The following is a 63,726-nucleotide window of genomic DNA, read 5'->3' on the forward strand; positions in this document are numbered from 1 at the left end:
GTCAAAAAGCTCTAATTAAATTCAATTATTTAAAATTTTTATTATTATATTATTTAAATTAACATATATTTTATTAAGTATTTCAATTATTTAAATTATTTTATTATTAACATATATTTTAATTGCATAATAGAGGAGTGTTACACATCCCAAATTTCTTTTCAAAATTTAGTTCTCAAATGATATACCATTTTATGACGTGTCCACATGTGACACGTCAAGAATTGCAAGATAAAATGATATAAATTTTCATTTATATCATTTTCTTTCTCTTATATAACCCATTATACATATATACTATAATACTTAAAACTAATTAGAGAATAAATAAATTAATATTCTAGATGTACAGATAATAAAATAAATTTTTTCGTGAGGGCTCAATAATCCACTCACCGAACATTGTATTTTGTGTTGGCTGAGTTCATGTGAGGTTTGCTGGTCTTGTAAAATAAATGTATTATGTATGTCCTATATATTTTTTTAAAAATTAATATGACTATCACATTAATATTACTAGAATGATTTATGTATGATAATATCATATCATATTAATGAAATGTTTGATTCATACGCATGTGATAATATTATTAATTGGCCGGTATACAATAGTATAATTATGATACTAGCTAATTGGCATGCATGTGATATATAAATATATATACCAATTAATTTATACTACTATGATAAAATTATTTTTTTCATACCAATTCAAATTTTAATTTTTTACTAACTAATTAATTTTAATTATAGTTAATTAACATTTTTGACATGTCTAATAATGACACGTCAAAACTTTTTGACGTGTTTCATATGACACGTCAAAAATACCAACTTAAATTTTTAAACTTTAAACTTTTAATTTATATCATTTATTTATTCTATTATATCATTTTTTTTCCTCTTATATAACACATTATCCATACAATATACTTAAAACTAATTAGAGAAAAAATAAATTAATATTGTAGATGTACAGACAATTAAATCTATTTTTTAATGAGCGCTCAATAATCCACTCACCGGCCACATATTTTGTGTTCACCGAGTTCATGTGAGGTTTGCGGGTCTTATAAAATAAATGTATTTTGTATGTATTATATATTTTTTAAAAATTATTATGGCTATCATATTAATATTACTAGACTGATTTATGCATGATAATATCATATTTAAATTAATATTAATGAAATGGTTGATTTATAGTCATGCTTGTGATAATTATATTAATTGGTATACAATAGTATGATTATGCATGCATATGATAATTAATATCATATATATGATATTAATTGGTATATATATATATATATATATGCCAATTAATTAATTGGCATGCATGTGATACGTACATATATACCAATTAATTTATACAAATATGATAAGATTAATTTTTCATGCCAATTAAAATTAATTTACTACATTATTTTTTTAATACATATTTTTTATACCAATTAATTCCTAATTTTTAATTATAATTAATTGTAATTTTTGACATGTTAGTTAGACACGTCAAAAACTTTTGACGTGTCAAAAGAACACCTAAATTTTTTTTGACATGTCTAACTAACACGTCAAAAATTTTTGATGTATTAAAATCTAACACGTCAAAAATGTTTTTTTTGACGTGTCTAGATAGACATGTCAAAATTTTTTGATGTGGCAAACTATTTGCCACGTCAAGAAAGGGCAATTTTTTTTGTAGTGAGGGTTTGGAATAAGAAGCAGAAGCACACTACTGCAACCAATGTGAGTTTTTTGCATAAGACAAATATTACTGATTGTATGATTTGCATAAAATTCAGAGACTTACACTATTTATTGTTAACTTGAAGGATGGAGGATCAACTTCAGTACTAACCATTGAAATCACAATAGCTAATGAAACAATATTGGTTTTCTTGCAACTGATGTATTTTTTTTAGTTTAGTTGGTTGTCATTTTACCAACATTATTTTCCTACTAACATTATTTTACAAATGTTAACAGCATCAACCCCAACATGTTGACATGGCACCAACAACATCAAAACGGAATGAACGTAGGGTTAGGAGGTCAAAAAAGGGTTCAAATATAAGTATATCATTTTGAAATTGAGCTACACTGTGTAAAGAACATTGTATGATTGAAATTTAGTGTAAGACTAATAAACTTCTTAAATTTGATGCTGGTTGGAGTTTCACAACTAGTGGGAGACATGAACAAAGGAGTAGAACATAACTAGACAGTAGCAACTCAGTAGGAGAATGGCAGGGTGACAACTTTTGGGAACTTTAAATATCACACTTCGGGAACTTTTGATAACTTTTTGTGCTATTTATTGTGTACTATATTTATGTTACCATTTCAAAGATAACCAAACAGGTTGTATAATGGTTTTATTTTGCTATTTGAATGGATAATGTTTTATGTTTTGGTAAGGTGTGTTTTGGCAACTACTGAGAAATTTTAATGTCACATATCTACATCTGATTGGATTTGCATTGGTTCAATCTGACCATTTGTTTAGTTATTTTATTTGTTTAAATACTTTTTAAGGATAGTTTCAAAAAAGCAACATTAGAAAAATGGGGACATTTTGGGTAATTTTTGTCGATCACAAATCACGTGAATGATAAATTAGAGTTTTTAATGCATGATCAGGGTTTTAATTGCATACATAACTTTCAAATGGAATATTGGGAATTTGGGTGTGGAATATGCCTAATATTAAAATTTGATTGTTAGTAGCAAAAGGTTAAAATGTTGAATGTTTTTTTTTCTCATGTATATGTTTATTAAACTAAGTATTCTCTAAATTCATGTTTCTTATTGAATAATTATACTATGAGCCTAATGCTTTCGACAAACATTTATTGCATTAAAACAAATATTTCATTATTAAATGATTTATGGTAATTTAGTAGATATAATCTGGATTATCATGTACAAAAGAGGTGGGCACACGAGTATAAAGGCTTGACCCTGTGGTCCAAATATTTATATTTAAGGTTAAATACTCTTTTGCCCCCTAGGGTTTCAACATTTTTTTTTTTTTTTTTCTCCTTAGGGTTTTATTTTTATCACAGGAGGTACCTGTAGTTTTCATAAAGACCAAGATGATACTTCCGTTAAAATTTCATACAAAACTTAACGAAATGCCACGTCATCACTAATCAAATGTTTCCACATGTCATATAATTAATTTTTTAAAAAAGATTAAATTTTTTATTTTTTTTTCAAAAAAAAAGAAAAAAAATTTGGGGGTGGCTCTTGGCCATTTGGGGGGTGGCCGTGCCACCCGTAAACCTACTAGGGTGGTTTCGGCCACCCCTTGAGCTCAAGTAAGCAAAATTTGCAATGGAGGAGCTCAAGGCACCCAAATTTTTTCACAAAAATCCCAAACCCCACAAACCCAATTCTCTTAATTTTAGCACATATTTCTTGGCCTCACCAAATTCTTGGACTTTGAAGCACAAGAATGTGAGCATGGTGGGTAGTCGTAGAGTTGGTGCGGTTAGGGTTTCAACTACGGTTGCTGCAGTAGAGAAGTCATCTACGGTACCGGAGATCGTGTTGCAACCCATCAAAGAGATCTTCGATGCTATCACACTGTCGGGGTCCAAGTCCCTGTCGAGTCAGATTCTGCTTCTGGCTGCTCTCTCTGAGGTAGACAATCAATTGAATGCTTGTGTGTAACTCTAGTTTTCTTGTTCTGTAGTCAAGGAACTTGGTTTGGGTATATCTGGGTTTTTTGGGTGCCCTAGATAGTGTAGAAAAATGCAGGAGAGTTTGAAAATTTGATTGCATTTTAGGTTCTTCTAGCTCTTCTCCCCTCTCCCATGGCTAAAAAGGGTGTCGGCCACCCCCTAAATGGCCTAGCCACCCCCAAATTTTGTTTTTTTTTTTTGTTTTTTTTTCTTTTGAAAAAAGATAATTTTTTAATCTTTTTAATTTTTTTTTTAAAATTTATTATATAATACGTAACGACATTTTATTGTCGCTGACTTGACATTCCGTTAAGTTTTTGACAGAATTTTAACGGAGGTACCATCTTGGTATTTATGAAATCTACAAGTACCTACTGTTATAAAAATGAAACCTTAAGGGGAAAAAAATGAACTGTTGAAATCCTAAGAAGCAAAAGAGTATTTAACCCTTATATTTATTGTTTGGTATTTGATTCAATTGTTTTATAATTTACCATTGCAACCATATTTGATTGGTGGTCATTACAAATGGCATTGCTAGTAATATGGGCTACCCGAGGTCGGACGCAGTCAAGTGACTAGTTAATGATGGTATGAGCGCTTAACCAGAGCATCAATTCTGTATTACACATTTCATAAGACAAGACAAACTTTGTCAAAATGGGTTTAAGGGCTCAAATAGACTAAGAACGTACATGTTAATAACTGCTAACCGCATAACTGTTTTGGTGTGCAATTTTTGGGGTATGTAGAGGGAGTAATGCTACAAGTCTCTCTTGTGTGCCTCGTGAGTCCCTCAAAGAATGATGTGGCTATTAAAATTACCATTGAGTTTGTGATTGATTATTATTGGATTTTGATCAAATTGTGATTTTAATAGCTATATCATTCTTGGAGAGACTTAAGAGGGACTTATAAAATTACTCATGTAGAGGTGGTTGATAACCACTAACAACATCGCCGAATGCTTTTATAATGCATAATTTATATAGAAAATATTCCGAAAACAAAATAGGCACAAAAGGCTAATACGTACCCAACATGCTTATTAATTGATTATGTTTTCATCTAAAACACTCAAACTTTTTTTTTTAAAGGCCTGGACACAGTCCCAAAATCATCTAAAATATGCCCCTAAAGGGAGGCCAAAGGAAGGCTTAAAACACCAAAATAGACCCAAAATGCCCATACTTGAAAGCCAGTTGTGATATTTGGGTTTTGAATATGACATAGTTTTCTTTCAAACTTGGTCAGAAGAATTTATTCCAACATATTTTTATAATAATAACATGTGTCCTTTTTGTGAGTATTTTTTGAAAAGTGTGTTAGTTGTAGGAGTAAATCTGAAAATATGTTTGAACATATGAATCGGGAGTGTTTGGCAAATCCCTCAATCCTCTTGTTACTGTCCACACATCATTTTCTCAAAAAAATTAATATCAAAACATTGTAATTTTTTTTTAAATTTTTTTTATCATATAATTTACTTTTTATTACTATTCAAAGAAAAAGATCACTATTAAACAAAACTTTTGCACTTTTCAATACGAAAAATTCATAACTTTATACCATCACATCAATCATTTTCAGCTGCACTAACAAACGGAAAAAGGGTTGCCAAACACACCTAATATTTGATAAGAGTTTTGAACATTTGAGAAATGAAAATAATTTTTAAAAAAGTTTTCAAAACATAACATATGAGATAAGATAACACAATTTAAAATATCAAAATTTTATCTTGAGAATTAAGAGTTTTTTTTTTTTTTTTGGTTTCTAAATTCATAGAGTAAAAATAATTTAAAGTAGCATTTTAAGTTCATTTCGTAAAACATGGTGCTTAATAGTTTGAATCTTATGCTCAAAAATCCCCGCACAATGACATTGATTTGTAATTAAGTTTTTTTTTTTTTGGTATAGAAAAATAACAAATAAGTTTATACAATTATACTATCAATTTTTGAATAGATTTGGCCGAGTAGGGACTTATTTATTATTTTTTCATTATAGAAAAGTTTTTAAAATATTTTTATACTAAAAAAGAAATAAGAGTAACCACGAAACTGATATTGCATTTTGCACCCCCACAAAGAAAAAAAAAAAAAAACATAATTGTAGACGTAAAAAAGGGGAGACAAATTGTTTCTTCCCTCTCAGAGTCCACTCTTTTCTTTCTTCTTCGTTCGGGGTCGGCAAACAAAACCTGTAAAACCCCCCAAAAACATGAGTCTCAGAGTGAGACACTCGAAACCCTAGAATTCAAATCCAACGCTTGCTTGCTCGGAGAACCCGATTCCAAGACACGCAAAAGCACCAAATGGGTCGACCCGAACCCTACGTCTTGTTCTCCCAGACCTTCAACCACCCCCATCTCGACGAGTACGTCGACGAGGTAACCTACTCCCACTTTCTCAGAGTTTCGTTTCCTTAGTTTCCAAATTAAAATTAAATTATACGGAATCGTCTTTTGTTGTTGTTGTTGAATTTTTATATGTTTTGTGTGATGCTTATGTGGCTCCCTAATGAGCAATTTAGCATAGGTAATTACTTAGCGCACTCTGTTTTACGGGCATGTTAATAGTTGAATGCTGCCTTTTGCTAATGCATTGTTCTTATCCAGGTATTGTTTTCTGAACCCATTGTAATAACTGCGTGCGAGTTCCTTGAACAAAATGCTTCCTCGGCTGCTCAAGCCGTAACGCTTCTTGGGTACGCGGCGCTTCTAACCTATATGATTGTTTTAACTTATCCGCTTTAATGAGTTAAACTATAATAAATTTGGTCCGAACTAACAAACTATTGATTTTTTGAAATAATTGTCCAAATGGGTTTATGTTAAATGTGTTGGTATGTATACTCCGGGTAAAAAAAGCTCCAGTTGTATTACAACATTAATATTGGGCTTAAGAAGTTGGGAATATAATTCAATTTTAGAAGTTTTTTTGTGATGTTTGAAGTATTGGCTATTGGAACAAACTTGCTCCTAGTCAGTATTTGATGATGCATGATAGGGATTTTGTTTGTAGTGACTATTTGAATTATTTTACAGGGCTACTTCGCCTCCTTCATTTGCTTTGGAAGTATTTGTTAAATGTGAGGGGGAGACAAGGTTTAGGCGTCTCTGCCAGCCTTTTCTTTATTCTCATTCTTCATCAAATGTTCTAGAAGTTGAGGTAATCTGATTTTTGTTGCCATTTTGCTAACTCATTTGTCTATTTATTCGAAACGTCATATTGCCTGCAAATTTCAGTAAATTTATGTCGAGTTCTATTTGTATCTTATATTATTTTTACTTCGTGTGATATGTTTTTATTCTTTTTAATCATACTTATATGAATTTTGATTCAATGGGTCATTTGTATGTGATGGGAAAAGTTTAGGAAAAGGCTTTAACCACCTGCCTCTTTTCTGGGCGTCTGAAGAGTACGGACATGGTTATACTCTTGTTTTGTGGGAAATTTGAATACAGTATTGATCCACCCAGGTAGAGAGAAAAAGAGAGATCAAAGTGGCAGGAAGGCTGTATGAGATTAACATGCTTTCTGTGATGAACTTTGAACCGACCTTTCAGTGGTCAGTGGTGAGAGAGAGAGAGATCAAAGTGGCTGGAAGGCTGTATGAGATTAACATGCTTTCTGTGATGAACTTTGAACCGAGCTCCCAGTGGTCACTGGTGAGTAGATGGAATGATGGATTCCAGCTGCTGAGTTAAGGCTGTGAAGTTGGAATTGATGACAGGCAAATGGAGCAGATTGGATATTTCTTGGGAGTTAAGAGAAGTAAACTTATTGGGGGATTCGTGTGCAAGAATGTGCTAGCGAGTGTTGTGGGATCTGCATTTTCTTCTCTAAATGAAGTTTTACTTGTATTTAATTTGTGACATGGATGATATGTGTTCTTTATCCCAAACAGCATAAAAGATGTTAAGCCTCATATGTTGTATAACCTAAGCCAAATTGGTCATCAAGGTCATTGAAGGTTTTATCCTTTTTTGGGGATACAATAATGATGAACTACACCTGATCCCTGGATATCACTCCTTGCGATGGCCTTGGGATGGTAATAGAGAGTTTTTATTTATAAAAAGAGAAGGGTTACGTGAGTTTGGGGTGTAGGGATAATATATATGCTTTGGGGCTTTTTACCATATGCTGAAATTTTCAGAGGTGATGTTTGGATTTTCTCAGGCTTTTGCAACTCTTGAGATGGGTATTAGAAAGATGACTTTTTTTTTTTCCGAGGAGTTTAGTTTGTTAGGAATTCTAAGGAATGACTGGTTAGGAGTTTTGGACTTCGTGTGTAGTTGCTTTTTTTTTTTCAACATTAAATTTTATAAGGGTGTAAATGAAGTTTAATTATCCACCACCACGTGACTTATCAAAAAAAGAAAAAGAAAAAAGAATTATCCACAGCACGTGAGAACTTAGAATTATAAAATAATTAAATCTAGTTGGAGATTGGGAATTTGTTTGAGTAGAGGTTCTTTGATAATCTTTTTAATAAATGTTATTCCTCGCATTACAGTTTTTTGTAGATGTGGACTGCATATAAAGTCATCTCGGAAGACTATTTTTCTTTATAAATGGTATAGTTGTTTTCAATGAAGATGCATTGTATTATTATTATTATTTTTTTTAATTTCACAATTTTTTAATTCACAACTATTGTTGATGTCTGTTGATCAAAAGAACATATATTATCTTAGTGATATAGTCACTAAAAGCTGTAGACAAGCTGTATAGCTTGAAAATTGAATAGAAATCCATTTTGGTATAGGTGCGATAGAGTTCCCAATCAGGGGTCAATTTAGGCATTCCTTTCGATGGACTATCCCCTCAGTTTGCCTAGATATTTTGATTAATTTCTATTGTTGTTTGCCCTGTTAGACTCTTTTACATTTGTATTTTGGTGGATTTAATCACATATTAAAGAAGTCATAACTTTTTTACAGGCTGTTGTAACTAATCATCTGGTTGTAAGGGGCAGCTACCGCAGTCTAAGTTTGGTCATTTATGGAAACACGGCAGAGGATTTGGGGCAGTTCAATATCGAATTTGATGATAACTCGCTGAGAAATTTAGTTGGTTCTGCTGAGGGGAAGCTTGAAGACCTCCCACTGGCTTTGCACTCAACTAACCTTACAATTGAGGAATCTATATCCTCTTTGAATGCGTTATCCATTCCAGTTGCTCCATTGGATATAGCTATTGAGGTGAAGAGGTTTTTACAGCTATTGTTCAAGATTTTGGAGTTGTCGAATCTTGGGGATGCAGTACATGAAGTTGTAAGTACTGTGGTTTCAGCAAGCTCTTCATTTGTTACCAGTGAGTTACATTATGCTGCAGACAGTGAGAATAATCTTACATGGGGCAAGTCAAAAAGTGGTGAGGAGTTGCATGGTGTTATTGGTGAGGCCAGAGAAGAGCTTCTTCAGTTGTATAAAGTGTTTCAACATGAATTAGGGAATGGATTTGCTGACTTGTCGGCAGAATGCACTTTTCTTGATTTTGAGGCTGATTTGGTTAATTCCAAAGAGTTGGTGGATATGTTTAGCCAGTACTTCAATTTTCGTGGCGACTCCTCAAATCTTGGACATCACCAGCTTTCACAGGTGATTTATGCACTATCTTCTTCTCTCATTTGTCATACCAGGCCAAAAAAAAGGGTCTCTCTCTCTCCCCTCTCTCCCCTTCCTGTTATTAATCTTCTCTACTCTAATCTCTTACATAATTTCAGAAAGAAAATGTTGTTCTGGGGTTGAGTGTGGCTCTCTTCTTGTGCTCTGGTAGAGAGAGCTGCTTTCACTTTGTCAATAGTGGAGGAATGGAGCAGCTTGCACACATTTTTTGTCATGACAAGCCAAATTCCACTTCTACCACATTACTGCTACTTGGAGTTCTTGAGCAGGCTACTCGGTATTCAATTGGGTGTGAGGGATTTTTTGGTTGGTGGCCTCGTGAAGATGAAAATGTCCCTAATGGTACTAGTGAAGGTTACAGTCAATTGTTGAAGTTGTTATTGCAAAAACCGCGCCATGATGTTGCCTCTCTCGCAACTTATGTCCTCCACCGTCTACGATTTTATGAATTTGCTTCAAGATATGAGGTATGCTTTGAGCTTTGTGTGCTTATCTCTCTCTGTCTCTCTGCTTTGTGGGTATCTTGTGGTAACTTGATTCCTTTCCAGTGTGCAGTTCTGTCTGTTTTGGGAGGTCTCTCTGCTGTTGGTAGGGTTGCAGGTGTTACCTTGAACATGCTTATCAATGCTAAATCTCAACTCAAGAGGCTCCTGGTCAGTTGGAATAGTTTATTGTATCATTTTCTGCTAGCATGTGAGACATGCAGTAGTTAGTACTTTAGCATATTGAAGTGTCAAAGTTTTGCAATATGAGATTCTTATTTAATGTTGATTGACAAGTATTAATGCAGAAGTTGATAAATTCACATGGTCCAATTGAAGATCCTTCTCCAGTGGCTCGCGCAAGCAGATCATTGATTCTTGGTCAAACAGAAGGATTATTGTCATATAAAGCAACCAGTACCTTGATTGCTTCATCAAATTGTTGCTTTTCAAACTTCGATATTGACTTGCATTTGCTGGAACTTCTTAAGGTATATTGGTGTATTATGCATGTATGTGTGTGAGTCTGTATATGTATGTTGAATGTGTGTAACATATATGCATGGAGGTAGGTATGAGGATTTTTACATGTGTAACATATATACATTGACTTCAACGCTCACGGAATTTTTAGACCTTTGTGCGTCATTTTCAGTTTAAAGCTTATGTAGTGGGCTCTTTTGTATACTTCCTGTGTACATGGGTTGCGGCCCTTGCGCTTTTTAATACATTGACTTTACTTATAAAAAAAAAAACATATATTCATGTGTCAGTCATGTTAGAGGCACAAATGTTGTCATATTGGTGTAGTTTGAGGATTTTAGCCATTGCACATTAAAGGCTAAAATAAATCTTAACCTTATAAAGGTTTATGCTGGTATGCAGATATATTTACTCCTTGACAACATTTTGTCTAAGGTTTCTTCTATTGCCCTTGTCGCAATGTTCTCTCAATCTTTCAATTTGGTTAATGTACCCTACTGATCTACCATTGGGGTTGCAATGTTCCCTTTCCGCGATCCAAAATGACAAAAATACGTTGCCCAAGATAAAAATTTCTGAAAAAACCAAAAAAAAGAGACTATTTAGAAAAACAAAGAAAGGCACCACTTCGGTCTATTCTGAATTTTTTGTTTTAGTTTTTTGAATTTTTTTTTTCTGTTTTTGTTTTTTTTTTTTTTTTTATGCAGGGTATTTTTGTCATTTTAGGGCGGAAGGGGAACATTGCAACCCCAATGGTAGATTGGTAGGGTACATTGACCAACTTGGAAGATTTGGGGACATTGTAGTTTGGGTAGTAAATTGAGGGGGTAAGTGTAGTTTACCTGAAAGGAAAACACCGGTTACAAATTCATCTTTATATTTTCTCATGAGATGAAAGAAACCATGTAAAATGACGAGAATGAGAAACTCTGTGAGAAGTGAGGTGCTAAGGGAAAAGCATTGCTCCTACCTTTTCAGCTTCTTTGTTGCATAGAATAAGATTAATAATGTTTCTACTGTGGTCACAATGGATGGGCCAATCTGCTTTGACCATTGCTAGCCCATCAACTGGAAGGTATTACTACAGAAGCCTTGGCCATTGATCAAGACTAAACAGGACTAAGCCGGATATCTCTGTCAGGGCATGCTCCGGTTATTAATTTTATAAATTTCAACTAGTAATTAATTGGTGGAACTTTTCTTTTTCTCTGAGCTGCAATTGGTATTCTGATGTCCATTCACTTATATCTTTGGGGAACTTTGATAAATTCCTAGCCACATTAATATTCAACATGTTTATGTGGAAGCAGGAGAGGGGATTTCTTGCCTTGTCAGCTGCCCTTTTGTCATCATCAACATTGCGATCAGAAGTTGGACATGCCATGAACGCATTTGTGGATATTGCCTCGTCAATTGAGGCCATAATCTTTTCGCTTCTTTCTTGTCGCTCAGGTACTGTACCGTGTGCTATTATTATCAATCGGACTTGTGAATTGTTGCGATTCTCATTGCATGTTTTCTTTTTCAGGGTTAATATTCTTACTAAATCACCCAGAACTTTCAGCTACTGTAATCAATGCACTACGGGGTGGTCATGATGCGAATAAGGAAGAGTTTCTTCCTCTCCGGTATGCATCTGTTTTAATATCCAAGCGCTTCTTTTTCAGCCCTCAGGAAGTTGGCATGATTGTTGGGGTGCATTTGAGGGTGGTTAGTACCATTTCTTATCCAAAACTGCAATTGCTCAGTCCTGTTTCTTACTTTCTCCACTTCCATTGTGGGATTGTTCCTAACTATAGTGATTTTCGTGTGCTTTGGTGTAGGTTAATGCCATAGATCGTTTGCTTACATCAACTCCAAACTCGGAAGAATTTTTATGGCTGTTGTGGGAACTTTGTGGTCTGTCTAGGTAGAACTGATTGTCTCATTTTGAAATTCTGGATTTTTTATACAACTTTAATATTTTTTTGACTCAGACTTGTCTAAATGATTTCCAGGTCTGACTGTGGACAGCAGGCTCTTTTGGCTCTCGGATATTTTCCAGAGGTAGAGATGAGAATGCTATGTTAGCAATGTTCACTGTGACATTTTAGAAGCTTCATTTCAGTTCCATCAATACAGTCACCGTGTTACAAGAGACGTATTAGCATGATTTAATATGATATTTTCAGGGTTATTGTTATGATTCTGTTGTCATTGATTTGCCAGATACTTCTCTTGCGCTGAAATATATTTATTAAATTTGTTACATATCTATGTTATGTTATATATCATATTAGACAGCATATGTTTTACTTGCTCAATATTATTTTACTTTTGGGGGCTAGCAAAAAATTAGATGTTTGTAAGTTGGTATCAAGATGGGCTTTGAACCTAGGACTTTAATATGATGCCTTTTGAGGCTTTAACACATAATCTAGGTGGATTGTAATTTTAGAGGTTTGCTTAGGTGATGTTATAATTTACTTGGAGAAGGTTTTAGTACTAACCTGTTGTAACTGGTGCAATCAATGTAAATAATATAGAATTCCCTGAAAGCTAGTTATTGTAACATTCTGTTCAGTTGTATGTTGCCGTGTTTTCATTGTTGTTGTTTATTAGTTCTCTAATATGTAGCATCACGCTTCAGTAATATTTTGTAACACTTTATAATTATCTTTTTTGTAGGCTGTTTCAGTATTAATTGAAGCATTACATTCTGTCAAGGAATCGGAGCCAGATGCCAAGATTAGTGGTAGTCCAAAACTCTGGTTAATCTTGAAATAGGGAAAAGTACAAATAAGGCATACTTTTCTCAAGAAAGGACCAATAAGCCCCACAAGAAGTTTATGGGACAAATTAGTTCTACAACTATATTTCTTTCCAAGCAAGTTCAACCCCTCTATGAATAAAGTGCTGATTTTTGTTATTTTATAATTCCTATTTTAATGTTAATGTTTTAACCACGTACCAAATTTTAAAATAAAATTTTGCATTAATTATCATGGCATTAATCTATGAGAAACTAATTTATTTTATTTTATTTTATTTATTTATTTATTTATTTTTTTTCTGTTGGACAAGGGTAAACTCAGTTGACATCTCTGAACAACTACAGTCAATGTATTGAAATTAATATTTTAAAGATGAAATGCTAAGTTTACTAGCATCATTAAATTAGGCGATTTTAACATGCATTATTCTTCTAATGAGGTCTTTTTTTGGCAGATCAATGCTATGATAGATTTTAATAATTTACGTTTGGCCATCAGTCACCTTTTTTTCTTTATTTGGTTGGGTAATTGTTTTCTCAAAGCTTTATATGTGGTTAGTGGATTGAATTGAAATCGGCTTTTTTTTATAAGTAATCGACAAATATTATTAATAGTATAAATGCTCCCCTAATTACAAAGGAAGTATGCAAAAGGTAAAAATTGAATAGTGAAAACAAATATGTTATCAAACCTTTGCCTTGGGATGGTTGAACTTGCTCAAAAGTAAATTTAGATAGAGAAAAGCAGGCCTTACTGGTACTTTTTCCCTTTGAACTATTTGCATTTTACGAAGTAGTAAGTATGTGCTTACTTGGGTGTAATATTTGAATATTCAGGTGTTTTACCTTTAAATCTTGCTATATCTCACTCAGCCGCTGAGATTCTTGAAGTCATTGTTACTGATTCAACAGCATTTTCTCTGAGTTCTTGGATTGGACATGCTTTGGAAATCCATAGGGCTCTACTTTCCTCCTCTCCAGGGTCCAATAGAAAAGATGCTCCTACACGGCTGTTGGAATGGATCGATGCTGGTGTAGTTTATCATAAAAATGGGGCTACTGGTCTTTTACGGTATGCTGCTGTGTTAGCTTCTGGTGGAGATGCCCACTTAACTTCAACCAGCATTCTTGTGTCAGATCTGACAGATGTTGAGAATGCTGTTGGAGATTCTTCCGGTGGTTCTGATATTAATGTTATGGAGACTCTTGGAAAATTTATTTCTGAGAAGTCGTTTGATGGTGTTACCCTCCGTGATTCTTCCGTGGCACAGTTGACGACAGCATTTCGAATTTTGGCATTTATTTCCGAGAACTCAGTATGTAATTGTCTGTATTTGATGTGTGGTATAGTTAGAAAAATTTGACTTAGTTCATTATATTCTTTTGATGTAGACTGTAGCTGCTGCACTATATGATGAAGGTGCCATAGCAGTTATCTATGCAGTTCTGGTTAGCTGCAGGTTCATGCTTGAGAGGTCTTCAAATAATTATGGTAAGTTAGTATTTATTGTTTTTATTGGGTTCCTAATATGGATACTAACCGAAAAAAAAGTGTTGCTCATATGGGATTATGTGTATATGCGTAATAACTTGTGGAGGTAATTATATAAAGGCTTATAATCAGGTATCATGAGCTGTTGGATTTTATAATTTTGTTTGAGACCTTATGTGTTACTGCTATATGGATGATTGGTTTTATTTTTAATTTTTTATGCTGGTGAACACTTGTTGTGAATCGAATATTGTTCTTATCATCATTTGAAGTCTGGAGTTGTATTGCTTATTAATTTGTTCGTGTTAAAACTGGCTGTTGACATTGCACTATCATATACATTTCATAGTTTCAATTAACAATTTCTGCTGTGTTTGATCATCATCCTCTTTTCTCATGTTTGAAACATGTGGTTTTGTTCTCTCAACAGATTACCTTGTCGATGAGGGTACAGAATGCAATTCTACGTCAGATTTACTATTAGAACGTAATCGTGAGCAAAGCTTAGTTGATCTTTTGGTTCCTTCTTTGGTACTACTGATCAACCTTTTGCAAAAATTACAGGTAGGCCTTAAAATCTAGCCTGTTAATTATGTAACACTCCCTCTGTCTCAATTAAAATGCCTTTACTTTTCTTTTTGGAGTGTCAGAAAATACATGTCCACTTTCTAAAAGGGAAAGCTCTTACTTTTTCAATTTCTTATATACTTTACCTATTCTTTTTTTATTTATTAAAAAAACAATCAAAATTTGTATTAAGGTCATGCTACCTTTAATATAAAGTGAAGAACATTTTTGGAAGATTCCTACAATTTTATCATTTTATTGATAATCATTTCATCTTAAACCGAGGCATATAAATTGGGGCCGATGGAGAATGTTCTTTGAAAATTCTTTTATGTCCTTACTACTGGATTTCTGTGGGGGAATACATGAGATTTGTCATTTCAAACATGTGAAGCATCTATGTTGGACATGGGACCTGCGGTTTGGTGTATGGGATATTTGCATGACACAACTAATGTTGTATGAGAAACCCTCCTATGCGGTCATGCTGCAAAAGTAGGGTTTTGCAGCACCCAATAAAAGGACACCTCACATAAAGGGAAAAAAAAGCCAAAAAAAAAAGCGAGTAATGCTAAGTACTATCTTTTTATCCTCATAAAATCCTCCTAAAGCTGATGTGGCTTTTAAAATCACCATTGGATTCAAATTCAAGTATGATTTATCTAAAATTTAATGGTGATTTTAAAAGCCACATCAGCTTTAGGAGGATTTTAGGAAAATAAAAAGATGGTACCTAGCATTACTCAAAAAAAACCTACACCCTAATGCACATGATTTTCAACTAAAGAAGAAAGAAAAGAGAAAGAAGAGAAAGAAGAAGATCGTGGGTCTACAGACCCACGGTGCAGACCCACAGCCGGCCTGAATCTGGCCAGCCACCGAGACCCACGGCTGGGTCTCGCCGGCTGTGGATCTGCTGAAATGCTGGCCGCATGGGTCTTGCTCTGGTGGGTCTGATTTTTTGGTTTTTTCTGATGGGTCTTGCTCCGGTTTGGGTCTGGTTTTTTGGTTTTTTCTTTGGTTTTTCACATGGCTCCAGCACCGTGAGTGATAGCATGGCTCTGGTTTTAGGGTGATAAAATCCTAAAAAGGGTTAACCTTCCCCTCTTGGTTTTAGTTTTGAATCCAAAATTGAATTTTGAGGGTGACGAGCCAGCATTTGTTGAGCATAAAATCTCCAGCGACGAAAAGATGGCATTGATGGCAGGACTCTGCGAGCTGGAAAGAGCCGAAGGGGAGAGGAGAGAAAACGCTTCCTCTAAAGGAATCGCAGCAGCAACTGATAGGCCTCCCAAGAAGCAACCCAAGACGTTCGGCAACCAAAAAGACCCATAAACCTTGGAGAATTGGGCTGGACTGGAAGCTGTGCAGAGAAAGGCGACAACATAGGGGCTGAAAAAGCATAAGAGACACCAACAGCAACACCAGATCTCGCCGGGTTGACCCAACCTCCGACAACCCCATAGCCAGACCTGCCACCCATAACAAACTAACCAGCTTCTCTGTCGAGACCTCTGGCAAAGAGCACAGCTCTGAAGACCCAAATTCAAAAACCCAACGCCTGTGGATAATTCTTGGAATTGGGCTCAAAACCTAGACTTGAGTCGACAGAACCAAATCCAAAGACCTTGCTGACCTGCTTGGGCTTAAAAGAGCACATCCTATGAACCCTGAAACCTTTGGGCTTTAAGCCCAACCCAATAGGATGACCCAACCAGCCTTTGACCTGGTCCAGCTCAGAACAGATGCGCCCTAGAAGCTTTTTCAGGTAGCGAATAACGAAGAAAACTTTCATCCCCTTCTTCGCTGTGATGCTAGTGATTGCTGCCGATGAACCAGGGCAACCAAGTTCAAGCTCGAAGCAATTCACTGGCGTTCTCACGTTCTCACCGCCATTCGCCAGCTTAGAACAAATCGCTACCAGGAGCAGATCAAGAGGACTCACAGACAGCGGCTTCAACCCACTAGACGCCGAGGATAGGATAGCCGCATAGGAGTGACCGGATGAAAGGACACCCTCCAACTGCTTCCCCTCCGGAGAGAACACCTCAGAAACTAGCGGCCGATCCTTTGTTCCGAAGAACTCCCAACATCGGCCACAACTAACTCATGAAATGATGCCAACCCCACCCTTCACGGCCCTCAGGGAGCCAAATAACCCCTTTTCGGCCTCCCTCAACGTAGACAACCACCTCTAAAAAACGGCTGGCCTTGTTACCACCCCTACGGACCATCAAAACCTTCACATCCTCACGAAAGGATTTGACAAAATCCTTCTTACCCGGAGACATCAACGCCTCCTCCACCATGGCCACCAACCATACAGAACACTGAAGACCCAGAAAAATAAACCCAATGAACCCCTTCCTCTTTTTCTCCAAGCGAAGCTTTGGCCTTCCTGCCTTCGCCAAAAAGGAGAAGGCTTTAGCTTCCACCGAGAAATGACGCTCCATCTCAGACTTGCCTGGTAGACCTAAACAGCTCATGAAGCCATTCCAGCAGCAAAATGTTGGAAAGACCGGCAAGACCGAAGCAGAAACAAAGCACAAGAGTCTGACAAACCAAGAGCCGACGAACCAGAACTGAGCTCTAACGGGATGCGCCTGCATACGCCTCCGCCAGAGGAGAGAGAGAAAGAGAAGAGCGGAAGACAAAGGAGAGAGAATGGAGAAAAGAGTTTGTCAATATATATATATATATAAAATTGAAATATCATTAAAAAGCGCTAATGTGCAATTCAAGTACACTGAGAGTATAGAAGAGAAACACTAGAGAAAGCAAGTCAAGAAAATCATAAAAACTTAGCAAATTAGGATCTATGGCAGCTGTCCAGTGATAGAGTTTTGAAAAAGAACGAAACTTTTACTTGATATATTAAGTGGAAAGTTGATTTCTTTCTGGCATTAGAAGTGGAGACAGATTAAAAGAAAAATGTTGACCAGTTTGATAATGAAGCGATCCTTTTGTCTTGAGACTCAAGGATTACATGAATTGGACACCTAGACACGCAAGTCATGGGGCAAAATTGAGTCCACATAACTTACATCGACTAAGTTTCTTTCTCATCTGAGAGCCTAGGATTGAAGCTTTGGAATTGCTCTAGAGAAGCAGGTAAGTTTTTATATGATATCTGCTAGAAAAGGTGTTTATTCGGGAATGCTGTTTACTAGAAATGGGTGACTGATGTAGTTTTAGATCTGTTGAGATGCTGGCCAGTTGATTTCTTGTAACCGTTAACTGAGACATAAGTTGTTGAGAAGTGCTACACTTATCAAAATTTTTTCTCCAAAGTTAGTTCTCTAATGATGTGTCATCATGGATGAGATCTATTATTTTGGAAAGTGTGAGATGGTGACACATCACTTGAGAATCAACTTTTGGGAAACTTTCTTTTGGGAAGTGTAGCATTTCTCTAAGTTGTTTGATTGGCCGTTAACTATCAAGTAGTTAAGTGCATGCAAGTTATTCTTGAGATTATGGCCAAGGCAGCTTTGTTCTTAGTATTCTTATCTTATGTGTGTTTTGTATTCAGACCAGATAGTATGAGGGATGTCTTGGATTGACAGGTAGTCGTAGAGCTTTATTCTTCTATTATTTATGGTACAGAAAGCGTGCAAGCATTTGTTTTTAATAATATTCTTGTTTAGTGCACAAGATTTGTTTGTCTTCTTTTAGTATCACCTTTATCTTTGGTCTCTTCTACTTGCTTATTCCTGTTTGTTGGTCTGCCATCCCTCTTTGTTCTGATGGTTTACTGGGAGCAAGGTGTCCCATAGTTTCTTTACACATGTAATACTTCAAGACTGCCTACATGGCTATATAAGAATTGGCTTGGCTTATATGAGATCTAATGCTTATCCTGTTTGATTCTATTAGTACTACCTGTTCACATATACCTTTATCAAAGCCTCATTTGAATAGAATCTGTTTTGCCATGCCTATAGGAAGCTAAGGAGCAGCACAGAAATACAAAACTAATGAATGCTCTTTTACGATTGCATCGAGAAGTAAGGTAATTGGAATTTCCTTCTGTTTTGCATTTGATAGTTGTGGGGAAGTTTTCTATCTATAATTGAATATTTATGATTGCAGTCCAAAGCTAGCTGCATGTGCGGCAGACTTATCCTCTCCTTATCCAGATTCTGCACTTGGTTTTGGAGCTGTGTGCCATCTTATTGTGTCAGCACTTGCTTGTTGGCCGGTTTATGGCTGGATTCCTGGCCTTTTCAATACTCTGCTTGCTAGTGTTCACGCTGCCTCTTTGCTGGCCTTAGGTCCAAAAGAAACCTGCAGTTTGCTATGTCTTTTGGTATGCAAGTTTTCCATTCTCAAGGAGTCTTTTTTTTTATTCTTTTTATAACAAGGAGGACCCTATACATGGTTAATCAATTAAGTGTTGTACTGTGCTAGTGCACGAGTAAACCCAAGGTGCTTGGATCTTCCCTCGCACAAGCACTGAGTAAGCCCAGGGATTTGAACCTTGGCTAACAATGTGGGGGGCATACCCACTTGCCATCCAGGCAGCCCTGGGGGGACAAGGAATCTCATTGATGTTATGATTATCAGCACTATAAAACATAGAATTGGTGTAGATATGTTTTTGTTGTTTTGTTGTTGACTAGATGAATCTGAATTTTTGGTGTTCTAGATTCTGATTCATTTAATTAGTTGATATGTGTCATGTTTTTTCTTGTATCAGCAATACAATTATGTTGACAGTTTTCAAGTGCAATGTTTGACTAGTTTTTCTTCCTAAATTTCTTTTGTATTGCAAGAATGATTTATTTCCTGAAGAAGGTATCTGGCTTTGGAAAAACGGAATGCCCTTGTTGAGTGCCTTTAGAACATTAGCCATTGGGACGCTACTGGGGCCTCAGAAGGAGAGACAGGTCAATTGGTATCTGGAGCCTGCACACCTTGAAAAGCTGCTTAGCCAATTGATGCCACAGCTTGACAAGCTTGCTCAGATTATCCAACACTATGCTATATCTGTATGTCACTTTCCCTTGGATTGTTCTCTTTCTTCTTTGGCATTGTTAGGAAAAGATGGATTGGGATTCGGGTTCTTCTTTGTTGTCTATTTCTGATTGTACTTTCAAATAGGCACTGGTGGTCATTCAAGACATGCTACGAGTTTTAATAATTCGTATTGCTTGCCAAAATGCTGAAAATGCTTGTGTACTTCTGCGACCCATATTATCATGGATTCGTGATTGTGTTTCTGAGTCATCTTCTCCATCAGACATGGAAGCTTACAAGGTGAACATTTTCTGTCATTATTACAGTCTAGAGTTTTAGTCTGGTAACTTGGATGTAATTCTTTTTTATCTGTTTTCAGGTTTACAGATTTCTTGATTTTCTTGCTGGCTTAATGGAGCATCCCTGTGGCAAGGTTTTTTTTCTTCTAATTTTTAGTAATTTTTTTTTTCTAATTTTTGTATTATGTTTTAAACTATATATGCCATTAGGTTCAACACCTCATGGGTGCAATGGTTTTTACTTGCAATGACATTCTTTTTCAGGCACTATTGTTAAAGGAAGGTGCTGTTCAGATCCTTATACAAATGCTGGAGAGGGGTTTTGATTCCATTGATTTGGATGCAAAACAGATTCTAGATGGTAAATCTTCAGCTAAATGCGGGTTTACTTCGCTCAGTTGGTGCACCCCTGTATTCAAGTCCATCTCACTACTTTGTAATGCACGAACAGCACGACAATACCCTGGCAGACCCAATCTGTGAGTAGATAATTCATTCTTTATATTGATTCTTTCCTCTTAAGTGGAGAATCTAACCGTGTAAATCTCAAATTTCTTGGATGGTTTATCAGGTGCAAATTTGAAAATTTGAGTCCTGAAGACTGTTTGCTGATTTTATGTTATCTCCTTAAGTTTTCTCTGGTAACTACTAGCTCCTTACCAAATAAATGAAGTTTTTTTGTCCAAGTTATTCAGCTGCTTTGTATATGTGGTTAATTCTTAGAAGTTTTTGTTGTTTTTCATGAAATGCATTTCTTCTGAGAAGGAAAATGCATGACCTTGTGACAAATTGAGTATCAAAGATTACTAGTCCGGAAAAAAGAGAGAGTATCAAAGATCACCATCAGTCATAAGATGTTTGCTTCCTGTTATGTATTAGGTCACATTGATATTTGTTATGTAGAATTTAAATCAACTTCACATTTTCTTAAATAAATTGGGTAAACATTTAAGAATTGATAGTGATGGAGAATATCCTTGGTTTTCCAGGTCCTACCGGTTGGAAAAGAGTTGCTTGCGTGTCTTACAGCCTTTAGTGAAATAGGTTCTAGGAATGAAGGTCGAAGTGCTCTGGCAGCTATTTCCATTCACATCCAATCTGCTATTCAGGAACCTGAATTAGGGAGAAGACATGAAAGGGATGCGATATATGATCTTCTTAGTGAATTTGAGTGGAGGAATTCCCCCCCTTTGCTATGTTGCTGGAAAAAGCTGTTCAGTTCTGTTGATATAAAAGATTTGTCAACTTATGCAATTGAGGCTGTTGATGCATTGTCTTTGGGTGCTTTGCACTTTTGCACGGATGGGAAAAGGTGAGTTTTTGTCATGCATTATATGGATTTTGTGTGCATGTATTTGTATATAGACTTATTCATCTAGATGACTAGGATTATCATCATTAGCAAGTCACTTTAGTTATGTATATGTGGATCTTAATCTTGTTTACTTTCCCTCTTACATTCCTCATCAATCTTGTTTGCTTTTGAATGCTGTTATAATCTTTAGGTGGTACTCTCTCTCTCTCTTCCCTGTAGGCGGCTTGTGTAGGCACGTCTCACCATCTATTTGTGCTTGTGTGGTGACTCTCTTTGCTTTTTAGCTTCTACGAGGCTATGGCTGTCTAGTTAGTTGTCTTTGTCATTGTCTGAGGAGGTTGCTGCAAGGTTAACGTTTCGTTGAGTCTGTTAGTGTTGCAAAGGTGGTGGTTGCTCTGCGATCGGATTTTCTGGTCATATATTTGTGTAAGCTGAATCATTTGTGTTTTCGGTAGAGGTAGGAGATTTAGTGTTAAAAATTGTTGAAAGGAGCATGGGTGTCTCTTGTGCAGTTTATTTGGAAAAGGTGAGTGTGGCATGGGCATGAGCCTAGGCTTGTACAAGCGGGGCGGTTAACCCTTTTTTTAGGCGGTTATAAAAACCTGTTAAATGCCTAAGGCGGGGGCGGTTTTAAGGGTAGAGGTAAGCGGTTAATAACCGCTAATTGCCTACCCTTATATATAATAATATATATTTTTAATATAACATCAAAACGGCTCCGTTTTGGTGTTTAACATATATATATATATTAGGGGTGAAAAGGCGGTCTGCTAACTGTAATTGTCTAGGCGGTTAGTAAAATCCACTAACCGCCTAGCCGGTTAACCGGCGGTTAGCGCTTAGTAGAGTTACTAACCGCTAACCGCTTTTCAAAAAAAAAAATTAAAAAAAAAAAAACCAAAACGATGTTGTTTCTATGGTAATAAGATAATATCACTACATACGACATCGTTTCATGTGTGTGTGTATATATATATCCATTGACCATCTACTCCTGCATTGTGAGGTTGCAACTAAGATATGGAATGTGTTTCTTTAACTTTTTGGAGTTAGTTGAGTTATGCAACGAAAAGTGGGTGATTGCTTGGGGAGTTGGAGGGGACAGTTGGGTAATCGGCTTGCTTTGCACATATGGAGTCTGATTCCATTGTGTGATGTGGTGCCTATGGTGAGAACGGAATGCACGCAGCTTTGAGGATCGTGAGAGCGGCATGATTGAGTTGAGGAAATTGGCGTTAAATACTGTCCCAAAAAAGTGGCACAAAGAAGGCCCAAAACACCATCAAAAGGCCCAAAAGCCCATATATAAAAAGTGGTTATCAACCGCCTGTTATTGGTTTTAATAATTGCTAACCACCGATTATAAAATAACCGTTAACCGCCTAAGCGTACTAGTTGCAATAACTGTTTTAGGCGGTTGCGGTTAGTGGTTAGAGCCAATCGCCCACCATAACTGCTTGTACAGGCGTAGGCATGGCTATCGAAGAAGCACGGATCCGTGGTGGTGGGCTGAAGAAGTTTGTGAAATCTTGGAGGGTTGACAACATTGCTTTTATTGTATAGAAATGCTCAAACCGCCACGGTTGATATCTGGTGTTGACGGAATATGGTGGTAGTGGCTGGCATAGTTTCATCGGTATACTAGAGGGTTGAGAAGGAAAAGGGTGGAACAATTGGGCTCTCAAGTTGCGAAACGTCACACCTCTCTTTGGTGTGTTATTTGGTGGTGGATGAAGAGGTGGAACAAGTGTGCCTCTCCAACCATTGTTTGGTGGTGGTAATAGAGCAACTTGTTTGGGGGAAGCTCTTCATGGGAACACATTGACAAATAATGTGGTGCGGCCTCCAACATCCATGAAGCTAATGGGTTTGGGTGGCTTAGAGACATAAAAGGTGACCAGTCAGTTGGATAGCTTTGTTGATGAGGTAGTCTCTAATTTTTCTGACTCTTTTGATTGGGCAAAGGTGGTAAAAGGAAAAGGATTTCGTTGGGATTGACTTTACCTCTTTTGGTGGGTAAGGAGATGGGTCATTAGAATAAGGACAAGGAAAGCAGGTTGATTGCCGGGGTGGGTGATGCAAGTTGTTTGGGTGGCAAAGATTCTACTAGTTTGGTTGGGCTTGATGTGTGTTATGCAGAAGGGAATGGTCTATCAGGTCCAGAATTGGTGCTATGCACTCCGGAGGAATCCTTTGTTTGTGAGCCTCTAAGTTTTTGTCCCCCTAGTGTGTTTGCCAAACTTGAGTGTTTAGGGCCAACGACTTCAAGTTGGTTCCTACAAAAAGTGAAGGACATCCACCATTTTGTTGGTCTATCATGTGAAGGGTTTTAAGGGGTGCAATGTTTACAGCCATTGAAGCGAGTCATAATCAGGAGGGATGAACTTCCAACTCCCAATGAGGCATCAGAATTAAAAGAGAACTAAAAAGATTATTTGGCTCTATCAATTATGATTCTATGGGTGGCACTCAAGCCGAAGTAGAGTGAAGTGGAGGGGTATTTCAGTTTGTCCATGAAGCCTAAATTGTTATCATGGAATGTAAGAGGGTGAAACAAGGCAGCGAAGCGCCTTGCCTTGGAGTTAGAAACTTGCTTGGGAATGAAAGTGGTAGGGGGAACTTTACTTGCCCCCACCCGAGCAAGCGAACTGTCAATGGTTTTGCAATTATAACCTCGAATTATCGAAACTTGCTATATCAAGTTCTCTATTATTAGCCCCTTTTAATTGCACCAATTTGTTAGATTTTTTTTTTTGATAAATAAGTGATTCATTGAAAAGTGCAGAGGGGCGCAACCCTAGTACACAGGAAGTATACAAAGAAAGGCCCCACTAAAGGCAAAAAGAAGAACATAAAGATAAAAATTGAGGCACATTAAAAGCTTCGGCCCAATGGAACAGAGTTTGAATAAACAACTTTTTGAGCTCTTCCATTGACCTTTCTTGATCTTCAAAACATCTTCCATTTTGGTCTCGCCAAATAATCCACATGACGCATAGTGGTGCAATTCGCCATACCTCCTTAGCTGAAATATTGTCTCGCTGACTGCGCCAACAAGCTAACAAGTCTACCACGCCTCTAGGCATGACCCAATTAACAGCAAAAAGAGAGAAAACCATACTCCATAAAGCTCGGGCCACTTTACAGTGAAGGAGAAGATGGTTTACAGACTCACCACTGTGCTTGCACATACAATACCATCCCATCACAATGATACCTCTTTTACACAAATTATCCAAGGTCAAAATCTTTCCAAGAGTCGCTGTCCACACAAAGAAACTAACTCTCAATGAAACTTTTACTTTTCATGTACTCCTCCACAGGAAAGAGGATGTCCCGAAGGACGAAAGCTTATGAAAAAAAGACCTGACCTCAAAGATATGTCGTTTAGGAGTCCACTGCATACAATCCGACACCCCCACGTGATTACGGAAAGTATATAACTTCCCAAAAAAAGCCATCACCACCTCTACCTCCCAATCCTGTACCGCCCATGAAAAAGGAACATTCCACTGTATAACACCATTGACCAGCTGCATATGATCCCTAACCCATGCCTCCTTATTACTTGCAATTCGAAATAATGCAGGAAATGCTTCCTTTAAGGACTGATCCCCGCATCAAATATTGTGCCAAAATCTAATGTGGGAGCCATCTCCTACTTCGAAGGTAATAAATTTTGAGAAAACTTCCCACCCTCTCTGAATATGTTTCCACACCCCAACTCCATGAGGGGGCCCTCCACCACCTTGGTACACCATCCACCGTTCATACACCCATACTTAACTTCTACTACCAACCTCCAATACATTTCCCTTTCCATTGCATATCGCCATAACCTTTTACCCAATAAAGCGAGATTGAAAGTGCGCAAGTTTCAAATTCCTAAACCACAATCTTGCATGGGAGAACAGATCTGAGCCCATTTCACTAGATGGAACTTGGGCTCCTCATTTAGACCACCCCACAAGAAATCTCTTTGTAGCTTCTCCAATCTATTCGTCACACTCACAGGAATAGGAAATAAAGACAAGAAATACGTAGGGAGATTGGACAAAGTACTTTTGATAAGTGTAAGCCTCCCGTCCTTTGATAAATACATTTTCTTCCAACCTGCCAATTTTCTTCCCATCTTCTCGATAATATCATTCCAAATGGTTATAGACCTGTAAGGCGCCCCCAGAGGAAGACCCAAATATGTCATAGGTAATCCTGCCACCCTACACCCAAAAATGTTTGCCAACCTATCAATATCCTCTACCTCACCAATTGGAACAATCTCAGACTTTGACAAGTTAATTTTCAGCCCCGAGACCGCTTCAAAACATGGAAAAAGACGCTGCAGATTTCTGAGATGTTCCTCATCGGCCCCACAAAGAATCAATGTGTCATCAGCAAACAACAAATGTGATACACTGAGACCAGGATTGTTCCTTGATCCCACTGAAAAACCAGCCACAAGACCACTAGCTTCAGTAGTCTCCATCATTGTACTTAGCGCCTCCATCACAATAACAAACAGAAAAGGAGATAGTGGATCCCCTTGTCTTATACCCCGAGAGCTACTAAAAAAACCTGAGGGTTCTCCATTAATCAAAACTGAATATCGAACTGTGGAAATACAGAACGCTATCCAATTTCTTCATTTCTCCCCAAACCTACTTCGTTGCAATATGAATATCAAAAACTCCCAATTCACGTGATCATATGCCTTCTCTAAGTCCAATTTACATAACAAACCAGGTTCACCAGATCTAAGCCGGCTATCAATACATTCATTAGCTATCAGAACCTAATCTAGAATCTGTCTCCTCTTGATATACGCATTTTGAGACTTCGATATTATCTTATCTAACACATTTTTCAATTGATTCGCTAGCACTTTGGAAATCAATTTATACACAATGCCCACCAAACTAATAGGTCGTAAGTCCTTTAGATCCTCCGCCCCCTCTTTCTTTGGAATGTGTGCTATGAATGTTGCATTAAGGCTTTTTTGAAACCTTCCCTTGTTGTGGAAATCTTTGAAAACAGCCATTATATCTTCTTTAAGTACTTCCCAACATGTTTGCACAAAACCCAATGAGAAACCATCGGGGCCTGGGGATTTATCTCCTTGTAACTCCTGTACCACCTCTAGTACCTCACTTTCTTCAAAATCCCTTTCTAACCACAAACCATCCTCACTTCCAATAGACTGAAACGATAAACCATCTGGTATAGGCCTCCGACTACAACTTTAAGTGAACAATTGTGTATAGAACTGAACAATGTGCGCCTTGATATCAGTGGCTTCCGAAGACAAAGAACCATTGATAATTAAAGACTCAATGGCATTGTTTCTCTTGTTTGAATTTGCCACTCTGTGAAAGAATTTGGTATTTTTGTCCCCCTCCCTTAACCATAGAGCCCAAGATTTTTGACGCCAGCTTGTCTCCTCACATAACAACAATCTCTCCAACTCCGAAGATAACTCATCTTTGCGCCTCCTTTCCTCCTCGTTCAACCCTCTACCTTCCCCACAGATGTCAAGCTCCCTTATGCCATCCAATAACACCTTCCGTTTATCGACATGCCCAAAAACTTCATTATTCCATCGTCGCAGGTCACCTTTCAAAGCTTTCAATTTGCATGATAACACATAGCTGGGACTCCCATTAAATTGATAGGATTGCCACCAGGTTTTCACATGATCCACAAACCCCTCAGATTTTAACCACATATTCTCAAACTTGAAGTATCCTCCTCTTCTCTTCTTTTCTCCACAATCAAGTAAAATAGGAGAGTGATCCAACAATAGACAATGTAGTCTTCTCTGAACCACATCAGGAAACCTTTCTTCCCATCTAGGAGATAAAAGAAATCTATCGAGTCTAGACCAGCAATGATTATTTGACCATGTGTACTGTCCACCCACCAAAGGGATGTCCATTAGGCCCTGATCAAAAATGAAGCTAGAGAATTCCCCTATAGGACTGGAAGATCGAGCAGCACCTACCCTTTCACTCGGATATCTAATGGCATTAAAGTCTCCACCAATGCGCCAAGGCACTTCCCACAAACTCATGATGCTTACCAATTCATCCCACAATAGCTGCCTATCATTATCATCATTGGGACCATACACACTTGCGAAAGCCCATTCGAAGTTATCACTGACACTTTTAATTTCGTTTTTTTGTTGTTCATTATTCTAATTTCGTTTTGTTACTCTTTTCTCTCTTCTCTCTCATCCTCTCCCGCCTTGTGTCGAAGCGTGGGTGGCGCGTGAGAGTGGTCTGGGGTCGGTGTTGGCTGTAACATGGCAGAACCGAGGAGGTGGTCGGTGGAATCCAAGGAGTTTGAAGTGCTGATTAAGGTAGGGGCATCAGGGGTGAGGATTTTTGAGAGGAGCAAAAGACTTCAAAGGTCCATCTTCTTGAAGAAAGATGAGCTAGCTTGGGTGGTGCGAGTTGTGAAGGATTTGATTGCAGTGGATTACTCAGAAGTCTTTTGGGATCAGTCTAGAGGGTATTCGAGAATTATTGCTCAGAAATGTGCTAATAGGCATGGTTGTTTTCTGACGGTTGAGGAATTTTTGATGGAAGAAGGTGTGGCTCCATCATCATTCCAGAAGGTAGGCGTGGAATAGGCTGGGATCGTTCCAGTGAGGAGGTGAGAGTGGCAAACTCTTCTCTACGGGAACCTATTGTGATCAATGAGCATGGCGTGTTCAGGGGAGAACAGAGGGATAAGGAGATCAAGGGATGCAGGAGCTACGCGGAGGTAGCGGGTCTTTCGTCGAAGCAAACTAAGGAGGGCTGTAACTCCGGGCAGGAACAGTTCGAAAAGGTGCAGAGATGGACGAAAAATGTTTCTGGTCATATGGGACAGAAAACCCATGAATTTGACAGGAAAGGTTTGGTTTCGACGAAGACCTTTAACTCGGAGAGGGCTTGCGGCGATCCCGGGGTGATTCCGACGAGGATTTTACGTTCGGCGAAGATCGATCAAGCATGTGCAGAATCTGGAAGACGAGGCGCGATGGATGATGGTTGTTTGGGGTGCTCGTTTAGAGCTTCGGCGAGTAACTCACAAACGCCGGCGACATCGCAGGTCTCGATGACTGTTTCTGATCGCATGACGGGACAGGGAGGGAAGGGGCACCATGCTGCTGGGCAGACCTACTCCAAGGCAAGTTTTGAGCTCCTCAAAGTCAGGGAGCTGTTGAAGCGTCTGCAACAAGATTGTGACGTGGGGCTGTCGCAGATCGATATGGCGCTCAAGGCTATGGAGGGAAGTGGGCTTGGGCTTGGGCTGGGTGACAAAAACCTAGTGGGTCAGAGGAAGCCTACTTCGAAAGGGATAGAGGGGTCTGGGCTGAAAAGGAAATTTATAAAGCCTAAAAAATGGTGGAGGTTGAAGAAGACTTCGGTCTTTAAACCTAAAGGGATGTTGGTTTCGGGTATGGGTTTGAGTAACCCAGGACAAGATGGCCCATTACGAGAAGCTTGCTCAGAAGAGAAGGCATCGACGAAGGAGAGGTTTACGTTTGGCGTGTGCCCTGACTCAGATAGGTCGGCAATCCCATCGCCGGTGGCCGCAAAGGTCTCATCAGAGGTCAAGGGGGTTGGGTCAGCGGCTGAAGAAGTTTCCAAGGTGGTCGCCGACACTGGCGGCAAGGATTTTATAAGTCCGGCGAGAGAGGCACAGTCCATTGGAAAAGAAAAAGCGATGGTGACTTATAGGAGGAAACGCGGGCCGCAGAGGTGGAAAGCCGCATTGGTGGGCTCGCAAGAAGCCTCTTCTTCGGCTTCTGGGCAGGCGAAAGGAATTCTAGGGTCGTGGCCGGGAACTAGTCAGAAGATGCCGGAGACGCTTTTCTCGCCAGAGAACACACAGAGTGTGCCGGAGCGCCTTATGGAGATTGGAGATGCTGGTGGGGGTTCGTCAGAGTGCTCTGTGGAGATAGGCGGTGCAGGTGAGGACATGGGCTCTGCCCCAGACCAGTCTCCGGTGGTTTTTTCACCTCGTCAGTGTTCTGGGATGTTGACAGGGGTATGTAGGGGGGAGACTACGAATCTGTTGCAATCAGTTCATAGTGGTCAAAAAGAAATTGGAATTGGGACTGGGTCAAATAGGGAGGAGGACAGTATCTCAGCAACTATCGGTTTGGAGGAACTCAAATCAGATAAGTGTTCTCCTAAATGGGTAGTAGAAAGCTGTCTCAATTTTTGCCCAAAAATAGGTGTGTCAGATGAGGGAAAGAAGGAGGAGTTGGCAACTCTGTTCAAGTCTATTGAAGATGCCAGGAAGTAGTTTGACTCTGACTTGGGGGATTTTTCAGGTAGTGCAGTTCTTGTTGACAGGAACCAGACGATCTCTATGCAAGGTAGGGGTCGTGGGAAGGGTCAAATTGGTGGATCATGAAGCTTAACATCGTAGCATGGAACGCGAGAGGGTTGAATGCCCTAAAAAAAGGTTGCATATTAGGGGTCTTTTGAAGGAATGGAAAGCAGATATAGTTTGTTTGATTGAGACCAAGATGGAGACTATCTCCCGGGAGGTGGTTCACAGTCTTTGGGGTGGTCAACATGTGGGGTGGAAGTATAAAGGGTCTAATGGTTTGTCGGGGGGGATGTTAATGATGTGGGATAGGAGGGTGGTGGAGTGTAAGGAGTGTGTGGGGCAGTACACCTTGGCATGCTCTTTTCAAAATGTGGAGGACAACTGGGTGTGGGCGTTTGGAGGGGTTTATGGTTCGAATGAGGATGTGGAGAGGAGGGTCCTTTGGGAAGAGTTGGCTGGTTTGTTGAATGTGTGGGAGGTTCCTTGGTGTTTTGGTGGGGATTTTAATATTGTTCGATTCCCTAGTGAGCGCTCTAGTGCTTCTTATTACTTTGCAGGCATGATGGACTTCTCGGACTTCATCTCGGAGAACAATTTGGTGGACTTTCCGATGATGGGGGGACAATTTACTTGGTCCAATAATCAAGAAAATGAGACCTGGTCCAGAATAGATCGGTTCTTGCTCTCCTCGGATTGGGAAGATCATTTCCCAGCAGTGTCACAAAAAAGACTTCAACGCATGTTCTCCGATCATTTCCCTATTGCTATGGATTTTGGGGCTCATTGCGGAGGTAAAAATTATTTCAAATTTGAGAACATGTGGCTTAAAGCCGAAGGTTTTCTCGACAAGGTTAGCTCTTGGTGGGGATCTTATTCTTTCGAGGGTCTTCCTAGCTATGTGTTAGCTAATAAATTGAAATCCCTCAAAATGGAATGAGGAGGAGTTTGGTGATATTTGGAGGAAAAAGGAGTTGATGGGAGGCATTCAAGAGTTGGATGAATTGGCAGAATCGAGAGGGTTAGATCAAGAGGAGAAGACTTGAAAGGCAGATATGTTGAAAGTTTTGGAGAACACTTTGTTGTGTGAAGAGATTCACTGGTGCCAGAAATCAAGAACTTTGTGGCTCAAGGAGGGGGACCGAAATACTCGCTTCTTTCACAAGATGGCGAATTCTCATTGTAGGTACAATCGTGTGGAAGTGCTTCGTATTAATGGCGTTTTATCCAATGATTCAGTTGAGGTTAAAGATCACATGGTGTAGTATTATCAAAATTTACACTCGGAGCAAAGTTCATGGTGGCCTAGAATGGACAACCAGCCTTTCTTGTCTATTGATGAGGAGGATTGTAGGTGGTTGGAAAGAGAGTTTGAGGAAAAGGAGGTTTGGGAGGTGATAAAAGGTATGGATGGTGATAAGGCACCGGGTCCAGATGGTTTCTCCATGGCTTTTTTTCAAGCTTGTTGGGGTGTTGTTAAACAAGATGTTATGGCGGTTTTTGATGAGTTCCATCGCAGACGGCAGTTGGTGAAGAGCTTGAATGCTACTTTCATTTCTTTGATTTCGAAAAAGGCGGATGCGGTGGAGATGAAGGATTTTCGGCCCATAAGCTTGGTGGGAGGGGTGTACAAAATTGTTTCTAAGGTTCTCGCCTTTAGGTTGAGAACTGTCTTGGGCAAGGTTATTTCATACTCTCAAAATGCTTTCTTAGGGGGCCAACAAATCCTAGATTCGGTTCTTATTGCAAACGAATGTGTGGATAGTCGCATGAAGCAAGGGGTGCCAGGTGTTATTTGTAAGTTGGACCTGGAAAAGGCGTACGATCATGTAAATTGGGACTTTATTTTGTACTTGCTGCATAGGTGTGGTTTTGGGGAAAGGTGGAAGGCTTGGATAGAGTGGTGTGTTACGTTAGTAAGATTCTCCATTCCAGTGAATGGCTCTCCGGAAGGGTTCTTTAGCAGTTCGAGGAGAATTTGGCAAGGGAATCCCCTTTCTCCGTTACTTTTTGTGCTTGTTATGGAGGCATTGAGTAAGATGGTGAATGCTACGGTTGATCAAGGACTTTTGACAGGCTTCTCGGTGGGAGATAGGGTTGTCTCGGATTTGGAGGTCTCTCACTTCTTATTTGCTGATGATACCTTGATTTTTTGTGAAGCTTCTCTCGAGCAAATCCGGTATGTGCGCCTCATTCTTTTATGTTTTGAAGCTGTGTCGGGTTTGAGAGTTAATCTTGGAAAGTCTAAAATTGTGGCTATTGAAGAGGTGGAGAACATTGGGGTGTTAGCTAATATCCTTGGGTGTAGTGTTGCCGATTTGCCCATGAAGTATTTGGGTCTCCCTCTTGGGGCGCCGTATAAGGACACGATTATGTGGAATGATGTGATTGAGAAGATGGAGCGTCAAATGGCAGGTTGGAAGAGGATGTACCTCTCTAAAGGAGGCCGTTTAACTCTCATCAAGAGTACGTTGTCTAATCTTCCGACTTACTTCTTGTCTTTGTTTCCGATTCCCATGAGTGTAGCTAAAAGGCTTGAGAAGGTCCAAAGAGATTTCTTGTGGGGAGGAATGGGAGATGAGGCTAAGTTGCATCTTGTAAAGTGGGATCAAGTTTGCTGTCCCTTACATTACGGTGGTCTTGGTATTTGAAAGTTGCATCAGTTTAATCAAGCTCTCTTGGGGAAATGGCTTTGGAGATATGCGAATGAGAGTGAGGCTTTTTGGTGCAAGGTTATCAAAGCCAAGTACGAAGAACAGGAAGGCGGGTGGTGCACGAAGGAGGTTTCGGGTTCTCATGGTGTGGGTGTATGGAAGCATATTCGTCAAGGTTGGAGTTTCTTTGCCAAAGGTTGTCGGTTTGAGGTGGGGGTGGGTTTGAAAGTTCGTTTCTGGCATGATACTTGGTGTGGGGAAACTCCGTTGAAGCAAGACTTTCCATCTTTGTTCAGCATTGCTAGACACAAAGAAGCTTGGGTGAAGGACAATTTAACCTGGAGGAGTGGGGTTATAGAGTGGAATGTCACTTTTGTGCGACATGTTCGGGATTGGGAGATGGATTTGGTTGCTTCTTTTTTTGATCGGTTGTACTCGTGCAAGATCTCTGTAGGTACGGTGGATCGTATTTGCTGGGCCTCATCTAGGAAAGGTAAGTTCGAGGTTAAGTCGCTCTTCAAGGCCTTGTCTAATTTTGGCCATGAGATGTTTCCTTGGAAGAGTATTTGGCGCACTAAGGTGCCTTTGAGAGGCTTTTTTTGGGTGGACCGCGGCCCTAGGCAAAATTTTGACTCATGATAATCTGCGGAAGAGGAACCTTGTGGTGGTGAAGTGGTGTTGTATGTGCAAAAAGTCAGGAGAGTCGGTAGATCATCTTCTTCTCCATTGCGAAACCGCAAGAGCTCTTTGGCACACTATTTTCAGTCGGTTTGGGTTGCATTGGGTTATGCCTTGCAGAGTAAGGGACTTGTTCTATTGCTGGTGGTCGGGAGTTCGTGCTCGAAGTGCGGTAGTTTGGAAGATGATCCCTCTATGTCTTATGTGGTGTATATGGATTGAAAGAAATGCTAGATGTTTTGAGAACTCTACTAGGACTATAGAGGAACTGACTCATCTTTTCTTCTTTACTCTTTACTCTTGGACGGCTGCTTGGCTAGCTCTTTTAGTAATTAGTTTCTCTGATTTCCTCTTTCACTTCTCTCCCTCTTAGGCGCTCTCTTTTATACTTCCCGTGTATATGGGTTGCGCCCCTCTGCGCTTTTGATATATAATTTTTTAGTTATCAAAAAAAAAAAAAAAATACCCCACACAAACTTCCCAACTTTTCCACCACCCTTCTATCCCACATAAGCAAAATACCTCTTGAAGCTCCTTGATAAATAACACCAATCCATATGTGCACAACCCCACAAGCTCCTGGCTATCTCCCTAGTTACATGCTGCAATTTAGTCTCTTGTAAGCACACAATATCCGCTTTCCATTCCCCTATGAGGCCCTTAATCTTCATTTGTTTTTCCTCCAAGTTCAACCCCCTTACATTCCAAGATAAAATGTTTGGCTTCATTAAATCACTGTTAAGCCCCGCCTTTTCCCATTGACTTTGGTTGCAATTCCTTTCTTTCCATCATAATTAATAGAATATGACAAACGCTGTAACTCTCGTTTACCTTTGGAGCTTGTTGTTGTAGGTTCCACTACTAAGTCAACCACATGAGGACTTGTTTTGTTCTTTCGATCAGCTTCAATAGCTCTAAATATCGCCATCATCTCTTCCTCATGCCCTTCAAGTGACAATCCGACAACATGACAAAAACCTTTCACTCTTTCCACAACCCACTCACAAGCCTCTTTCTGATTCAACTCCTCACCCTTCATCATGTCCTCCATTTGCACTACCAGAGGCTCACAATCCACCACTTCTTAATCTTCAAACTGTATTAATTCCATACCAGTGACAAAATGTGTGCTTAGGACACATACATCATTTGTTTGCTGATTTGTCACGCAGAAGCTTCCCTGTTTGCATCCATTTCTTCATTTTGCCGAATGTTTTCCCCTTCGGCGAAGAACACTAATTGTGATAAAACAACTGGCTCACTGTCCATTGGGGTCCACTGACGTTTTGTAGTCTCCAGAGCTACCCCTGTCAGCTTTTCCCCCTTATCCTCACTGCCTGGTTGCATCGTAGGACAACCCCCTACCCTAATTGCTGTTAGTGTCCAGTTTGGTGCACAGCTCCTCTGTGCAGCCTTCCTCGCAAATGCTTGCCCAAACTGCTTTTCCAACTCTGTCTCTGTTCAACCTAAGTCTGACTTTTCCTCCATCTCTGGTCTACCATTGGCGATCTTGATAGTCCACGGATCTCCATTCTTGTGCTCCTGTGTTTGCCTAGTGGCCTGGACGGCTCTATCTGAATCTTCTGTGCTGGTTAAAGCAGGCTCCCGTACCCACCGCCGCTCACTATCTAGCGCCATCGAGCTCATTTCGTCCTCCTCTACGGTCTGCATAAGTCCATCCCCGATCGTCCTCTCTGCACAGATGGTTTGGGCTACTTGGTCTGGCCCATTTAAGCCCAGTTTCAGTTTCGACGGCATGCTCCGGCCGCATTCCAGCAGGTTGTCCGTCATCTTGTCCTCCTCTACGGGCTGCATAACGCTATCTCCGGTTCTCCTCTCTGCACAGATGGTTTGGGTGGCTTGGTTTGGTTCATTTAAGCCCAGTTTCAGTTCCGACGACATGCTCCAGCTGCTATCCGGCAGGTTCTCCGCCAGTTGTTACTTCGCTGTAGGTTGCATACCACCATCGCTGGTCCTCCTCTCTGCATAGATTGTTTGGTCGGCTTGGTTTGGTTCATTTAAGCCATGTTCCATTTCAGGCAACCTGCTCTGGCTACTCTTCGGCAACTTTTTCACGCGCTAGCGGAACAGTCTCTTGGGTGATCGCCTACGTCGATAAGTTTTCCTGAACCGATGTATGGATTGGGCTCTATTCTCCATTGGGTCCAGTTTGGACTGAATTTGATTTAGCCCACCCTCCTTATTATTCGCTGGTATCTCCTAGCCCACTTTTTCGTTAGTAACAGAGCCCATCTGCATTCTTTCCCCCCAAGTTTTCCAGCCCATCTCAATTTTGTGCATATAGCTGTCTATCTCCCTCTTTAAGGAAAGTAGTATCTCTTTCAATGGCTGAATATTTCCTTCCCAAGTGTGAGCAGATTGCATCTCTAAATTTGGAAGGGCGCGATCTCCGGGAGCAAACAATGGCGCCTTGTCCTTCGCACTTTCCAGAATAAGCCTTGTCTCTTCTTCGCCGGTGGCCTGATTACCGGTGATGAGTTCTTCATCCACTTGAGAAGAATTTTCCTCCATGACCATGGCTGGAATCTTACCCCTCTCGATGGTTCTCTTCCCCATCACCACCTTCGCATACAACTCCTTGTTCTGTGCCCACTGTGATCCTTGCAATACCTTCCCCGTTTGCACCTCCCCCTTCTGCCCTTCCAGTTGCTTCTCCGGCAGCCCTCCAACCAGTGGCATGACTACGTGTTGCTTGTCAAAATGCGTTTTCAAACGTCGTAATTGAACCCTACAGTCCACCTAGCCTTTCCTGTCATTACCCTCAGGGATAATCACAAAACTTCTCTGCCCTTTGCCTCCGTATTCAAACAACTCCAAGAAATTCCCGTAAGAATTGTTTCTTCTCTGCACCACATACGCAAAGCTGCCAAAGCAGAACGTTCTCCAATTCTCATGCACTGTTTCTTCTGCGGTCAGAAAATCCCATGCATTCACCAGCCAAAACACGGTTGGCCACACCATGATCACTGATCTAGAGACCCCTTTACTCCGTTCAGCCATTTGAACGCCTCTGTTCACGTTGGAACGAATCTCAAACGATTTAGAATCCACGTAGAAAAAGCCCAAGTATTCCATCGTTAACACTAGAGCCTAAAACAGAAGAACAAGCTCAACTACTACCGATTACAACCTGCTTTCGATGATGACCGGAAAGGACATCGTTGAATATCAAGCTCTCTATGATACCAACACGGCATATAGGATGCCAAAATTCCCAAAATATTCCTATTTTTAAATGAGAAATGTTACTCATCTCAAATTTTCCCCCAAATATAGTAGTTCCCAAATGATGTGTCACAATCCTATGCAATCTATTATTTTGGAAAATGTGTTACCATCTTATGGGACTGTGACACATCATTTGGGAACCATATTTGGATGAAAAAATTTGGAAAGTATAGCATTTCTATTTTTAAATTAAAAAAAAAAGAACATTTGGTGACCCATGGATGGGTCATTTAGTTCTCTCCTTTTTTTTTTTTTAAGGGAAAATTTGTATTTTTATAAATTATACAGGAGTATAAGTGCTTGCTAGCTGTTTGATTAAACGCAAAACTCGAATGGAACGGGTAAAATTAAAAGAAGCTGATAATTGGGAACCCCGACATTGCAAGTTTTGAAAATTCGTGATTACGATTGCAAAACCTTTGAGAGTTCTTTTTTTTTGGGGGGTGGGGGGAATATCCCCAAAATGTTATTTAACTATAGGAGGCTAAATTAGAGGGGCTTTTTCTTATTTGCTCATGTGGGATCGGAGGGCGGTGGAGAAAATCAAAGTGTGTGTGTGGGTGAGTTCTTAGTTGTTTCTTTTGGAAATGTTGAAGATCAATTTTCTTAGGCTTTGTGGGTGTTTATATTTATAGCCTTGATGCCGATTGTGATTGAAGGTTTTTATGAGATGAATTGGTTGATTTGCTAAGTTGGTAGAACTTACCATAATGCATTTGTTGGGGGTGTTTTCAGATTTCATTTTTTGAGCTGGGGCTCATGGACATTCTTCTTGTGGGGGGCTCTTTTATGTGCTCTAGTAATAGGAACCCTCCCTCGTGGTCTAGAATTTATAGATTCCTTGTTTCCCCATATTGGGAAGCCCAATTCCCTCATTTGACCCATAAAAGGTTCCCTAGACTATGCTCAAATCCTTTTCCTATTTGAGAGAAAAAACCTAGGGCACTGTGATTAAGAAAGGGTGAGAAGCGCACAAAGTTCTTTCTAGCTAACAGGTTGACAATGATAGTGGAGAAGATCATTTCCAAGCTTCATAACCCTCTCATCAAGGGTAGCCAGATTCTAGACTCTGTTCTCATTGTAAATGAGTGCCTTGACAACATTATTAGATTTGAGGAACTACGTATGTTGTGCAAGTTGGATATTGAAAAGGCTAATGACCATGTCAATTGGCACTTTCTATTGTATATGGTGAGGAGATGTGGTTTTGGGGAAAAGTGGTGTAAGTGGATGGCATATCATATTTCTTTGGTGCACTTTTCTGTAGCGATGAATGCACTGCAAGTGATTTTTTTAGTAGCTCACGTGACTTGAGATAGGAGATCCATTGATCCCTTTCTATTGCTTCCTTTCTATTTGTTATTGTTATAATAGCGTTAAGTAAATAATTGATGCTATAGTGAATGGATGTTTTTTATTAGGCTTCTCGGTGGAGTTGCCGAGTAGTGGTTCCATCAATATTTCTCACCTTTTGTTTGCGGACAACACCTTTATATTTTGCAGGGCAAATCCAGATCATCTTCGCAACTTGCCTTGTTTGTTTTTATGCTTTGAAGTGGTTTTTGGTTTGAGGATCAACTTGGCTAAATTAGAGTTTGCCCCCGTTGGGAATGTCATTAATGTTGAAGGTCTGGCTAGCATTGTGGTTGCAGTGTATCTTCTTTGCCTATGAAATACCTAGGTCTTCCCTTGGGAGCTTCGTTTAAGGCCAAATCGGACGACATTATTGAGAAGATAAGAGTGTCGTTTGGCTGGATGGAAGAAGATATACTTGTCAAAGGGTGGCAAAGTTACATTAATTAAAATCACTTTATCTAATATGCCTAATTCATTTATCTTTTTCCCCTCCCGATTGGCATAGAGAAGTTGCAGTGTGATTTTTTGTGGGGTGATATTGGTAAAGAGTTCAAATTCCACTTAGTTAGCTGGCCTAAGGTTGTACTCTTATATCTGAATGAGAGTTGGGGGTCCATAATTTATTTTTGTCCAACCGAGCTCTTTTGGGAAGTAGCATTGGCACTACGCTCATGACGCTCATGAGAAAGAGGCCTTACAGACATCTTGAAGTGACTTTTGAGATGTCTCTTGGTTTTCTGTATGTGCATAGGCTTTATCAGGTGTTAACTTTAGTTACTGCTACAAATTCTTCGTATGTAGATGATAGAGTAATCTTTGATCATTGTTATGATTGTCATTTTCTGTATGTTGATTCTCTGAAATTGATTTGACTAGTCAGACTTACAATTTGCTTGTTGGTTAGTTTGAACTTGGACAGTGTTGTTGCATTGAAATACCTTTTTGGGCTTCCTGATGATACGCATGGGACTGGTGGCTTTTCTGAAGAAAACATCAATTACATAAAGGAATTGATTACTCTGTTGGGTTCAAATATCACTGCTGATGACCATGTAGCCGCCTCTGTCATGGACACAACTTTGCATCGGGTCAGTTAATTTGAAATTTAGCCTTTCTTGCTTTCTTTGTTTTCCTCTCAACTACTTGTTTACTACCTGACTTTACCATTGGTGTATAGGTCACAGAATCTGCAAAGTCATTGTTGTTATTGTTGCAGAAGCCTACTGGTTCTGTTAAGGTGGAAGATATTCTTTCTAGTAAAGGTGTTCTTTTGTTATCGAATGATGTTCTGGTTTCATCAAAGATACATCGGATGACAGATGGCATTGCTGAAAAGGATGATGATTATCTCTGCCTAGGGGGACTAGGAGACAAGTTCCTGTGGGAATGTCCTGATGATAGATCGTCACAGACAGCTCTTCCTGGAAAGAGGAAAGTCTCTTCAGTAGATGGTCTAAGTAAGCGTGCTAGAGGAGAAAATTCACCGGCTGAGATTCTTGCTCAAGGTGCATTTTCACGGGGATCAGGACCATCTAATGCCCCTTCTGGTTCTACTCGCAGGGACAACTTCAGGGGGCGGAAACCAAATACCAGCCGGCCGCCCTCTATGCATGTGGATGATTATGTTGCAAGAGAAAGAAGTATTGATAATACTAGTAATTCTAACGTGATATCTATCCCACGAATAGGATCTACTGGTGGAAGGCCACCCTCAATACACGTGGATAAATTTATGGCCTTAGAAAGGGAACGCCAGAATCCAGTGGCAGCAGTTGTTGGGGATGCGGCAGCACAAGTGAAGAATGTAGCTCCTGAGAATGGCACTGATGTGGAGAAGTTCAAATCTAAGCAATTGAAAACAGAGCTAGATGATGATCTTCAGGGAATTGATATAGTTTTTGATGGAGAGGAGTCCGAATCTGATGACAAATTGCCCTTTCCTCAGCCAGATGATAATCTACAGCAGCCTGCCCCGGTCATAGTTGACCAAAGTTCTCCCCACTCTATTGTTGAAGAGACAGAGAGTGATATCCATGAAAGCAGCCAATTTTCTCACATGGGTACACCAATCACATCTAATGTTGATGAAAACACCCAAAGTGAGTTTTCTTCGAGGATGTCAGTTTCGCGTCCCGAAATGCGATTGACTCGAGAATCAAGTGTTTCTTCAGATAAGAAGTATCTTGAGCAGTCTGATGAGACAAAAAATGTTTTTCCTGTTAAAACCTCCAATAGGTTTGATTCTGCAGCAGCAACAAGTAGTTCTGGTTTTCCTGCCTCTGTTTACAATAGCGCATCAGCATCATCTGTACAATTACCAGTTGAGCCTAGGATAACTCCACAAAATATGTATCTAAAGAACAGTCCACATACTGCTGTTAATGTACCTGTAGCGACAGGATCTCAGGGACTGTACGACCAGAGATTTCCCCCAAACCAACCACCTTTACCTCCAATGCCACCTCCTCCAACAATTTCACCTGTAATATCTCAAGCTTCTGATCTAGTTCAAAGTCAGTCATCCTTATTTATTAACCCTGTAACTGATGTACAGCAGTCGCTTCCCATGGCCTTCCAAGTAAGCAAAATAGGTTCACAATTTTGCTACAGCATTTCCATCCACTGCTGTTTTGGTTTTTTTAATCTGGATTTATTTTATTTAATGTCTTTTCTTCTTTGCAGGTTCTGTCAGATTACCTACCATTCAACAACAGTTCAACATCATTGGCATCTTCCCTTCCCATGCCAGATTCCAAGTATTCACGGTCTTCTATCTCTTCTCCCAGATCTGCTAGGCCTCCTCCACTTCCTCCTACACCACCTCCATTCTCATCTAGCCCCTATAATTTACCATCTATGAAAACTTCTACTTCCTCATCCTCACCGTACAATCCGACAATCGCCGGAACAAGTTCTTATCCACCACCTCCCTTGATGTCATCTTTGGGTTTCAATAGACCAGCTTCAAATCCCATGACTCTTTACGGAAGCACCCCAAACCAGCAGCTGGGTGAAAACCCGCCAAGTATCTTGCAGAGTCTCACCATTCCCCAGCCTTCCATGCCGTCAATACATTCCATTGCTCAGCTGCAGCCACTGCAGCCCCCCCAGCTTCCACGTCCTCCACAGCCACCTCAGCATCCTAGGCCACCTATTAAAGCTTCTCAACAGTTAGAGCAAGGGGCGTCTTTGCAAAATCAAATTCAAATGCAAATGCATCCGCTGCAGATGCTGCAACATTCACAAATGTCTTCAATAACTACCTATTATCAATCTCAACAGCAAGAGTTTTCACATGCACAACAACAGCGGCAAATTGAACATGCCCAACAGCAAGTTCTACATCAGCAAGGGGAGGTGGCAATCCAGCAGCAAACGGATTCAGGAATGTCATTACATGAGTACTTTAAATCTCCAGAAGCTATTCAGGTATTTTTACATGTAATTCAAGTCAAAGAACTCAATATATGGGATTACCAGTATTGCTTTTGTTCATTATAATTATTGTTATTCTTTCATGGCAGTCTTTATTAAGTGACCGGGATAAACTTTGCCAGCTTCTGGAGCAGCATCCGAAACTAATGCAGATGCTTCAGGTTATATATATAGCATTATTTTAAAGATTTACACTTCACATCTATTAACTTTCTTCTACTTTGCTAGCATTCATTGCTGATCAACAATGAAGAAGATAAGAGAATATTGTACTACATGTGTTAGATAGTGTTATTCATTAAAAAAAAACCAGTGTCTTCTTTTAGCTTTATATTTTAGGTTTGTTCTCCTTGTTGCATATACTGTTGTTAGTGGCTTCTTCTGAGACTTTATTTTTTATTTTGAATTGTTATCTTTGGTTGACAATAGAAAGGGTAGCCAAGTTAGAAAGTTTTCTCTCGAAATCCCATTTATTACTTCACATCTTGTCCTAATTTTCTAGTATCATGCTGTGGGACCTTTATCACTATCATTTCTGGTCTGCTGCAATTTCTATTACTTTGGAGGGTCATGAATTAGCCTCTTTGATGCCTTTATCATTTTACGCACATCATCATTAGAAGTTTTGGTTTCTCTGGCACTTATCAAAAAGTTTTGGTTTATCTGGCAGTATATTATAATATTTTATATACTATTTTTACTCTAATTAGAGTTTTTTTTTTTTTTTGGTGGTTTAACAGGAAAGGTTGGGTGGTCAGCTATAGCAAGGTGGTAGAGGAATTAAAGGATGAACTTTTATCTGTCCTGGGTTTACTTCATACGATGGAAACTACTGGTCGAGTCTGTATGAAGTCATTGCCCCAGTAGCCATTGTTCTATGCTGCAAGAATTACAAATGTCTGCCGGCGTCGTACTTCTGTTCATCATGTCCAAGTGCATTATTTTTTTCATTTATGTACGATATACATGTATGTTTTTAGTTTACATTTGAATTAAATTGCCTCCCAATCATCTGAGTTTCTTAGGGGTGTATTAAGCTGAAGATGTGGCTTTTGACAAGCTGCAAGGTGGAGGATTGCTATCCGCTTGAAACAGGTGTATGGTATCATTGTTTGTTGTATTGTGACTGTAGAGAGCAACATTCCTTCTAGTAACTCAAAATGTATATAGAAAATTTTATGGTGAAGGTTATGGTGCATAGAGTTTCCCATTGTTTTCCATGTGATAGCCACAGAAGTCAAAGGTTTAGTTTGTGAAAGGATTGGAGTAGGTCCGAGTTCAGAGGAATAGGATCCTCTCCATTTCATAGTATCCAATTAATGTATTTTAGAGGTGTAAAATTGTCTAAAAAATTATTAAGAAAATTTTATCTCTCAAAAATACACTAATTGAATATTATCTATTTCAAATGAAATGTAGAAGATCATTTTCTGAGTTTTCAGAGTGGTATTGCGTAGGAATATTATGGCACAGTTGTCTGGGATACATCCCCAAATACGTTGTGTTGGTCTTTTTTTCAGAGAATGTTTTCATTTTATTCTAGGTGTTTGATATATGAATCAATGAGTATATATCAGGTATATGGAAGACTATAAGATACTCATATAGAAGTGTATAATCCAATCAATCAAGCAAATGTGTGTGTATATATATATATAGCATGTGTTTAGAGGGTTATTACTTCGTGTAAAGTAGTGGGTTTTTGTCTGCCCCAGTTACATTAACAATCAATCCTCAATCCTGATTTGGTTGGTGTTTGGGAGCTGATCCAAAGTCTTTTTATTTGTATTTTTTACCCAATACGGGGAAAGGAAAAAAGGGACTAAAAAGGAGGGTTTTTAGCCGCTCTTAATTCTCAAAGAAGAAAGAAAATGAGAATTTTTAGAAAGGACAATTTCCTTTAACTTAGTCTATAAAAGCGACGTGTTTTTTGAACATGTGAAAAACACATGTTTTTTTAATAGTAGGGATAAAGTTGGAATAAATTTAATTAAAAACTCATGTGCACCTCACATGTTATTAAAAAAATGGATACATAACTTTTATGAGAGTTTTTCTCTAAATTGGGTTGGAGGAATTTTTTTCAACTTATTCTATAAAAGTAACAGATGTCCAATTTTTTAATAACATGTGAGGTGCACATGCGTTTTTAATAAGATTTATTTCAACTGTCTCTGTTATTAAAAAAACATGTGCTTTTCATATGTTTAAAGAACACATGTCACTTTTATAGACTAGGTTGAAGGAAATTCTTTCAACCCAGTTTGGAGAAAAACTCTATCCTTTCAGAACTACTTGCAAGTGCAAGGCGAAAATGACGTAGCGGAAGACTAAGGTAATTAATCAAAGAGTAGCGTCTTTGATTCTGCAAGGAGAAGCGTCTTTGTCTTCTACCCAAAAGATAAAACAAGCCCGCAGGTTAAAAAAAAAAAAAACTCCGCAGAGTATTTGAGAGAGAATTCTCTGATTTGATTATAATTCAATGAGTTCCGTTTTACATAATAAGCAAGCCTATTTATAGAAGATAAATACTTGTAGAGAAAGCAAACCTACTTCTAGTAGAGAAAGTAAATCTAATCCTAGTAGAGAAAGTAAATCTAATCATAGTAGGAAAGTAAACATAATCCTAATAGGAAAAGTAAACATAATTCTAATAGGAAAAGTAAATATACTCCTAGTAGGGAAATGATTAAAAGTAAACTATTTATTCTTGGGGGTGGGGACACACATGTCCTACATCAGTCTCCCCTTCTTGAAAAAAAACTCGTCCTCGAGTTAAGTTCTGACTCCTCTAGTGGAAAATATTCAAAAATGTCTGCCACGTTGAATGTTGAGGATATCGCCATTTCTTCTGGAAGATCGATGACATATGCATTGTCGTTAATCTTTTTTAGTACCTTGCATGGACCATACTTCTTATTCCTCAGCTTTCCAGAAGTACCAGTCGGCAGTCGCCCCTTGCGTAGATACACCATCACAAAATCTCCTTCTTAAAAAATCTTCGATCGCCGACCCTTGTCTGCTGCCGTCTTGTACTTAGCATAAGATTCTTCCAGATGCTGACGAACTCCCTCTTGGGTAGCTTTCACCCGTTCTGCTAATTGCTCCGCTGCCGCACTTGCACCGGGTAGCTTAGGTAAAGTTGCAAGATCTACTGCAAGTCTCAGAGTTCTTCCATAGACGACTTCAAATGGTGCCTTCCCAGTAGATCGATTCACCATGTTATTGTAGGCAAACTCAGCTTGAGCTAAAGCCAGGTCCCACTGCTTCGGTTTGTCACCTGCAATACATCGAAGTAAATTACCTAGAGTTCGATTAACAACTTCTGTCTGCCCGTCCGTCTGCGGATGGCTCGTGCTACTAAAGTTCAATGCTGTGTCGAACCGCCTCCATAATGTTCGCCAAAAGTGAGACAAGAACTTGGTGTCTCGGTCAGAAGTGATAGACTTTGGGACTCCATGCAATCGAACCACCTCTCGGAAGAATAGATTGGCCACTTGAACTGCATAAGATGTTTTCTTGCAAGCAACAAAGTGAGCCATTTTGGAAAATCTATCCACAATTACCATTATAGAATCTGCTCCTCGTTGGGTTCTCGGGAGACCCAATACAAAATCCATGGATACATCTTCCCACGATGCTTCTGGTATTGGTAGAGGCATGTATAATCCCGTATTTTGGGTTTTCCCCTTGGCGACCTGACAAGTCTGGCATCGTCGGACAAAATTACCTACTTCTTTCTTCAGTTGCGGCCAGTAATACCGTTCCTCTACCAGAGCAATAGTCTTGTCTCTTCCCAGATGACCACCCAAACCTCCAGCATGTAATTCTCGGATTATTTGTTCCCGTAAGGAACTCCTCGGAATGCACAGCTGATTCCCACGAAATAAATACCCCTCCTGAATATGTATCTCAGAAATTGGTTGCCCCGCCTTGCAATGCTTCTAGGTTTTACCAAAATCTTCATCTTCCTCATATAACTCCTTTAGGTACTCGAATCCAGTCACTTCAGCTTTCATGGTGATCAGCAGGGTAGCTCGGCGGCTTAAAGCGTCAGCTACACGATTTAGTTTTCCCGACTTATGCTTGAGAGAAAAAGTGAACCGTTGGATGTAAGAAACCCACCGAGCATGCATCCGATTCAAATTCTTTTGACTATTGATGAACTTTAATGCTTGATGGTCGGTATAGAGGACAAACTCTCGTTGGATCAGGTAGTGCTCCCACACCTTGAGGGCTCTCAAGACAGCATAAAGCTCCAACTCATATGTTGACCACTTCTGTCTTGCTTCTCCGAGCTTCTCACTAAAAAATTCTACTTATTCTAAGGGAAAGCCGGTCCTCCTATCCATTGGATCAGAATTTATAGAAGAAGTTAAGGAGGCCCGAGACATCATAGCATTGGTGACCAAGGGAACCCCGGGCTCCGTCTCACAAGAAGTTCCTGAGATAATGCGACCGATGTTAGAAGAATTCCAAGACATCATGCCTGAAGAGATGCCCGAAGGACTGCCGCCCATGAGAGATATCCAGCACTATATTGACTTAGTGCCGGGCGCAAGTCTCCCGAACTTGCCACATTATCGAATGAGCCCAAAGGAGAATGCTATTTTGCAAGAGCAGGTAGAGGGGTTAATTCGGAAGGGACACTTGCGAGAGAGTATGAGTCCATGCGCAGTACCGGCCCTACTTGTACCGAAGAAAGATGGGAGTTGGCGAATATGCGTGGATAGCCGGGCAATAAACAAGATCACGGTCAAGTATCGGTAATTAATCAAAGAGCAGCGTCTTTGATTCTGCAAGGAGAAGCGTCTTCGTCTTCTACCTAAAAGATAAAACAAGCCCGCAGGCTAAAAACAAATAAAACTCCGCAGAGTATTTGAGAGAGAATTCTCTGATTTGATTATAATTTAATGAGTTCCGTTTTACATAATAAGCAAGCCTATTTATAGAAGATAAATACTTGTAGAGAAAGCAAACCTACTTCTAGTAGAGAAAGTAAATCTAATCCTAGTAGAGAAAGTAAATCTAATCATAGTAGGAAAGTAAACATAATCCTAGTAGGGAAAGTAAACATAATTCTAATAGGAAAAGTAAATATACTCCTAGTAGGAAAATGATTAAAAGTAAACTATTTATTCTTGGGGGTGAGGACACACATGTCCTACATCAGAAAATCGGCCTATTTTACTACCAAGTATGCACAAGAGTTGACACAATTGCTGATGGATGTTGGAGACTTTTTGAGCACACGGCGAATTTATGAATAGATGACCTTTATTGATAGCTAGTATACTTAGCTGGAAATCTCCTTCAAGATGGAGAGAGAAACATCTAAAATTGATGACAAAGCGTGAAGCTAGGAGGGTTGCCTAGGCAAAACAATTAAAATGAGTGGCCGGCAAGGCATGAAGCTAGGAGTGCTGCCTCATTATCTCCAAATCCCCACTGAGGCTTCCGACACATGTCTCATTATTAATTAATCTCTATTAATTAGGATTTAAGCTTAGTCTAAGTATAGTTTGGGTTTTTATCTTTTATTTTGTTTTTTATCATCAGCCTCATTATTATATATGAGACTATTTTTGGGTGTTTAACAAAAATTCATTAGCTGCCTTCACGATTGACAATCCCATTATCTCCATAAAATCATCATCATCATCATCATATATATATCCACCGCATATATATGAATGAAAGTATGAAACGTAGAATATAAATTCTATGATCCAAGAAGCTCATGATCCTAGAAATCCTTCGTTATTTTACAAATACAACAACCGACTAATGAGACATTCCTTTTCAAGGAACTTATACACGTGTCTCGCCCCAAATACAAATGTCAACCCAAAAGGAAAAAAAAAAAAAAGAAAAAAAGAAAAAAGAGATTCCCTTTAAAAGAATCAAATTAACACTATTAAGAGTATACATTTAGAATTAGAAAAAAAAAAAAAGAGTGTACATTTAGAGAAAGTAGAATTAAATTTGAAATTTACCGCACCTAACCCAAACCCTTATCTTAATAGTTAATAGTATGGTACCTACCTAGTGGAAAGAAAGAAAGATAATTCTATTATTTAAGGGCTCGTTTGAGTTTGCAATTTCAAAATGTGCGAATTGAAAATGCAATTTTTAAAAACCCAATTAAACGTTTAATAAAATTGTAGTTTGATATTTAAAATTACAGTTTAGTATTCAAAATCACGCACTTTTAAACAGACGTCTCTTTGATTGCGATTTGAAAATACAAATTCTTCTACATTTTCAAATCAAATATATATATATATTTGCAAGCTAATTTAAAATCACATTTAGTCGCATTACTCAATAGATGACATTGAAAGTCTCATATATAGCAATATATGTACTTACTTTAATCTCTAATGTCTGCCATTTGAAGAAACTTAAGAAAATGAGCCACTCGACTCTCGAGGCATTTGCTTCCTCTATCACCCTCATTTCCATCATTACCGTCGTGCCACGTATTGCAACACCGACACCCTGTATCAGCCTACGGGGCTGTGACACACCTCCACAAAGTCCCAATTTCTCTCCTACACATACACATTCACACTCTCATGCATGTGCATGGGGGGCATGCACATTTCCAATGCAAAGTCATGTGCATGAGAGTGCATATAACTCTTTTGCCCACAAACAGTGAAACAAAAAAGGGCTTTTGAATCTTCATGAAGCCTATGAGGTGGTGTGAGCCGACTGGCCATGGAAAGAGAATGGAAACCAAACGTTGAGATATCCCCAAACTGCCCCCGATGTGGTTCTTGCAACACCAAATTCTGCTACTACAACAACTACAGCTTGACACAGCCGAGGTACTTCTGCAAGGGCTGTAGAAGGTACTGGACCAAAGGCGGATCGTTACGGAATGTGCCCGTCGGCGGCGGCTGCCGGAAAAACAGACGGGGCGCGGGGAAGCTGTTAAGAAGTAGTGTGGCTAATGGGAAGCTTCCAAATAACCCAATGGGGAATTCATTGGCTGGAACATCTACTACCTCCACAATCATGCCTGATGGCTCACACATTGATCTTGCACTTGTCTATGCAAACTTCTTGAGCCAAAAGCTGGATTCAAAGATGGCGCCGTTCGAGTTGCCGGAATTGCCGGCCAATTTTGTGAGCTCTGGTGCTGATCAATTGGTGGAGGAAAATAGTTTTTTTGGATGCCACAATCTTTCTGAATTGGCAGGGGAAATTTGTCCAGATGCTAGTGACTACCAGATGTGTTTGAGTGGATCTGATTCAATCCAGAAGCAGCAAGATAGAAGAGGGTATGACTCATCAAGCAATTACTATGCATTGCCACCATTGCCGGGAGAAGACATAGCCACCTCTGATCAAGAAGTGGTGTGGTCGTGTTCTCAGGCAATGATGGTGAATCATGGCTTTCAAGGAACACAGCTGCCAATTGGACAAGAAGCTGAAGATCCCAATTCGTTGATTTCTAATTGGAGCCTGTTCGATTTGTCAAGTGATCATGATACTTTCTCAAGAACATGATCAGGGAGTGCGATTTTCTTTGTTGTTTTCTTATTATTTCACTCACTATATATGATTATAAATATTGTATAGAATAGGATGGGGAAATTGCCTTTGAAATAATCTTTTAAGTGTATTGAGTGTTATATATATATATATCTCGAGAATATCACTCCTATAGCCAAGTTTGAGATTCATGATCCATTTGTAAAAAACTTTATGTATCCCATGGCCAACAGCTTATAAAAACACCTTTTTTTTTTTTTCGTTGCATGATCGTGCACGAACAAACGATTTGTATAGTGGATGTCACGTTTTTTTTTTTAAATGCAGAACTAGTTCTTGTGGTTGTACCCATTTATAATTTAGCTCTTTGTGGTTGCACCAATAAACATCTCAGTCATTGATCGATGAGGTAACATACATTGTGTCTAAAGGAAAGCTAAACACAAAGTTTTGGTCTTTCAAATTACACCATCATATATATTTTTTGAGTTATTGAGGCAAAATATATATTGTGTCTAAAATCACAAATCTTTTGGTAATGTTTATCACACAAGTTTTATGGATGCATCGTTATAATTATGTATGCGAACTCCAGACGAATTTGAAGTGTAAGGAGACAAATGACGCCTTGGAATAAAAGACAATATATATATTATGATTCAACTGTTTATAATAAATAAGAAAATAAAGCCATCAATTCTTAATATTACAACTAAGAATTTCATGAATAGAGCTCATTCTTGGCGTATGATGAATGCTAGCTGATCATGGCATGCTTAATCAACACATTCAAATGGCATTATACAGATTAATTACAACATAATTAATTAAAAAAAAAAAGAGGGGATTATTCTACATGCATGCCTACAACTTTGATTCTAGTCCATGTATTCTTTGCCAACTAGTATGACCAATCTCAGATTCTCAGCTGATCTGCAACCAATGATTCCTCCATCAGCTTTGATTGCGGGCCAATAAAAGTTCAACATGCAGCACAGGCATTCAAGCTCTCATGGCAGGTAGGTAGGTAGCTAGTTAGGGTTGGGGCTGCCATAGTTTTAGATATTAATATTGCAACTGGGACGACAATAAACCAAATGGAAAAGACATCCTTATAAAATTCAAATACACGTTGTGAGTAACTTCAAACTCCAAACCAACGGGAAACTAGAATTGGAATCCTACAATATCCTAGAGAAGAAAAGTACTTGGTATTCGAAAAATTAGAGGGCAAAAGACTACAATCCTGTCTAGATCATATTGACATGCAATTTTGTTATATATATATATATATATATATACACGTGGCATATATGATATAATTCAATTATGTCTCTTTCGATCCTAGCTAGAAGCCTAGAAGATGTTATTTATAAATATTGAAGGTTTTAGAATATTTTGGTATTATTTTTATATATGTATTGTCTTTTATTACCATAAACGGAAATATTCTCCACCTAAATTATGATAGTATTTGCTACCATATATATTTCTTATTGTAAATATGCTAAGAATATTATGTGACTTTATAATTATTGTATTTCTAATTTTTTTTAATTAATTCTTATTCAACTATAAATAAATTATTCTATTATTGCAGTAGTACATTTTTGCACATGACGGAACTATAGAAGTCATATAGCACAAAATAGGCAACTCTTACGTCTTTTTCTACAAAGGTACGACGTAGAAGAAGTTATCAAGAAGTAGAAGTATACCAATTTAATTAAGGGTGCAAATTGCAAAGATCGATCGTGGAAGGTCCCTCGGACGTACGTGGACCTGCATTATAATTAATTTAGTGAGAATTTTCTAGTATGTTTTGACCTTAGAATCATGCATATTCAAAACCCTATATATAAAGTAAAGCCATTAATAAATGCTACGTGGAATTTGTATGAACCACGTGTTCTAGGTGGCAGTCAAGACCATATTAATTATTAAGTCAGCCTTGAAATTTGTGGTTCAAAATTAACACAAAATTTCTTTTTCAGACCACATGTTCCAGCTTCCAGGTGCCCGTCAAAACCATGAAAAATTTTAGATGCCAAAATCAACTCCTTTTATTATTATTATTATTTTTGTTTGGTTGGAAAATTCAAGATAAGCACGTGATCCAAGAAAATAACTCCCATCATCGGAATTACGAATCCTCTCTATCGTCTCGGCTAAAGGGTCTAAAATTCGGTCTGATAAAATCCAATATCTTTAAATTAAATTATAAAAAAAAAGCACCCAGTCAAATGGTAGAATATTATATGAATTAAAAAGTTCGGTAGAATATAATATATAAATGCAGAGTAATATTAATTTAAGGGATCGCTCATCTTGGCAACGTGGTAGACGACGTGAGGGTTAAATTACCCACCTTCTCCCCTTCGCATGGCGTGCAACAATAGTGGGGGGCGTGGATTGTGAAGACACATGACATGGTCACCCAATATGACGTAGACGATCAACTAGGAGAAAATTAATTTAATTATTGGCATCTAGAGGTGTTTGTGGTAGGAGTTAAAAAGCGGGTGATTGCAGTTAATAACCGCCCGTCGACCCCTAATCGCTAACTGTCTAGATAGTTACGGTTTTATGTTTAAAGTTTTGAAAAAATCATTAATCGTTATTTGTCTTTATGTATATTATATAATATATATTATAGTTATATAATATAAAAATTTAAGCCGATAAAAAATACTTATTTAATATTCCATTAAATATTATGGTAAACGGTACATCGGATATGTTAGATATATTAGATGTAAGTAACACGCAACATAAAGTAGTTGTAATTTGAACTTAGAAAAGATGCTCTCAATCAAGTACATTTGAGGGTAGATTCCAAAGTCTAATTTAGAGTAAGCCATCCCTAGTAGGAGTGTAAAACAAATCTCCTCCACATATTAAGGGTGGGTGATAGGAGATGATATTGAAAAGGCAATGCTAGCTGTTGACAATTGAGAAATGTGATTGACTGCTGTGGAAAAGTCATACTAATTTCCTTGTAACTTTCGACTTCAAAAATTTTAGAGGTTAAAACTATTCTTTAATATATAATATAGAATAATACTGGTTGAGACTTGTGGTATTAATGAGCATCACCTCATAAATTTAGATCTCAAATTCGAGACTTGATAGGTGCAAACTCTCTTTTAGAGCCACATCTTTCGGTGTAAAAGTTAGTGATTTATCCTGATCCGTGTACAAAAACTTTTGAAGGTGCAATGCACGAGTTCGAAGTTTATTCTGCATGAGTGAATCCAAAAGGACTTGCTTATTGAGTTTCCCCATTATACTTCATAAATTAATGCAGATTCTAGAGGTTCTAGTACCACTAATAGAGGCATGCAGGACTATTTAATCTTGTTGTTTAGAAAAGGTTAAAGAAATGAGAAAGTCTAATGGGTGGAGTACTTTTTCCTTCTTAATTGGGTGATGGAGTTGGACCGCTCCTCAATTAAATAAATATGAAGTATTCTATGTATGGAAAACAATTTCCATACATAAAATTACCTCACCATGGAATTTTTTTTTTAGGTATGAAGTATTCTATGTACATTCCATAGATTTTGGGACTTAAAAAAAGAAAATAAATATTTATTTTAATTTTAAACTTAAAAAGTAGTTAACAGTACTCATGAAGAACAGTATTTAGTTGCGTTGAAAATTCTAGCTCTCACACAAAGAGATTAGAACAACAATGAAAAACGTGTTCCAAGAAGAATTGGTAAGCCCCATCCCATGTATATTTTATTGAATCTGAAAATTAACAATCAAGAAGAAAAAAGATAAGACAAAAGAGCATGGTGTGATGACTTATCTCATAAAATTGTTGTTGTCGGCCATGATATCAAGTCGTCTTACGTGGCAAAAAAAGCCCAGGTAGTCCAAGTCAGACAGTAAGAATAGTTATGGCTGTGCCATGCATATCTACGTGGCAAAATTTCAAAGCCGCCATCGCCAGCCAACTCCTCTTAGAGAGGCTGACCTGTCCTTATCCTCTACTTCCGCCCTGCAGCAGGCTTCCACGAGCCCTTCCTTGTCATTAAGAAGCCATGTGAGAGCAGCGTAGCCGTAGATCGCTCTGGTCGTCCTCCTGGCCGTAGATTGCTCTGCAGTACGTACCCATGGTTTACGAAATTCTTTTCTTAATTGGTAGTTGGATGTTTTATTTCTACTTTTGTATGCTTTTTCTGTTTAATGTGAAGTCAACCGCCAAGCCCACCATCACGTCTCACCCGTGGCAGTAATTTAAGGAATTTACTTATTTATTTTCACATTTATAATATATTAATATATTTTTATAAAAAAAAAAAAATGGGGAAACTTCATTAAGGACCTCCAAACTTTCACCCGTTTTGAAATATCTCCCATGAACTTTAAAATCTCTCAATTTAATCCATTGAACTTTCAATTGCTTTCAATTTGGACCCCTCCGTCAGATTTTAAACATCACATGACGTTTATACCCCTGACTTTTGTATAAAATTTCAACTTCTAAAACGTTTTTTCATTTAAAAAAAAAACAAAAATCATGGATATTTTGATCTTTTTTTTTTGAATTTTTAACTGCTAAAATTAACGGAATGGTCCAAATTGAGAGCAATTGAAAGTTCATGGGACTAAATTGAGAGATTTTGAAGTTCAGGAAGGTATTTCAAAATGGGTGAAAGTTTGAGGTCCCTTAGTGAAATTTCCTCAAAAAATATTTACTTTAAGTTACTATCGCGTACAATTTTATTTACACCTCTTTAAAAAGTGACATTTGGAGGCGTAAAATTAATCACTTTTATTTACCCTTCATATTACTATCACCTATCAAATGAGTTACTCTTTTATTTTATTTTTTTTTTAGAATATTCTTGATGTTATTAAAAAATAAATATAATTTCACGTACACAAAATAGTAACATGGGTTCAGGTCTTGAGGTTACTTTTTCCTGCTTGAAGGCATACAGTAAAAAGGCTCGAATATTAAGTAAATGTAGCAGTTGTTAGAAGGTTTTTGTTTTGTTTTGTGTTTTGTTTTGTTTTTGTTTTTTTTTTTTCGTAAAGAAATATATACGGCATTAACCTTGACTAAGATCTGTGCATTAATTAAAGAGGCGAAGACTACCTTTATAATTCAATGTAATCACCACCCGATCGACGAAGCATATATAGGACAGAGAGTTAAGAAGAATGAGAGTGCAATGGATGACTGCCCATATTACGTGAAACATGTTATTCATTGAATCTGTTATATTTAATTATTCTGTAATACATGATCAAAGCCGGATTAGGGTTTGATAGAGGGAATTTATTTTATAGTTTAAATTAAATTTTACATATTTAATATTATATATATTACAACGTGAAGCAATGTGGCGTAGATGGTTCGTAATAACAAACAACAATAGAATCACAACTCTTCTTAAACCAAGATTTTATCAAAAAATCAAGGCAAAAGGGATAGAAAATCACTCACTCTCTGTTTCATACTGATAAATTGATCAAAATACATAAAATCTGTCTCTTACATATTAGGTCGGCTGTATTTATAACAATAAGCAAACTTAGAGCAAAAGTAAACCTAAGCCTATTTTTTTGAAGGAATATTATAAATATTCATTATTTCAATAGACCCGTCAAAAGATCACACAAGAAGGGGTAGGTTATTCCCTTAGTACAATATCACCTACACTTGGTGAGACATCCCCCAACCAAGTAGACATAGTGACATGGGTGATAGCCAATTTTGCAAGCATATGCGCCGCATTATTAGCGTCCCTCATTATATGCTTGAAACTGGCGTTTTCCAAAGAAAGCAGCTCGTTCTGTATACATTCTATGAATTGCCCATAGTTGCTTAGACACGACTCTGCTTCCAAAGAAAGCAGCTCGTTCTGTATACATTCTATGAATTGCCCATAGTTGCTTAGACACGACTCTGCTGAAGCAATAGCCTTGACAACTTGCATGGAGTCACCTTCAAAGATAATGTTATCGAAGCCCAATTCCTTACAGAAAATAATAGCATATACCACTGCTAGAGCTTCAGCCGAAGTTGGATCAGTTTGAATGGTCAGAGATAAGCTTTGTGCTGCAACAAACTTACTAGTTGAGTCTCTAACTATGAGTCCCACACCAACATGTTTGTCTTTAGAGTGAATCCCACCGTCCTAATTCATCTTTATCATGTTGCATGGTGGACGTTTCCATACCACCGTCTCTAATCTGCTGTCAGGGGTTAACTCGCAGTGGCTCATGGTATTCACTCTTTGAAATTCTTCCAACAAAGACTGAGCTTCCTGCACTAGCCTGGTCGGATGGCGAAAAGTTTCGCCAAAAATTATAGAGTTCCTCCTCAGCCAAATTTTTCTTGCCAAGGCAACGAACAGTTCAATTTCCTTCGTAGTGCATCGTCCACGAATTGACTCAAAGATATCTGGAAAGCTGGTACCCACTCCACCACATTTTTGCAATTTAATTGGCCAAACTCCCCACACATCATTTGATGATGGACACGTCCAAATGATGTGCGCCATCGTCTCATCTGCAAGTCCACATATGGGGCATAAAGTGTCCAGATCTACTCCCTTCTTAGCCAAGTTCATCCTAGTTGGTAGCAGATTATATAAAGCTTTCCATAAAAGGAGTTTAGCCACATTTGGTATCTTGAGATTCCAACATTCCTTCCATGCTATCCCTTCAACGACTCTAGACGTTCCACTACCTTGCTTGGCCATATTATCCATTTCCAAAAAGTAGGCACTTCGAACGGAAAAAAGTCTATTTTTTGTACCCCACCAGATAAGTCGATCCTTTGTAGGTAAAGGACTGATAGACATATTTCGAATTACCTCAGCTTCGTCATCCAAAAAGATCTGTGCAATAAGGTCACCCTTCCATGTTCTCGTGGCTGGATCAATAAGGTATGAAACGCGAGCATTCCAATCAAGAATCTTCTGTGGTGATTTCACCATGTATGTGGTTGCCTGCGAGATCCATTTATCACCCCAGACGTGAATGTCCTCCCCATTACGAATTCTACAGAAAAGTCAATTTTTGGAACATGATGGGAAATATTTGGCTTTTAAAATTTTTCCAGCCAAATATTCTGGGCATTGTAGAAGTCTCCAAAGTTGCTTTGTTAGAAGTGCTTTGTTAAAATTCCCCAGATCACGAAAACCCAGACCGCCTTGGTCCTTGGAAGTACCCATTCTTGCCTAGCTCATCAAGTGTATTTTAGAAGTGTTTTCCTTATGTCCTCACCAGAAGCACTGTATCAACCCTTGTATTTCATTTCAGAGGGCTACAAGTAATGGGAGGACACTCATACAGCATGTTAGAATAGTTTGTACCACCGCTTTAATTAAAACCTCTTTCCTTGCTTGCGTTAGAAACTTTGTCTTCCAATTATTAAGGCAATTCCAGACTCGGTCTTTTATACTTGCAAAAGCATGTGTCCTCAACTTCCCAACTAGGGTTGGAAGCTCAAGATACTTTTCATAGCTTGGAGTAGCTTGGAGTCTCGAAAGTTGAGTAATTTCCTATCGCTTTTCTAGACTTGTATTCCGGCTAAAGAGGATAGAAATCTTCTCCTTGTTGAGCTTTTGTTCTGAGGCTACTTCATATTTTTTTAGGAGCTTTGTTAATCTTCTCCACTCGACCGAATTTGCTTTGCAGAATATCAGGCTATCATCTGCGAAAAATAAATGACTTAAACGGGGGCTGTTTTTGAAAGTAGGGACCCTTGTCAGCACTCCATTTTTCTCAGCTCAAGATAATAAGGCACTGAGTGACTCAGCACATAAGAGAAAAAGGTATGGGGATAATGAATACCCTTGCCTAAGCCCTCTCGAAGGTTTTATGTGTCCAGCTGGCTGTCCATTGACTAGAATAGCATAGGAGACCGAGCAAACACAACTCATAATCAACCTTTTTCCAGCTCTCCGGGAATTCCGTTTTATGCATCACTGCTTCTAGAAAAGCCCATTCCACTCAGTCATATGCCTTACTCATGTCTAGCTTAATCTCCATGTAACCCACCTTACTCTACAATCTCGTATGAATAGAATGTAGAGTTTCGTAAGCCACCACAATATTATCTGAAATTAGCCTTCCAGGAATGAAGGCACTTTGATTTGCAGAAATGACATAAGGAAGGATCAACTTGAGTCGGTTTGCCAATACCTTTGCAATGATTTTGTAAATGACATTGCACAGGCTAATCGGCCTAAAGTCAGATACGCAAACAAGAACTGTCTTCTTTAGGATTAAGGTAATATCTGTCACGTTAATGTTGATATTCAAATCAACTTCATTTAGGAAATGTAACACAACATTACATACCTCCCTTCCAACCGTCTTCCATTGCTGTTGATAGAAATCCTCCGAAAAGCCATCAGGACCTGGCGCTTTTAGGGGTGCCATCTGCATCAAAGCTCTATGGACCTCATCCTCGGAATATGGAGCAAGTAAAGAAGTCTTCATGCCTGCCGATAGTCTTTCTTCAATAGCCCCTATATATTCATCAATATCACGCGGCTCTGCCAATGTAAATAAGTCATGATAAAAGTCAATGAATGCCTACTCCACCTCATGTTGGGATCTACAAGTACGACCCATTCAGTCATCAATTTTCTCAATCCAATTGCAATGCTGTCTCTGATTTGCACAGGCATAGACACATTTGGCATTGCGATCACCATCTCTCAACCAATTTTCCTTTGCCCGTTGTCGCCATTTGAGCTCGTCTTGTTCCAACATGACATTTATTTCTTCTTTGAGCCCTTTTCAGCTTGCATGTTGAGTGGATTGGCCGCTTCTTGAAGTTTCTTTAATTCTGTTGTCTTCTTTAGAATAATTCTCTCTGTCAGTGGCTACTGTTTTTTGACCAATTTCTTGATAACCTTTTGACACCCATGTAGCTTCCGTCTGAAGACCGTCCAAGGTTCCTTAGTAGGATAACACACTGCCCATGCCTCATGAACATTTTTTTGAAAATCCCCATTCTTGGATCATCCCGCTTCATAGCGGAAAGGCCTCCACTTTTGTCCTCTAAAGGTCCCCTTCTTGTTTATAGTAAGAAGAATCGGAAGATGATCTGAACTACAACAAATCAACACATCCACTCTCACATCCCATGTTGGCCTCCACCCTATCCAATCTTTCCAAAGTGTACTCATTACCCGGACGCCCATTATTCCATGTGTACTTTGGGCTCTTGAATCCTAGATCATGAAGTCGACAATCCTCCAAAGCACGTTGAAATTCTTCCATTTGCCCCCTAGGTAGAATAATGAGTCCTTTTTTTTTTTCAGCAAGATTTACTATTTCATTAAACTCTCCTATAGATACCTATGGAGTGGGTTGGAGGGAGTTGAGATGTCTAAGAAGAGCCAAAGATTCTTTCCGTTTTGCAGTATTCAGATGTCCATAGAACCCGGTGAATTTCCAATCAAGCCATGTACCACAACTACCAATCACCGCATTTATATGTCGGCGGCTATAATTTTGGATGTCAACAGTTAAAGAATTTTTCCAAAGCAACAATAATCCACCACTATGACCCACACTATCAACTCTAAATATATAATCGAAACCCAATTTTATTCGAAGATAATCGCAATTTTTATTTTGCTTTTCGGTTTCCATAAGAAAAACCAAATCGGGTTCCTTTTCCTTTATCAAACGGCGAAGGTCATGAATTGTCCGAGGGTTCCCAAGCCCTCGGCAGTTCCAACTTAATACAATCAATGGTTTGCAGCCCTGCCTGAACAATATGAGCATTAAAAGGTACAATTTCCGAAGTTCTTACTTTTTTCCTTTCAACTGTGTCACCTTGATTGGAGTAGGATTGCAAGCTTTGTTGTTCGTGGAGTTCTGCATGTTTGTAAGTAGCAGAGTTGCGTCTTTTCCTTCCCAGAGAGGGAGTTTTTGTCACAGAGTTTCCCTGGGCCCGTGTGTGTGGACTGTCCAGTGTGGATCCTCCAGATTTTAGCTTCTTGCATGGCCCAGTTTGGTTTGAGGCGCCCACGTGTCCCAGTAGAGGTGATATGGCTTCTCCAACACCCATCAAGCTCTTTTCTTCTCCCATAATATTCCATACCATTTTTTGCTGAATATGGTTCCATTGGCCCATATATAGTTTACCTGATCGCATCACACTTTCTTCCCCATGATATCATGCCAGGTTCATGTTGTTGCTGCCGGAGTGTTCATGCTCTCCCTGCTTGGAAAGAAAATTACTCTCCATTCAATACCCCAAGCAGCTATCTCCTTGAATGACGAGATTGCCTTGCATAGGAGAGTGGGCATCTTCAAGATTCTCCAATAAAGGAGTCTGCCAGGTTTGGTGAGTTTCCACGTTGGCTTCCACTTCCAGAGAGGGAGAGCAAAGATCATTAGGAAATCTCCTTTTTTTTTTTTTCTGACTTTCCCAGCTGGCAAGGACTCTTTGGAGAGGAAAGCGCAGCTTGCTCTTTCCTTGTCTAGACCTTTGGGTATTTCTCTCTCCCCTTATTTCTTTCCATATTGTCCCCAGAGTAACTAATCGCCTCATTATCGCCATCAGCCATCAATGGGTCCTGAGCTTCAAATGGAAACTCCTTCTCTGCTTCGTAACATGCATGGGCGGAAATCCCATCATTGTCTCTAGCGGTTACATTCCTTTTCGAGACCCCAATAATGCCATCCCGCTCCGTCATTTCCGGCGCCTGTGATCGGAAAGCTTCATGGCTCGCCCCCGCCATATGTTCTTCAATCCTTTCTCTCTGCCTTGATTGCCTTTTTCTAGCCAAGGTCGGCTTTTTGGGACTCTAAGCCATGGCCCGTATTCAAAATCTAAACTACCTCCTGGCTTACTTTTCCCATCACCTTTCAAACAATCTACACGGCCATGGCTAATCACACTGCAACTAAAACAAAACCTGGGTATTTTTTCATATTGAAAAGGCACCCATAGAGATTTGTCCTTCAGTTTCGGAGTACTCCCCATCGGAATGGGCTTGGTTAAACTTAAGTGTACCCTAACTCGTAGATACTCACCCCAACCCGTTCCATCCATGTCGGTGTCGACTTCTTCCACCTTTCCCACTATGGATCCAAGTTTGAGTTCTATCTCTCTCTCCATGCATACCAGTAGGAGATCATATATTCGGATCCAGAATAAAGCTGAATCGAACTTCATTTTATTGGGTGGTGTATACCCATCCAACTCTTCAATCGCAAACAGTTGGCCTTCAAAGATCCACGGACGACCTTCTAGTACTCTTGATCGATCCCAATAGTGTTCAAAATCCAAGTGGAATAGATTTTCCCCAATGACTTTGAAGTGTAGTGAACCCGTCGGCTTCCACCCTTTGATTAGGGTACATCGGATATTGTCCTTCCCAATAATCTTGTTTGCAATAAGCTTGCCCAGTAGCCAAGATTGTCCCCTAGATTCCAAGGCCTCAACAACACCTTCAATTGCCTCTATCCCAACGCTCCCCTCCTCTGACAAAGAGAATTTTCCCTACCTCGTCAGTCATTCTTGTTCGAGAAACTCACACTCTCCAAGAGAAGGAAATTTCGTTGTCAATCCCTACACAAACTGTGAAGAAAGAATAGGACAAAAACTCCCTCTCCTCTAGGGTTGTGAAAACGGCGCCCTAGAGTGTAAACCTTATATGAACCTAAGCCTATTATGTGAACTTCTAGAATAATAAAGAAAAAATTACAATTAAATAAAATCATAATTTAAATAATGCAAATAATAAAATAAAAATATATTTGATTGCTGGAATAAAATCTTCATTAAAGTCCCCAATAGAGCAATCAAGTCTTTTCTTATTGGATTATTGCATTTATTTCCGTTCAGCTTTTTAATCTTCCCTTTGCATCCCATTTTGACCTAACAAACATCAGAATTAGCCAAACCTCGTGACACAAGACTTTGTAGATATTTGAATTAGCATTCCAACGCCATCAATCTTGCTCAAATCAGATATCCGAAAATTTGAGATATAACATTTTTAGTAAAACTCATCAGGTGTGAATTTAACCAAAATGGGTAAAACTGGCTTGCATCATTTTAAATTTTAAATTTTAAATAACATCACTATTTCATTTGAAACCAAATAATCCAATTCCAGAAAAGAGAAGGCATTCGTTAGAAAGGTTATAAATTTTGGACAAAAATTTCTTCCGAACCAGTCTGGAGAAAATATCCTCCAACCCATTTAAAATAGTGCCAAGTGTCGTTAAACATTTAAAATGCACATTAAATTCTTAAGGTCATTAATAGCAGTTTACTAATATAGACTAACGTTTTAAATGTTTATAGACATTTGGCATGATTTTAAATGAGTTGGAGATGGAATTGGTGGCTCATATTAATACCAGTGGAAGGCCAAGTAGGCGAGAGCGGAGTGAACATCGCGATCAGTCCGTACAAGTAAGGTTTAGGGTTTTTCTATATATATGTATGATGTAATCCTGAATCATTAAGAATAAAAATACAGCCGTCTCTCTGTGGACATAGGCAAATTGCCGAACCACGTTAAATCTGTGTTTCGGCTCTCTCTTGATCTCTCTTTCCCTTTGATTCTATATTATTCATCAATTATTGTGTACGGTAACAATATATATATATATATATGCTGAATCACTCTTTAAAGGTAATCTAGAATTGCGACATGAGGCGTGTGAACTCACTTTTTTTAACGGTTAAACTGGTTTTTTAAGGCATAATTTTTAATCTATTTTTTAATAGTAAACCGGTCATTAAATTAGCTTAATTAAAAGCATTTAATTATATTTCAATAATTTTCCTTATACGTGATTTCATTAAGTTCAAAAATTTAATATACGCTATTTCTCATAATTTATTAATTTCCAAAACTATATAAAGAAAATATTTAGAATTTAAAAACATACTACATTAAATTAATTAACTACTCATAATTGGCCATTTAAGTCATAAAAAATAAATAAAAAATAAAAAAATTCTGCCGTATAGCCCATTTTTTTAAAAGGTTATTTTTTTTTTCTTTATACTTTTCGTTTTAAACCAAGTATATCTATAGGAACAAATTTTTATTATTGGAAAAATGTAAATTCAATCCTTATGGTTTATTTGAATTTGCAATTAATTTTTTGTGGTATCAAAATGAATTCAAACATTCTTGAGGTATGCTAAAAAAATAATTAGTTCCTACAGTCAAATTCCGTTCACTGACTTAACAGATTCTAATAGCCTAAAACATTAGAGCTAATATAATTGTGATACTTGTCCTATTTAAGTCAGTGTCATACTAAGGAAATTTGTTAAATTAGTGGACGGAATTTGATTGTAGAGACTAAATTATATTTTTGACATACCTCAAGGACCTTTGAGTTCATTTTGATACCATAAGAAGTTAATTGTATATTAGGTAAACTACAAAGATTAATTTTGCATTTTTCCCTTTTATTAAAACAAAAAATTGTTTATTTTCCTCTGTATTTTTTTTTTTCAAATGTTCAAAATTATATGCCTTTGATTTGTACGATATTATTTTCTCAGAATTTATTACTTTCCAAAACTACATAAAGACAATAATTAAAATTTAAAAACATACTACATTAATTAACTATTCATAATCGGCCATTTAAGTTATAAAAAAAAAAAAAAAAAATTGGCCATATATACAGCCCATTTTTTTGAAAGGCTATTTTTATTTATTTATTTATACTTCTCATTTTAAATTAAGTATATCTATAGGAACAAATTTTTATTAAAAAAAGAAATTTTTTATTTTCCTCTGTATTTTTTTTCAATTGTTCAAAATTTGAAATTGTTTTTGATCATTTGGGAAAAAAAAAATAGATACATTAAATGTTGAGTAAAAAAATGTAGTATTATTTTGTATTCATAAAAAAATATTTTGTTTCTTTTTATCTGTGAATTTTTTTTCTTCTTCGAATGTTCAGAAGTATACGAGTTTTATTTGTATTGAAATATAATAGGCATCACACCAACAATATAATAGATTCTTACTAATTTCTATTAATGGTTTGCAAATCAAAATCCAAGTTTTATTCTTGCTATTTTATTATTATTTTCTTCTCTTTATACTTCTTTTCATTTTAAACAACTCCGACGGGAACAAAATTTTTACCATGTTTTAGTTTATATAAATTAAACTAAATTCAATGGTAGTCTTATGTTTTAATTCATCTGTGTATGATTGTGTCATTAAGTATATGTTCAACACACTTTAAAAAAAAGTGCATGTTCAATAATGTACTGGTATATAACTTTTAGTATGCCATTTCATTAGAATAAGCATGATAGATTTTTTCACTTGAAAAGTAAGATGGGGATACGTTTAAATTTTAAAATTAAATTACATAGAAGAATCCCACGCATAGCACAAGTTATGTGCTAGTTACTATTAATTATCATAATCGAATCCTCTCTAGTCCATTTTGGACTGGAGAGCATCCAACTGATAGCCAGGTTTTCTTAGGATTTCTTCTAAGAAATTTTGAGGTCATAAATGGGACACATATATATCCCACTAATAGAAATAGAATAAAATATTATTTAAAATTTTAAAAAAATTAAAACCTAAAATATTAAAAAACTAATGGGGTGGTTGGCCACCCCATCTTTGCCATAGGGGGTGGCCGCCACCTTGGTTAGGGCTAGGTGTGGATTCAGCCACCTCATGGCCCTAGGGGGTGGTTCGGCCACCCCCAAGGGCCAAAAAAAAAAAAAAAAAAAAATTAAAAGATTGGCATTTGGGGGTGGTTCGTCCACCTCCCAAAAGCCTCCGTTAGGGTTGGGTGTGGCTTTAGCCACCCCAAGCTGTGGGGGTGGTTCGGCCACCCGCAAATGCCAATCTT

The 63,726-nt window shown here is 38.4% G+C and overlaps 2 protein-coding genes across 4 annotated transcripts; both read left to right on the forward strand.

Annotated features, from left to right (window-relative positions):
- The first annotated feature begins 5,817 nt into the window (after nt 1-5,817).
- On the forward strand, nt 5,818-42,591 carry LOC132191281 (protein virilizer homolog). 3 transcript variants are annotated; one of them, XM_059606225.1, is made up of 28 exons: nt 5,818-6,081; nt 6,310-6,398; nt 6,739-6,862; nt 8,641-9,300; nt 9,426-9,794; nt 9,876-9,980; nt 10,118-10,300; nt 11,603-11,744; nt 11,821-12,002; nt 12,116-12,201; nt 12,290-12,338; nt 12,960-13,026; nt 13,882-14,360; nt 14,437-14,536; nt 14,967-15,100; nt 19,048-19,115; nt 19,196-19,412; nt 19,879-20,094; nt 20,207-20,362; nt 20,442-20,495; nt 20,626-20,840; nt 20,933-21,002; nt 21,351-21,673; nt 38,843-39,026; nt 39,116-40,516; nt 40,621-41,367; nt 41,463-41,534; nt 42,114-42,591. In XM_059606225.1, exons 1-28 carry the CDS (start codon nt 6,007-6,009, stop codon nt 42,135-42,137), a joined length of 6,591 nt encoding a protein of 2,196 aa, XP_059462208.1. In that variant the 5' UTR covers nt 5,818-6,006; the 3' UTR covers nt 42,138-42,591. The 3 variants fall into 3 exon arrangements, with proteins under 3 accessions (XP_059462208.1, XP_059462209.1, XP_059462211.1); XM_059606226.1 differs by having other exon boundaries at nt 38,858-39,026; XM_059606228.1 differs by lacking the exons at nt 5,818-6,081; nt 6,310-6,398; nt 6,739-6,862 and adding an exon at nt 8,257-8,274.
- Nucleotides 42,592-48,096: 5,505 nt separating this feature from the next.
- On the forward strand, nt 48,097-48,891 carry LOC132162246 (dof zinc finger protein DOF3.5-like). The gene has a single exon (XM_059572507.1). The coding sequence runs from the start codon at nt 48,097-48,099 to the stop codon at nt 48,889-48,891; it is 795 nt and encodes a 264-aa protein (XP_059428490.1).
- The last annotated feature ends 14,835 nt before the right edge of the window (nt 48,892-63,726 follow it).

This window comes from Corylus avellana, chromosome ca9, assembly GCF_901000735.1.
Source record: "Corylus avellana chromosome ca9, CavTom2PMs-1.0".
Lineage (NCBI taxonomy): Eukaryota > Viridiplantae > Streptophyta > Magnoliopsida > Fagales > Betulaceae > Corylus > Corylus avellana.

Excerpts from the sequence above, each read along its gene's own strand:
- LOC132191281 (XM_059606225.1), top strand. The coding sequence starts at position 6,007 with ATGGGTCGACCCGAACCCTACGTCTTGTTCTCCCAGACCTTCAACCAC. Across the intron at positions 10,301-11,602 it reads ATTTGCTGGAACTTCTTAAG|GAGAGGGGATTTCTTGCCTT; the intron begins GTATATTGGTGT and ends ATGTGGAAGCAG. Across the intron at positions 12,003-12,115 it reads TTGGGGTGCATTTGAGGGTG|GTTAATGCCATAGATCGTTT; the intron begins GTTAGTACCATT and ends GCTTTGGTGTAG.
- LOC132162246 (XM_059572507.1), top strand. The coding sequence starts at position 48,097 with ATGGAAAGAGAATGGAAACCAAACGTTGAGATATCCCCAAACTGCCCC.